Below are 72,089 nucleotides of genomic sequence, written 5' to 3'. Positions count from 1 at the left end.
TAAGCTAACTGACCATCCAAGACAGAAAATTCCAGCTTACCCTTCCAGACCTGATCATCGTCTGTAAGCTCACAATCCAGAGTGACTTGGCCTTTTGTTTGGATAGTATGTCCCGTCACTCCCAAGATATTGACCATAGTTGGCTCTACTTGAACAGGATCAATCATGAGTTTGGCGAAAGCTCCTCTGGTGATGACATTGTATGAACTCCCAGTATCAATCATTACTCTTTTCATCTCCTAGCCTTCCACCATCATAGTGACGACCAGTGCATCCGTATGGGGAGATATTTCAGGACCTACATCAGAAAAGGGGCGATTTAACGACGTCTTGTCAATGGCGATAGTCCTTGCCTTTTTTAGCATTAGCTGGTATCCAGGTCCGCCTGCTATGACATTGATGGTACCCTTTCCTTTCTTCTTTGGGTCCTCCTTGGATCTATCACCATCTCCTTTCTTGCCTTCAGTTTGAATGAACCGATCCAATTTGCCCCTTTCTATAAGACGCTCGATTTCTCGAGCTAACTCCCAGCATGCGTCAGTGTCATGGCCATTTTTCCTGTGATATTTACAATAGTTTTTAGGATTTTTACCATTATTGGTGTACTCCCCTCCCTTCGGTTCGGGGTATGAAATGCTCCGTTGGTGTTGACTGTTCTCGATCCACATAAGGACTTCACTTTTAGAAGCATTGAGAGGTGTGAAAGAGGTGACAAACGTTGATTTGTTCTTAGAATCTCTTTGCCTGTTTCTAGAGGAAGAGTCCTGACGCTTGTCCCTGTCTCTCTCTCGGGGACGAGATTCGCCCTTGTTCCTTTTCGGCGATGATGGTGAACCTCGGTGAATGTCATCCACCTCTATAAAATCTTTACAACGCTCCATCAACTCTGCCATGCTAGTGGGTTTCTTTCGAATGAGATCTTCATGCAAACTCTTACAGGTGGTGTTTCTTACGAAACATTCCACAGCTACGGAGATATCCACATCAACGATTTGTATGCACAACTGGTTGAAAGTGTCCACATACTCCCGAAGGGATTCATTCGCCTTCTGTTTTAACTCAAAAAGCTTCCCAGATTTCACCACTGTAGGAATACAGCCGGCGAATTTAGCGCAAAATTCCCTGCTCAATTGATCAAAGCTGTTTATCGAACCTGGAGGCAAAGATTGAAACCACAAATAGGCTGGGCCCCCTAGCGTGGTAACAAAAATTTTACAGAGCACGGGCTCGGTGGCACGGTTGAGCCTAAGCAGTATTCGATATTTTCTAACGTGAGCTTCTGGATTGTCACTTCCTGTGTATATTGCAAGATTGGGAATTTTAAAAGCTCTGTCTGTTTCCTCCGCCTTAATCCAAGCTGTGAAAGGCGAATCCCTATTGGCGAATGGGTTATGCCTAGCATTTTCTTCATTCATGTGGAACACCAGGGCCCTAACTCTATCATCAAAATTTTCCGGATCCGCCCTGGGATGACCTCTTCGTGGCGATCTGCTCGGAGAAGAAGAAGAGGAACTTGACTCAGACGATGGATCTGATGGCGAACGCCCTCCTCTATTACCGCGTCCGCCTCCTCCTCCGTTTCCTCCTCCACCACCACCTCCTCCTCCATTCCCTCCACCTGGGGGATCCGGCTCGTTACCTCCCCCCTGGCTTCCCGACGGGGTGTGTCCAACAGTTCCTAGAGGTGGCGGCGGCGGTGGCGGTCCACTTGAATGGGGTGTCTTTTCTAGCCTTTTACTCCGCCTACGACCGGTAGACGGGGGCGATCTGCCACGACGGGAGGATCTCGCTAGTCGGGGCGAGGGTGACCTTGACCGCCTACTTTTCTCCTTTCTATGCTTCTTGTGTGTTCGCCCTTTAGATCCGCCAAGGGATAAATTCGTCCGTGGACGCCTTGGTACATTGGACCCACCAAGATTTAACCCCGGACCCTTAGATCCGCCAGGAAGGGTCGTATCATTTCTTTGACTTCCTTCTTCGCTACCAGGGAATAACTCCCGATTGATTGGTCGTTCGCCAATCGGTGCCGTGGTGGTTACCATGGAGTCCGTGTTGTGAGCTTGGAGGAACGAAGAACTTTGGGCGCCCGGTCCGAGGCCGAAGTTTAACAAAGGCCAAGATGAAACTGCCGATGTGGACGTCATGCTCCAATGCGGAGGAATGGTCATAAATGATCGGAGGTGATTCCCTACCTCGGATCCATACCGCTCCCCAATATCTTGAGCACACATATTGATGAAAGCATCCGGGGACACGCTACTGTCGACGTGCGTTATAGGAGCAGTTGAATCGGTGCGGCTAGCACTAGACGGTGTAACTAATGGTGTTTCAATCCCTGAGGAGGGATTTTGATCTCCGTTTGTCATAGTTTTTTAGTGTGAACGAAAAACCCTTTGTTTGATTAAAGATTCCACCTTCACCGCACCAATTGATAACAAGTAGAGAAATTCTGATCAACTTCCGTCCCTGTGGGGGCGTCGTTGGGTTCGACGGGGGGAAGCTCCGATGCCAAAGTCAGTAAGATGAATCAAGGAAACAAACTGAATTGACAAAGGTTGTGAGAATGTGTACCTTGATAGCCTAGGGAATCAGGCTATATATAGCTGAGAAGTCGTAACCTTCAGGTAACTAGAAAGTCTCCATTAATGCTCCATTAATGGCGGTTACGAGTTATCTCTAACCTGGCAGTTAGCTAATTGATAACTCATTAATGATCTTTATGGCCGAGTCGGCGGCCAGCCGTTATAATGGCGAATCAGGTGAATGAAGAGATTCGCCTCATAGGTCCGCCAACGAATCTCTCAGAGCAGATCCATGGAGATCCGCCTGCCAGCTCCCCTTTGGGGATCACTACGCGGCGTTCTTGAGGTGAATATCCCTTTTAGTCCTCGGGTTAATATCTCGATGTTATCACCCGCCATACATCACAGTAGTACTAATAAAGTTGTAAACCGAAATAATGACAGGAATATCAATGAGAAGGAATCCCAAAGTCCCAAAAGCCTCAAACGAATCAAAGCCTCCGAAGTAAGGTTCCCGCTCCTCGGCAACTCGACGGCTCTCCACCGCAATCCGCAAACTCCCCTCAACAGCTCGCTGGGCTTCTATATCCACACGGCTCCTCTCCTCGGCTGCTCGGCCTCGCTCCTCCCAGTTGGAGCGCTCATCCTCCCTATCCCGACAACGACGTCCGATCTGAGCGTCAGCATCCAGTAGCCACTCCCCTTGCCCAACCGCCACGTTCTCCTGTAATCTTCGGTCAATAGAATGGAGGTCTCCCTGTAAAGAAAATAGGAGGGAAGCAATGTATAAAAAAAAAAGAGAAAAATATTCATTCATAATCATGTGCATACATATCACTACACTAGGTCATACCATAAAAATATTCACCAGGTGATGGGCGTGACTCAAGTCAAGCCGCATGCAGAAATACTCGGATAGCTCCAAGAAATCCGTGCGAGTTTAGGTAGGCTCCGATATGTAAATTAAAATTCGATCAATGGGCACAGGCCCCGCTATGGACTGTGGTCTACGGCATTATCAATGGGCACAGGCCCCACTACGGACTGCGGTCTACGGCATCATCAATGGGCATAGTCCCCGCTACGGACTGCGGTCTACGGCATCATCAATGGGCATAGGCCCCGCTACGGACTGCGATCTACGGCATCATCAATGGGCACAGGCCCCGCTACGGACTGCGGTCTACAGCATCATCAATGGGCACAGGCCCCGCTACGGACTGCGGTCTACGGCATCATCACTGGGCATAGGCCCCGCTACGGACTGCGGTCTACGGCATCATCAATGGGCACAGTCCCCGCTACGGACTGCGGTCTACGGCATCACCAACGGGCACAGGCCCCGCTACGGACTGCGGTCTACGGCATCATCAATAGGCACAGGCCCTGCTACGGACTTCGGTCTACAGCATCATCGACTCCGGTCAAACGCAGACGATCCTGGTAAAAAGAAGCGAATGCGGTCACAAACTCTCGGACGAGTGATAAAGCCCAAATATCAAAGCGACTGCGGTCACAAACTCTCGGACGAGTGATAAAGCCCAAATATCAAAGCGACTGCGGTCACAAACTCTCGGACGAGTGATAAAGCCCAAATATCAAAGCGACTGCGGTCACAAACTCTCGGACGAGTGATAAAGCCCAAATATCAAAGCGACTGCGGTCAAAAACTCTCGGACGAGTGATAAAGCCCAGCTATCGTCAACAAAGGACGCCTGCAATCGATGTAGAGATTAGGGTCGAACGGTTGATTTGGAGATGTGCAAATGAAAGAACGCCTGCGATCGATGTATAGATTAGGGTCGAATGTTCGATTTGCAGATTTACAATACAAGAAAACGCCTGCGATCGATATAGAGATTAGGGTCGAGCGATTGATTTCGAGATATGCAAACGGAAGAATTTTACCTGCGGTTGATTTAGAAACTAGGGTAGCTGGAAAGAGCAATCTTACCTGCGGTTGATTTGGAGACTAGGGTAGCTAGAAAGAGCAACTTTACCTGCAGTTGATTCAGAGACTAGGGTAGCTGGAAAGAGCAATTTTACCTGCGGTTGATTTAGAGACTAGGGTAGCTGGAAAGAGCAATTTTACCTGCGGTTGATTTGAAAACTAGGGTAGCTAGAAAGAGCAACTTTACCTGCGGTCAATTTAGACTAGGGTCGCTGGAAAGAGCAATTTTACCTGCGGTTGATTTAGAGACTAGGGTAGCTGGAAAGAGCAATTTTACCTGCGGTTGATTTAGAAACTAGGGTAGCTGGAAAGAGCAATTTTACCTGCGGTTGATTTGGAGACTAGGGTAGCTAGAAAGAGCAACTTTACCTGCGGTCGATTTAGACTAGGGTCGCTAGAGAGAGCAATGTTACCTGCGGTCGATTTAGACTAGGGTCGCTAAAGAGAGCAATTTTACATGCGGTTGATTTGGAAACTAGGGTAGCTAGAAAGAGCAACTTTACCTACGGTCGATTTAGACTAGGGTCGCTAGATAGAGCTATATACCTGCGGTCGATTTAGAGACTAAGGTCGCCGGAAGGAGCGTTCGTCTGCAGTCGATTTAGAGGCAAGGACGGGACAGCCAAGGCGAAGATCGAAGACAAGGCCGGAGCATGCGGCATGGAGATCAGGTATTCTTCCTCCTACTCTATACATGTCTTTTACTTTAATATATTTACATTGCATGTGTTGCGTTAGCAAAAAACGTTTTCAAAACACACACATCACTGTCAAAATAGAAAAGTAGGGGCAACTGTAGACACCAAGTCGGAGGACCTGTGACGAAAACCTGTAACAAGACGGTTGAAGCGGTTGGTTCCGGAAGTTTTTAAAGCAAAAATATATAATAAAAAGGGAAGAAGTTAGCGGGAGTCGCGGTCGTCAAGTGGACGGCTCGCAAGTGCTCAGCGACGTGGTGCGAGCGCCGAGCGGCAGCCGACGCGTGTCCGACGACAGTTGGACGCACGCCCGGCAGCGCGGGGCGCACGCTCGACGTCCGCTGGGCGCGAACGCCCGGCAGCACGGGGCGCACGCTCGACGTCCGCTGGGCGCACACGCCCGGCAGCGCGGAGCGCACGCTCGACGACCGATGGGCGCGCGCTCGACAATGCGGGACGCACGCCCGTCGGCGGCTGGGCGAGTGCGCCCGGCAGCCGCTGGGCGAGCGCCCCGCGACGTTGGGCGGACGCCCAACGCTCGTTGGGCGAACGCCCAACGTCAGTTGGGCGCGCGCGCCCAACGCTGGTTGGGCGTTCGCCCAACTAATGTTGGGCGTCCGCCCAACGAAATTTGGGCGTTCGCCCAACATAAGTTGGGCGTCCGCCCAACCGGCTTTGGGCGACGCCCAATTTTATTTGGGCGTCGCCCAAAGACTTCCGGGACCCGTTGCCTATTTAAGGCACGGATCCCCATGCAAGAAGATGGAGGGATTTTTGGAGACCTTCTCACTCTAAGACATTTTTTAGAGAGAGAAAGTTATTTTTTTGGGAAAAAATATTTTTTTCCTAAAAATTCTGAATTTCCTAAAAGTTAAAATTTTACCAAAAATACAAAAAACACCGGAAAATCACGATTCGTGGAATCAACCGACTTCGACTGTGAGATACCGATCTTGGGGTATTATCCGAGGACTAGACTCGTTTTATTTTATTTAATTTATTTATTTTTATGTTATAATTTTATTTATTTAGTTATTTATTTATTTATCACGTTTTATTTAATGTTTCGTATTTATTTAATTTTCGTCTCGTATTAGATAAACGTTCGGTTTTGTTTTAAAATAAAAACCTCGTTTTAATATCCCAAATACGAACTATGATCCGATTCAAAGGTAGTTCGGGTATTAAAAACGTTGTAATTATAAGTTCTAAAAATATTTCAAAATAACGTTTTAAAATAAAAACGTCGTTTTAAGAACTTCCGTTATAGACTATGATCCATTTTTTGTAGTTCGGAAGTCCAAAACGATAGAATAGATCTAATCTAAAGCTCTTGAATAAATCTGAAAAGTTGTGAACTGTTTCTGTAATTCTACATTTTCTGTCACTAATAGCTGTTTACCGACGGATTTTCCGTCGGTAAAGGTGCTGGAACCTTAAATACCCATTTTTTGAGTCTTTTTCTTATCTTTTTGGACATTTCTTCTTAAGTATATCTCTATTATTTATGTAAAATACTTGATAAATTTATTTTTGGTTTATATAATTACTATCTACATATTATATGTCTATTTATGTTATGTTAGAAAATTAATTTATATTGATTTGGTTTTGTAAATTATATAAATATATATGTATAGTTTTTGTGACTTTTGGGATGATTAATTGGTTTTTGGGTTATGATGTAAATATTGTTTTTGAATCAAAAGGTTATTTTCTTATTTGTGAACTTACCTCACCATTTTTACATGTTTTGATTATAATATACTTAGTGTTATTTTCATTATTATACCTATACTTAGCTATACTATAGGGTATCCTTTGCTTGGTTTTCAAAGTTATACGTATATCATTATTTTATCTAAAAATATATATATGTATATATGTACATATTCTTCTTTATTCTTTTTGGCATTTGGGGACATGGTTTTAAATTGGTTTTCAATTGAGGAATTTTGTTTTAGTTGGTTTATTGTTGTAATTATGATAATGTTAAAGGTTAATTGAGTGAAAAGGGAAAAGTAAAATCACAAAAAGAGAGTTTAATTTGCTTATTTAAATTTAAAGTTTTCTAGATATTCCTAAAGTGTAAATAACGTTTTCTTGACATTTTTAAACCATTTCTTAAAACATCACGTTTTAAAACCTTAATTCGTTCCAACAACGGATTAAGCGAACCTTGTAATTAAAATTGCTTTTAATTGTAAATAATAGAGTTTTTGAATTGTTTTCTTAACTAAATGTTTTTTTTGAACAAAATAAATTGACTTGTATGCCTAATCACACTTTTAGATTAAAAATGTTTGCTCAAATGCTTTCAAAACGCTCGAGTCATTCCAACGACGATTCGAGTGAACGTCATTAAACGGGGTTTTGATACGTACCTAAATCGTTCCAACGGTGATTAAGGTACGAACCATATAAATAAACTCGTTTTTGGAAGTGAGTTTAGTTTAGAGTTAGTGTGTAATACGAAGCATAAATCACATTGTAAACAAATTGATTCTTTCTCCTCCCCCCTCTCTCCTATGTATTTTGAACTGATGTAAATGGGTGATTCTTTACCAAAATGGCTTTCAATAATATATGCTCAAAACGGTTTTCAAAACGAGAAAGAAAAGGTTTTAAATGAATTTTAAACTTAAAGAAATATGCGATTAGTCCGTTATCGCCTAACACGCTGAGTAGGAGGCCGGTGGTTCATAACCGGGCGATGTCGGGGTGCGTAGTAGCCTTTCTCCGGAAAGGAGCTAGCCTTCTCGGCTCGTACCTAAGTTTCTCGAACCCTCACCGGTCTCCCGCAAGGGATCGATGTTCATTTTCCCATTCGTGGGTGGCGACGCTTCCATACTCCGAGCTCCGGTCCTGCCGAGCAGCTTGATTCCACGATTGGTTGCTTTCGGTGCCAATCACCGCTTACGTCGCCATGAGGTGTCCACCCCCCGGTCCGCCCGAGAGATTAGGCCGCGGCACCTTGTCTAACATCGGGCAATGAGTGGAACCACCCCAAAGGCTCGCCTATTAGCGAATGGTGGAACCACTGAGTAATGTCGTCCACCCCGAAGGATTCAACAAACATATCGTGCATATACTCACGCAGGTGCACATCGGGATCCTCTCCTCCACTAAATAGACTCAATTCTGGCACAATAGTCCGAGACGACCCTTCCCCGGTCTCTTCAGCACTATCTTCATCATACGGTGCTCCACCGTCCAACCCTTCATCCATCGGTTCACCCTCCTGTTCTTTGCCAAGGAAGGACACATATAGACCATTTCCTACATTGCTCTCCTCATCGGAGTCCAACAACTCCTCTTCATTTTTCCCGAAGGATTCCACAACCATGCTTTCTTTCAGCCCGACTCTGATCATGCTCACCCTATGATTAGGAAGTGGATTACGCCTAGTGGAAGGGTTCGCCGACGAAGGATCAGCTATCTTCTTCTCCTCAATCAAATCTTGGATCTCGTGCTTCAACCTCTCACAGTTCTCAATAGTATGCCCATAACTACTGTGGAACTCGTAGTATCCCCTTGCCTGTATCTGCGGAGAAGGTGGTGCTTTGTTATAAGGAGTGAGGGCTTTCAACAATCCCTTTTTCTGCAATCGTTCGAAAACTTTTGTGTAGGTCTGATCAAATTTGGCAAACCGCCTCTTTTCGATAGCATTAAGATCAAACACTTTCACTGCTGCAGATTCTGCATTCGCACTTGGCCCTCCGGCACTATATCCCGACTTCGTCCACTTGGTATAAGCTTTCTTCGGTTCTCCGTCTCCCTCAACTGTCAAGGCGCAGCTATACATCTGATTGAAATCGGTAAAAGGCATGTACCGCAGCTCATTCTTAATATACGGCAATGTGTTACCCACTACCATTCGGATCTGATCCTGCTCAAGCGGCTTCTGCTTCATAACTGCCGCCTTGGCTCTCCACCTCCTCACAAAATCGGAAAAAGACTCATTAGCTTGTTGCTTAGTGCTTTCCAGTTCCTTTAGAGTAACCTCAAGCATAGTGTTGAAACTATACTGAGCGATGAATGATTTCGCCAACTCCTTCCAATCTCTCTTCGTCACCATCGGCAACGCATGAAACCATATGAGGGCAGCCCCCTCCAGATAAGTATTAAACAGCCCCAGGACTTGATCCTCAGTCAGGATCATGTGCTTCATTATTGCGACATACTGATTCATGTGGGCGGTAGGATCCCCAGTTCCATCAAACTTTTTCATGTCAGGAAGTCGAAACTTCAAAGGCAAAGCAGTTGCTGACAAACAATTCTTCAAATTATAAAAGTCCTGACTTCCGGAGCTTCCCCCATGCAGATCCTGCACCTCCTGAATGATGTGTTGCTTCCACTCCTCTTCCTTAGCCTTCTCTTTCTCAAGCTGTTTCTGGATATAATCCTGATAGTCATCCTCGTTCCCAAAGCGGGGGCTAGTGTTTACCTCATTCTCAGCACGCTTACTACCACTCTTGTTATCCTTCAATGCCAGCTCAGCTAGCTGGGCCAAAATTGCGGCCAATTGATCGTTAATGTTGTTCACAGAGTTTTCCAATTCGGCCACCTTTTCATCGGTCGCAGATATACTGATAGAAGACTGAGTATACTCGGATGAAGATGATTCAGAAGCCACAACTGCCGATTCAGAACTGTCTATCTGTAGCTGATCAAACTGCCTGACTAGCCGGTTACTCTCGCGAAACCACAGCCGCTTAATGATGAAGTCTGCGCGAACGGTCATCCATTAGCATGTATGCATGATTTTATATACATGATTCGTGGTGTGTGCGTTTATTTATTTACGGATATATAAGATAAGAAGAACAAACGTCAGTCTAATTACACGTATCACAACATCTCTCTTCCACCCTTATTCCTCCGCACACTCGATGGTCCAAGTCTCTTTCTTAGGATTTTGGTTTGGGGCTCACATTGCGGTCCAGGGGACGCATGATGCCGACGATTATTGCGAAAAAATCAAATCATCCATCAGACAATACAGTTTGTTTTTGACGTATCAACATCCAGTGACTAAGATATCGACCAAATGGATTGTCCTTTCAAATAACTCGTCTTTTGTCATTTCGCGAGATGCATTAGTTCGGGTTTTGATTCCCTTTTGAGCGTATCTCGGATTTAGACGTGGTATGAGTTATTTTTCTGGTTCAATCGTTCGTTATTGACAATGACTCGTTCCCTTTTATTCACGTGGGTTCGTGTCTCGATTACAACGGGATCTTTTTGGATCTATCGAGAGACGTAACCACGTGTTCATTTAGTGATGAAAGCACTTTTTATTTTAAGGAACGGACTCATCGCGTAACGTGTTTGTTTTTAGCGTTAAGAATCCGTTTGCTCGTTTTGGCTACGTAAAAAGACGACGAGTCTTATTTGAGCGTATGGTAATCCTTCGGCTATTAACAAGTTTTTATTCCTTCCAATTTACGGGATATATCATCCTAGCGTGGTTATAGAAAATCAACGTTTCGTTTAATCGCATGCTTATTCGAGTTAGGCACGAGTTAAGCAAACACGCATGTCGGGCCATACTTCTTGTAGTTTTGGTAACGGTCGAAATGATCGAGCCATTAGTCAAACCCACAGTCTCGTCCATATGGTGCAATCATGCGGTTTAGCTCAATTCGGCTTCGTGATTTTAAACGGCGTATATACCAGTTCGAGGCACGTATTCAACGGCATTGGTTCATTTTCTTTAACTACTCTTGGGATTGACATATATCGTAGATACGGAATGATTTTGGTCATTTTTATTTTTCTTTTTCTTTTATTTTCTTAGTCACTTTCGCGAATACGTCCATTTCTCCTTAGAACAACGCAAGGTATAACGTAAGAGCTCATTTTTTATTCGGAAGGGACGGGCCAAGTTTATGAAACTCTTTACGTTACAACGGGATCGTTCAAAACAGAAATGTTCTTCGTTTTCGTTTTGTCATAATCTCGTTTTATCCCAACCTATTTAAAGAATGTGAATAACGGCTACTGTTAATATAGTCTTTTGAATCGAGCTATAACTATCCTTAATATCAAACCGATTTGAACTAATACGTGCTTACGTCACAACGTACTTCCTGAACATGTGCCTTCTTCGGGACACGGAAAGGGACCAGGCGGGTCGCACAAGTTCATTTATACGAGATGACTAAGTCGTCTTTAGTTTGAATCGTTTCGATGTTTTGGGGTAGTTTGTATATCGGTTTAAGAGTATATATTAACGTATCATTTCATTTCCTTTACATATTTTAGGATTTAGACACGTATCATGGCAATTTGAAAACACGAACTGATTCATTCATCACATCAAAAATGGTAACGGGTAATCCTATGGCAACTTCTAAGGCTACTATATGCTGACACGGCTGATCGCGGGACCTCACAGGACCGCACAAATTCGCCCCTAACGAATGGATGGGGACCCTTTGGCGCCTTACTGTAAGGGGGAACTTACACTAGCCTCTTTCGAGCGACGAATGGACTCTCGCTAGAGGTTTCATGGAAATTACCCAGGGGGTTTGCAATAATGCTTATGAATGCATACGAAAAGAAATAATACGATCCGTCCCCGTTAAGGGCTTAATACACGCCTTCCGGAATCAAATTTCTCGCTTCCCCAGTAGAGTCGCCACTTGTTAGACAAGGTGCCGAACGGCCTCGCCCGGGCGGACCGGGGGGTGGACACCTCATGGCGACGTAAGCGGTGATTGGCGCCGAAAGCAACCAATCGTGGAATCAAGCTGCTCGGCAGGACCGGAGCTCGGAGTATGGAAGAGTCGCCACCCACGAATGGGAAAATGAACACCGATCCCTTGCGAGAGACCGATGAGGGTTCGGGAAACTTAGGTACGAGCCGAGAAGGCTAGCTCCTTTCCGGAGAAAGGCTACTAGGCACCCCGACATCGCCCGTTAATGAACCACCGGCCTCCTACTCAGCATGTTAGGCGACAATGGACTAATCGCATATTTCTTTAAGTTTAAAATTCATTTGAAACCTTTTCTTTCTCGCTTTGAAAACCGTTTTGAGCATGTTATTATTGAAAGCCATTTTAGTAAAGAATCACCCATTTACACAAATTCAAAATACATAGGAGAGAGAGGGGGAGAAGAGAGGATGGGTTTATTCACAGTGTGATTTTATGCTTTCGACTATACACTAACTCTAAGCTAATCTCACTCCCCGAAAACGAGTTTATTTACACGGTTCGTACCTTAATCGCCGTTGGAACGATTTAGGTACGTTTCAAAACCCCGTTAATTTACATGACATCGACTCGAATCACCGTTGGAACGACTCGAGCGTTTGAAAACGTTTGAACAAGAAGTCTTAACCAAAAACGTGATTAAGCATACAAGTTCATTTATTTTTGTACAAATCCATTTGAATAAGAAAACGATTCAAAACTCCATTATTTACAACAACACGATTTTAATTACAAGGTTCGCTTAATCCGTCGTTGGAATGAATTAAGGTTTCAACACGTGATATTTTGAAAATGGTTTAAAAATGACAAGAAAATGTTATTTACACTTTAGGAATATCTAGAAAAGCTTTAATTTAAACAAACAAATTAAACTCTCTTTTTGTGGTTTATTTTCCCCTTTTTCACACAATTATCCTTTATGTAAATAAAATGATAACAAGTAATGAATTAAATCTCAAATTCACCCACATCAAATACATTTGAAAGAGTATATATATAAGTAGGAAAATAGAATAAATATACATAGATATACATATGTACACAAAGTGAGTAGTAATACCCACTAAAATAAAATAGGAAAAATAATACACATTAATAAGTAAAAAAATAATGATGAAAATACTACTAGGTATAATATGTTTTTATTCTAACTAAAAACATGTAAAGGAAATGAATAAAGTTCATAAACAAGAAAATAGAATTTAACCCCCAAAATGGTTTATGATGAATATGTATAGAAAATAACCCCTAATAACCCCAAAATAACAAATATGTATAGTTTAAATGAATTAAATGGCAAAATCTATATATATATACATATAACTTTATTAAACCAAATTAAATGAAAACAATATACAAACACATTGAGTAATATATATACAAAATATTTAAAAATAGCTTGAAAGTAAATATTACATAACTATACCTATATATATAAAGGACCTAATGTCTAAAAGTTGAGAAAGGGGGACCAAAACAGCATTTTTTACATTCCAGCAGCTTTACCGACGGAAAATCCGTCGGTAAACAGCCTTTAGTGACGGAAAACGGGAAATTACAGACTTAGTCCAACAGTTTCCAGATTTATTCCAAAGCTTTAGATTAGATCTATTCTATCGTTTTGGGTCCCCGAACTACCAAAATTGGATCATAGTCTATAACGGAGATCCCTAAAACGACGTTTTATTTTTAAAATATTATTTAGAAATATTTTCAAAAAAACTTATAATTACAACGTTTTTTTTTAATTCCCGAACTACCTTTGAATCGGATCACGGTTCGTATTGGGATATTCAAACGAGGTTTTTATTTCAAAACAAAACCGTACGTTTATTTAACACGTGGCGAAAATTAAATAAATACGGGATAATAAATAAAACGTGATAAATAAAAGACTAAATAAATAAAAAACTATAACATAAAAAATAAATAAAGAAAAATAAATAAAATAAAACGAGTCTAGTCCTCGGATAATACCTTAAGATCGGTATCTGACAGTCGAAGTCGTTTGATTCCACGAGTTATGATTTTCCGACTTTTTTTGTGTTTTCAATAAAATATTCAACTTTGTAAGTTTTGGATTTTTTTGGGAAAAAAAATATTTTCTCCAAAAAATTAACTTTCTCTCTCTAAAAATGTCTCAAGTGAGAAAGCTCCAAAAATTCTTCTCTTTCAATGCATGGGGATCCGTGCCTTATATAGGCACGGATCCCGGAGACTTTGGGCGACGCCCGATTAAGATTGGGCGTCGCCCAAAGCAGGTTGGGCGAACGCCCAACTCTCGTTGGGCACACGCCCAACGCTGGTTGGGCGTTCGCCCAACGGACGTTGGGCGTCCGCCCAACGGCCGTCGGGCGCTCGCCCCACCTACGCTGAGCGTTTGCCCCACGTCGTTGGGCGCTCACCCAACGGCCGTCGGGCGCGCGTGCCCAGCGGACGTCAAGTGTGCGCCCCGCGCCGCCGGGCGCGCGTCCAACTGTCGTCGGACGCCCGTCGGCTGCCGCTAGGCGTTCGCACCACGTCGCTGAGCACCCGCGAGCCGTCCACTCGACGGCTGCGACTCCCACTAACTTCTTCCCTTTTTATTATATATTTTTGTTTTAAAACTTCCGGAACCAACCGCTTCGACCGTCTGGTTACAGGTTTTCATCACAGTCCTTCGACTCGCTGTCTACAACAGTACTAATGTTTCAAAGGATAATGTTAACATAATCGACTAAATGACGAATAAGGAGTAGTTAAATATTTTATATACTAACTTCAATTTGAAATTTCCTTAATATGGCAAAACATCTTTACAAGACAATTTTTACATATATATTAGACCTAAAACAAATCTTCAAGATCTTAAGTTGAGCAATAATAACATCTCTGGTTCAATTCCATCTCTCCTTTCGAATGGTCAAAACCTCTTACAGTTGCAGCTCGATATGAATCAGTTGTCAGGTTCAATATAAAAAGAGCTTGGAATGTTGAGACGGTTAACATTGTTCTTCATTTGGTGGAACAAACTTGAAGGAATGATTCCTGAAGAGTTGGGTTCATGACTATTTCAGCTTCAGAATTCTAACTAACAAAAATTCTCTTTATTTCTAATGACATTTCAGATTCTATTCCTATCGAGATTGGTAATTATGCACTTCGCTACATTTCAAATAAGGCAACATTTTCAGAACCGTCCCTCCCTCTTTCTCTTCTTCGTCTCGAGAGGCTGTGCTACCGGAATATCTACAGATGTCGGAGGTTGTGGAATTGCATAACCATATTGGAGCATCGTATTAATCAAACATCTAACAGTAATGTTAGGAATGAGATAATCATTTAGCATATCATTCGCCCCACAAACACATTTAAAGCCGGAGAGGATCAGATGATCTGTGATGCATTTATCACAAAAGCTATAGCAACAGCATCTAGTAAAAGCAGCATCTTTCATTGGCTGTTTACACAAACGACATAATAGTTCAACCGGAAAAATCTTGTTCTTCTTAAAGGGTGCTGCTTCTTCTTCTTCTTCGACATCCGGATTTGTAACAGAACTGCTTGTAGCAATAACAGAAGTAGAAGAATTGGGAAAAATCTTGTTCTTCTTAGGCGGTATGGCTTCTTCTTCTTCGATGTCCGGATTTGTAACAGAACTGCGTTTGTTACAATTAGCAGAAGAATTGAGAATATGAGAACCCAGAACAACAATGGCTCTAGTGTTTATAAATCGACACCCTCTTCCTCCGGGAACCCTTTTTATTAAGACTTTGGTATGACTTGGAATCAACATATTATCATCATAAGAATTGTTTGTTTGAGCATTAATCACGGTAATATCAAAATCATTACCGAAACATAATCCAGAATTATTCTTTCCTTTATATTTCAATTCATAAACTTTTTGCTTAAATGCTGAAACTGAAATGAAAGGCTGATTCACAGAAATTGAAACATAGTCTTTCTGACTCTTGAATTTGAAATATATTTCCATTGAATACAATAATATAACAAGGATTGAAGTTAAAAGAAAACAATACAAACAAAAGCAATTGATCCGATTGAAGCCCTCGATTGATTGATTGATTGATTGATTGATTGCAGAATGTAGTGAAGTCTGATTCGAATGGAACAAACTAAGCCCTAATTTGCAAACTTTGATCGAATGGAGCAAATGTCATCGTCGGAAAATCAAGTGACTACAGTGTTAGAGATAATGTTCCTATTATCTCTGTAAATAGATTCTTATCTAGTTAGAGTTTCAATTTGTCTATAACCCTAGCTAGGTAGAGTTCTAATACGATTATACTTGTGTATTGTATTCCTATACAAACTACTATTGGCTCACTATAAATACAAGGCCTCTGAGCCATAATCACTAAGGTGATTCAAACCATTAATTGTGTTATTACTTATCTCTCTCTATCTCTATAATCCTCTCTATATCAAACTATACATTCAACATGGTATCAGAGATGGTATCAGTAGTATCAACTTCTGCATCTTCTGAATCCTCTGATCATCCCCAATCCCCAACCTATTCTCAATACAAAGCTTCCGTCGCCGCCGCCACCACCGCAAATGCCGCTGCGTCCGCCGCCGCCGCAGGTGTTGCTGCCGTCACCATCGCACCGAACGTCGCTTCAGTTTCCGATGCTGCTCAGAACACGGACGATGCCCTCGGAGGCTCGTTTGCATCTTCAGGATGGCGGTTCACCTCACCCTTCGTCACCGGAGAATCCGAGTTCCTAGCCACCGCCGCCGCCAAACCTGCCACGACAGTTCCACTGCAAGAGAAGACGGTGGGTGACTACTTTCCTTCGGACGTCCGCGCACTCCACGGGTACCTGGCGGCCAGCGCCCGTGCGCCGACTATGGTACCTCTGACAACTGTGGCTGCTGGTTCGTCTGCGCAGGTTGCGCAAAATCCAACCGCGACAGCCGCGACGACCTCGCTGCCTCCGGAAGTGCAAGCTGCGCTCCTCGCATTCCAAGTGACCAGCGCCCGTGCGCCTACCACCGGTGCTCCGACGATCGCAGCCGCTGCCCCATCTGCGCACATAGCGCAAAATCCAACAATGGCAGCCGGTGTGGACTCGTTGTCGCCGAAGGTTCAAGCCGCACTCCACGCGTATCAAGTGGCCAGCGCCCGCGCGCCGTCTGCGCTCCCAACGACAACCGCGGCTCCTGTCCAACCCGCGAGCCATCTCCCTTCCGCGGCTCCTGTGCAAAACGCAAAGCTACCAACACCGACAACGTCCGCCGCTGACGCTGCGGTACTAGCCGCCATTGTGGCATATCAGGCGGCTGTTCCGCCTTCACGGACTCAACAATCCTCGACTCCTCCAACTCTATTTTCTCCATCAGTTCTTGCTGCCCTAGCAGCATATCAAGCGGCTGAAGCCAGTAACACACATCAGGTTATTTCTGAATCTCATACTTCACCGTTTTGTTACAATACTCAATTATCCCATGATCCCTCACCATCTTTCTTCTCAAATTCGTTCACAACACTGTTGATGCACCGTCAAACAATGTTAGACACAATTTTATTTCCTCATCCATCCCTCATAATACAAACAATCCTGTCCATCCAGAACCTATCCCCACTCATGTTGAACAACCAAGACAACCACCCACAAATATCAACATTAACATCAAATTAACCCCGAACAACTACAAAGCATGGAGAATGTCCATAGAATCTACCCTTCAAACCTATCATCTTCTTTCTCATACTCTTAGTTCAACACCACCTCCACCCAAATTTATTCCTAGAACAGGTTTTGTGACATCAGCTGCGGATTTAATCATAAATCCATCTTTTATTCAATGGGATGATGTAGAAAATGTGGTTAGGACTTTCCTCCTAAATTCAATCACCGAAGAGGTGTTTTCTGAGATTGCATATCTCAAATACTCACATGATATTTGGCTAGCCTTAGAGGATGCCTACGGGCTTATTACAGGCAGCAAGCAGTTTCAGATGGGAGTCGAACTGCATGAGCTTGAGCAAGGGGGAATGTCTGTCACTGCGTATATGCAAAAAGTGAAGTCCATCCTTGATGATCTGGCTGCTTCAGGGAATCCTTATCCTCAACATCTACTACCGTCAGTTCTTTACAAAGGTTTAGCAGAAGAGTATCGCTCCACTGTCCAGAATCTTGTAACTCAGCGCGGTACAAACATCAACTATCAAGAGATTTTGCACAGCTTGAAGATAGTTGAGGGCATGATTCAATCAACCAGAAAGACAACTTTGCTTCAGCCCGATGGTGTATCAGCACATCAGGAGGCCAATGTATCCACCATGGAAACAAATCAATCAAAGAAGCAGAATCCAAAGAAGAGACGAAGTGGCAAGTGCTACAATTGTGGTGATCCAAGCCACTGGGCTGACAAGTGCAAAAGACCAAAGAACAATTCAAGAGCACACTACAATCCTGGACCACAAGCGCACATGGCATGATAACAACCACCAAATCCATTCATGGGTCCTAATCAGCCGTGGTATCCAGACACAGGAGCAACCAATCACATGACGGCAAATCCGACTCAACTTCATCAAATGCAGCCATATCCAGGATATGATACAGTTCAGTTTGGCAATGGTCAAGGTTTGCAAATTTCTCACTTTGGAAATTCAAATATCAATAATTTGAAAATTAATGATGCCCTACTTGTTCCCAAGCTCACAAAATCTTTATTATCTGTTCAAAAATTTACCCGTGACAACTCATGTTTCTTTGAATTTTGTCCTAACCATTTTCTTGTGAAGGTCCAAACAACTGGGGAAATCCTGTTACGGGGCCCGAGTAAAGATGGGCTTTATGTGCTTACACCCACCCTGAAGGAGGCGCTAGTTGGAGAGAAGGTGTCTTTTGAAAGGTGGCATGCACGGCTTGGACATTGTCAGAATCAGACAGTCAGCTCAGTTCTCAAAGGAAACAATCTATCCTCTTCAAAACCAGTTAGCAATTGTTCTTTTTGTCCATTAGGCAAGCTTGCTAGAAGCTCTTTACCCTCTATTAGTCGCTCTAGCACATTTACTTTTGAGAACTTACATCTGGATGTTTGGGGGCCAGCTCCAGTTGTTTCTTATCTTGGCCACCGTTATTTTTTAATAATCATTGACGAATTCACTAGATTTGGATGGGTTTTCTGTTTAAAGAATAAGAGTGATGTTTTTTCAACCTTCTGTGATTTTTATGCCATGATCTCTAATCAGTATAGTGCAAGGGTTAAGAATATTTACTCTGATCTTGGGGGAGAGTTTCAAAAACTACAACGTTTTTTCAAACGACATGGCATTATACACAAAATTGCATGCCCTCACACTCATGCACAAAACGGTATAGCTGAGAGAAAAATTAGACATATCGTTGACACCTGCCTTACTTTGCTAGCCAATGCATCTTTACCTCTAAAATTCTGGAACTATGCCATGATACACAACATTAGGCTAATCAACTACTTACCCACCAAAATCCTGAACAACAATTCACCCTATTTCTTGTTCTACAAGAAACAGCCTGCCTATAAGGCCTTACGCATTTTTGGCAGTGGTATCTATCCTCTTCTTCGTCCATACAATCAGCACAAATTTGATTTTCGCTCCAAGCTATGTGTCTACCTTGGTCCATCAGAAAATCATTCTGGGGATATCTGTCTTGAGTATACCACTGGACGCATATACATCTGCAAATTTGTGCAGCACAATGAAGAAGTATTTCCTGTATCAGCAGTCACTGCATCATCACCTTCATCTAGCAACTCGGGGGTAAGCACATCGTGTCAACTACCATCTTTACTCGGCCCGTATCCAGGTAATTTCTCTAATCCCAATCCTATATTATCTACTTCTAACTTAGTTCCATGCTCCCAACCCATCACACCTGTCCACTTTGGACCTCATCCTGGTACACCAATTACTCCCCCTGACTCTGAAGCCACAAACACTGCTCCTTTAGCTCCACGTCAATGTTTGTCACCAGTGGTCACTGCTGCATCAACACCTGCTCCTCAGAATGATCCTAGTACACCAGTTGATGTTGTAAACATCACCACACCAGAAATACAGAATGCAGTACCTCATGAAGAGAACATCATGCCACAAACAGATTCTCCTCCTCTTGAAACTGCACCACCTGCTCCTATTCCAACTGAAAGGCCCAAGCCTCGCAATGCACCGCTGATTGGTCCACGACAACATTATATGCAACTTCGACAGTCGTCTCTTCAGTCAAGAGGAAGGTTTGAGGGACTTTTAGCTACATATCCAAATGGCACAGTGGATCCCACATGCTTCAGTAAAGCCAACAAACAACCCGAATGGCGTACAGCAATGTCTGAAGAGATTCAAGCTCTTCTAGACAATGGCACATGGCAACTTGTACCGAGACCACATGATCAGCATGTCATCACCTCCAGGTGGCTCTTTTGTATAAAGAAGAAGTCTGATGGAACCATTGATCGTCACAAAGCCCGCTTGGTAGCACGGGGATTCACTCAAAAAGCTGGGATTGACTATAAAGAAACATTCAGTCCAGTAATCAAAGCTACAACCATTAGGTCTGTATTTGCCATTGCAGCAGCAAACAACTGGTTCATCAATCAGCTGGATGTCTCTAATGCATTTCTTCATGGAAACTTATCACAGACAATATATATGGAACAACCGCAGGGTTTTTGGGACAGTGACCGACCAGATCATGTCTGTCTTCTGAAAAAGAGTCTTTATGGATTAAAGCAAGCACCGCGAGAATGGTTCACATGCCTTCGCACATTCCTCCTCTCCCTTGGGTACAAAATGTCACAGGCTGACAACTCTCTGTTCATCAGACGCACCGACACTGAAAAGACTTACATTCTGTGCTATGTTGATGATATACTCATAACAGGTAACCATCCTACACACATCACCAACACTATTGCAGCCATCGAACATGAGTTTCCCATTCGCAATCTTGGCAAGGCAGAATACTTTCTCGGAATTGAGATCAGATATGAGAAGGATGGCATTCACATGTGTCAGGCCAAGTATGTGGCTGACATCCTAGACAGAGTGAAGATGATTGACTCCAAGCCCACACTAACGCCCATGGCCACCACGCCAACACTTTCAAAGGAGCTAGGCACCAGCTTAACCTCTAGAGATGAATATCGAAGCATTGTGGGAGCACTTCAATACTTAACATTCACCCGTCCTGACATTGCATTTGCAGTTAACAAATTATGTCAGTTTCTGCACTGTCCGACTGATGAGCACTGGAAAGGAGTTAAGAGGGTCTTACGCTATATTCAAGGCATATCAGACTTTGGCATAGTCATGTCCATCAAACCAATACATCACATCCATTGTTACTCAGATAGTGATTGGGGAGGATGTCCTGATGATCGACGATCCATGGGTGCCTTCTGTGTTTATCTTGGATCTAGCATTGTATCGTGGCAGACCCGCAAGCAACCCACAATAGCCAAATCCTCAACAGAAAGTGAATACAAGGCAGTGGCAAATGCCACAGCAGAACTCCTATGGTTCAAATCTCTTCTCTCGGATCTCGGATTTCCCTTACCCACCCCGGTTCAGCTATGGTGTGATAATGTTGGAGCAATTTATCTCACCTTAAATCCGGTGTTCCATGCCCGTACGAAGCACATTGAGCTAGATTATCATTTTGTTCGTGAACAAGTTCACAGAGGTTTTCTCAGTGTCAGATTTATTCCCACTGATGATGAGGTTGCAGACATACTCACCAAGCCGCTAGCTCCGGCCCGCTTCATGATGCTACGCTCTCGCCTCTTTGTTCGTGCCCGCCATCGGCTTGAGGGGGGTGTTAGATATAATTTTCCTATTATCTCTGTAAATAGATTCTTATCTAGTTAGAGTTTTAATTTGTCTATAACCCTAGCTAGGTAGAGTTCTAATACGATTATACTTGTGTATTGTATTCCTATACAAACTACTATTGGCTCACTATAAATACAAGGCCTCTGAGCCATAATCACTAAGGTGATTTAAACCATTAATTGTGTTATTACTTATCTCTCTCTATCTCCATAATCCTCTCTATATCAAACTATACATTCAACATACAGAACGCACCAGCAGCACGCAAATCTTGACGGAGAAACTCGAACTCGAACTGGAAGAAGATGAGCAAAAATCAAAGCCAAATTCAAATTCCAAAATATTTGAATGGAAGAATTGAGTGCGCTAGAAATCTTTATTGAAAGAGAGAATACTCGGCCGTGTATTTATATAGGAAACGAATGCCAACGATGTGTGTGTTTTCCGAACCCCTACCGGAATAGGATAAAAGGTTTGTTGGATTTTTTTTTTTTTTGAGATAGATAGATTTGGGATAAATTACATCCACGGCCACTGAATTTTACCCATTTAACATTATGACCACTGAACTTCAATTCTTAACAATATGGTCACTGAATTTTACACTTTTTAATGGTGGCTACTCAACGCTTCAAAACGACTGTTGATGGCCTAAAAATAAAAAAATCTAAAGCGTAATGACATTCTAGTTAACTTTAATTCTTAAAAAATTTCGTTTTGAGGTCATTTAGGTGGTATTTTGTTAGGAGAGAGTGAGTGAATTTTTAGAGAGAGAAAGCTCCAAAAATGTGATTTTAGAAAATAAAAAATGTGGTTTCATGGTAAATGTCGTTCTGAACAATTTTAATTCTTGAATATTTTCATTTTGAGATCGTTAAGAGTCGTTAACGGTCACTTTGAGGAGTTAGTTAAAATTGAGTGGCCACCAGTGTTAAAAAGTGTAAAGTTCAGTGGTCATACCGTTAAGAATTGAAGTTCAGTGCCATAATGTTAAAATGGGTAAAATTCATTGGCCATGAGTGTAATTTACTCGATAGATTTGCAATTTATTTTATTAAAAGTAGTATATTTACATTATTTTATTTACTCTTTTTTATATGGCATTTAATTTAGTCTTAGTACTAACCACAAATGCAAAATCATAATTTAAGTGGAAGATAGCAAGAAAATTACAATGATATTATTTTTAATTATAATACAATAAATTATACATTTATGTTTAGTAATAATTTACATTTGAAAAAAAAGTCCTTGTTTATTTCTTTCTGTTTATATTAGTATATATAGAGGAGAGATCAGGTGTGACACATCACTTATGGTGCGACAAGCTTTATTGTGTGACAATGACCAATTTTGTAATTAACCAAAAGGAGGTGGCAAATTTGTAAATAACAGGAAAGAGAAAATTGTTTTATTTGTTTTCTTTAAAATGCATTTTCCCAACTTTTCCAACATCGTTTTTCAAAAAATTTTATACCGTTGGACTCGTCTTAATTAAACGGTCATTTTAAGATTCATGAAGCTTAAGTAAAAAAAAATCCGGTGAACGGAATCCGGGTGGGCGTTTTCCGGCAAGTAAAAAAGTGTCCAGAAAATTCTCAAAAAATTCCAAAAAATGTAAAACATTATTCTAAAAAACTTTAATTCTTGGGTCAAAGCAAGATTTCTTACGGTTTAGTTCCAATAAAAAATTTTCCTTAATTTTATCCATTTTACATGCTTCAACAATTTGTTGGGTAAAAACTGTAAGCAATCTCGCTTTGAGCCAAGAATTAAAGTTTCTTAAAATAATATTTTACATGTTTTGGAATTTTTTGATAATTTTCTGGACACGTTTTTTGTCCTACTTACGTTGTTCCAAATCAATGTACCATTTGTTCCAACATAATACTTATATTGTTCCAACAGAAAATTGTTTTATTTCTTTTCTTTAAAATACATTTTTCTGACATTTCTAACCTCGTTTTTCGAAAAATTTTATACTATTAGACTCGTCTAAATTAGACAGTCATTTTAAGATCCCTGAAGCTCAAGTAAAAAAAATTCCGGTGAACGGAATCCGAGTGGGTGTTTTCTGGCAAGAAAAAAAGTGCCCAGAAAATTCTAAACAAATTCCAAAAAATGTAAAACATTATTCTAAGAAACTTTAATTCTTGGGTCGAAGCGGGATTTCTTATGGTTTAGTCCCAATAAAACTTGTTCATTAATTTTATCCATTTTACATGCTTCAACAATTTATTCGGTCAAAACTATAAGGAATTTCGCTTTGAGCCAAGAATTAAAGTTTCTTAAAATGATGTTTTACATATTTTCGAATTTTTTGATAATTTTCTGGACACGTTTTTTATCCTACTTACATTGTTCCAAATCAGTGTACCATTTGTTCCAAATCAGTGTACCATTTGTTCCAACATAATACTTGTACTGTTCCAACAGAAAAATGTTTTATTTCTTTTCTTTAAAATACATTTTCACGAAATTTCTAACCTTGTTTTTCGAAAATTTTTATACTATTAGACTCGTCTAAATTAGACGGTCATTTTAAGATCCCTGAAACTCAAGTAAAAAAAATTCCGGTGTACGGAATCCGGGTGAGCGTTTTCTGGCGAGAAATAAAGTGCCCATAAAATTCTCAAAAAATTCTAGAAAATGTAAAACATTATTCTAAGAAACTTTAATTCTTGGGTCGAATCGGGATTTCTTACGGTTTAGTCCCAACAAATTATTGAAGCATGTAAAATGGATAAAATTAAGGAAAACGTTTTATTGGCACTAAACCGTAAGAAATCCTATTTCGATCCAAGAATTAAAGTTTCTTAGAATAATGTTTTACATTTTCTGGAATATTTTGAGAATTTTTTGGGCACTTGTTTTCTCGCCGGAAAACGCCTACCCAGATTCCGTTCACCGGAATTTTTTTTACTTGAGTTTCAGGAATCTTAAAATGACCGTCTAATTTAGACGAGTCTAATAGTATAAAAATTTTCGAAAAACGATGTTAGAGATGTCGGGAAAATTTATTTTAAAGAAAATAAATAAAACAATTTTCTCTATCCTCTCTTTCATTTTATTTATCAATTTGACACCTTGCCCTTTTTAATCATCATCAACACTACGTAGTTTTGTTATGTCATACAATAAGCTCCTTGTCACAACTTAAACCCTTATCACGCTGGATCTCACCCCAGTATATATATATATATATATATATATATATATATATTTCCTATTTTTACTTTAATTTTTATGTATTAAAGATCTAAAAATATTTTTCAATTTATATTTTCATTATTTGAGTAACGGCTTCATTCTCTGATTCTGTTGTTGGAGATACGGCTTCTAGGTATCGTTTCTAGGTATTATTCCTGGGTATTGTTTTCTGGATTCGCATTTCCGGTTATCAATTTGGTTCATTCTGCTGAGTAACGTAACCGGTTTACTTTTCCTGGGTATCGATTGTAACTGATTTACATTTTCTGGATCTTAATTGGGACCGTTTTTTCTGGGTAACGTCTTCGTTCTCCGCATTTATTCTTGCCGTTTTTGTTCTCTGCATTTATTCTTATCGTTTTATGCATTTATTCTTGTTGTTTTCATTCTCTGCATTTATTGTTGCCGTGTTCGTCCTGTGCATTTATTATTGCCATTTTTTGCATTTATTCTTGCTGTTTTCATTCTCTGCAGTTATTCTTGCCGTTTGCGTACTCTGCATTTATTATTGTCATTTTCTGCATTTATTCTTGCTGTTTTCATTCTCTGCATTTATTTTTGCCGTTTTTGTTCTCTGCATTTATTATTGTCATTTTATCCATTTATTCTTGTTCTTTTCATTCTCTGTATTTATTCTTGTCGTGTTCGTCCTCTGCATTTATTATTGCAATTTTTTGCATTTATTCTTGTCGTTTTCGTTCTCTGCATTTATTATTGTCACTTTCTGTCAACTGTCTGATGAGTCAATTTCCCATCTTTTACTTAGATGTGCAATAATGCTAAGGGCATGGAATTCCTCTTCTGTCGCATGCATTAGACATATTTACTATTTAGTCCTTTATCTATTTGTATAAAATAGTTAGTTCCCTATTTCTAGCCTAGAGTCTAGATTTAGTCATTCAGTTAGATACAAACTGTAAACTGCATATATACTACTTGATACATCAATAACAATCACTAAACAATTCAAATTGGGCAACCAAGTTCAAGAAGTAGATTCCGAATCCAGTATGTTTCGGATACTACATTAGCAACACCGCGGTATTCTGCTTCGGCACTGGAGCGGGAGAGAGTGGGCTACCGTTTGGCTGACCAAGAGATGAGGCTATCCCCAAGAAATACATAGTAGCCCGACGTTGAACGCCGAGTATCAGGACAACTGGCCCAGTCCGCATCAGTATAAGATGTTAATTGACCCGGAGAAGATGCAAGAAGAGTGACACTGAAATCAAGAGTACCTTGAACGTACCGAAGGATACGTTTGAGAGCTTCCATGTGAGAGGTTTTAGGGTCGTGCATGAACAGACAGATCTGTTGTACAGCATATGATATGTCGGGTCTAGTGAGAGTGAGGTATTGAAGAGCACCTGCTAACTGTCTGTATTCTGTGGGGTTGGAATAAGTGGAGCCAAAAGAGACACTAAACTTTTGCTTGGTGTCGACAGGTGTGGTGGCAGGGTTGCAATTTGCCAATCCAGCTTTGGCGAGAATTTTCGTTGCATATTTCTCTGAGATAGAAATAGGGAACCTTGTGAATGAGTGACTGAGATCCCCAAGAAGTAATGTAGTGGCCCCAGATCCTTCATTGCGATTCAGAATTCAGTTTAGAGAGAATAGAATCCTGAAGTCGGTCGGATTAAGTGACAAGAACAATGTCATCGACATAAAGCAGTATATAGGCAGTGTCTGAACCGTGCTGATAGATGAATAGAGAATGATCAGATACACTGTTAATGAAGCCCACTGTAGTGATAAATGTGGCAAACCGATGGTACCAAGCTCTAGGCGCCTGTTTCAGCCCATACAGTGACTTTTTCAGCAGACAGACATGATCAGGATATTGAGGATCACGGAAGCCCAATGGCTGGTGCATGTAGACTGTCTCATTCAAATCGCCATGTAAAAATGCATTTTTAACATCTAGTTGTCAAATTTTCCAATTCCTGGATAATGCAATACTGAGAACTGCTCGGATAGTTGCTGGTTTGACAACGGGACTGAACGTCTCACCACAATCAATACCTGATAGCTGTCCTGACCCATTCCCAACCAGCCTGGCTTTATACCTCTCAAAGGATCCGTCTGCCTTTGTTTTGTGCCTGAAAATCCACCAACTACGAATAACATTAGCAAACTAAGGACGGGGTACTAGGACCCACGTCTTATTTTCAATTAGAGCTTCAAATTCGTCAGTCATGGCCTGTGTCTAATTTGGATCACGTAAGGCTAGGATTGGTGTTTTAGGAAGTGGGGAGATGGCGGAGGATGCAGAAACAGACAGGTTAAGCATTCGACGTGGTTTGTGAATGCCGTGTTGGGCTCGGGTGGTCATGGTGTGTGTGTTAGGAATGGGCAGGGTATCGAGCAGGCTAGCTGATGTGGTTCGTGAATGTGAGCTAGCAGTGGTTTGAGGGGTTGACGGTGAATTGGAGGAGACGGAACGCGACAAGGACCCAACAGTTGATGGGGACGCAGGAGACTTGACGAGATGGACAGGGGGCTCGACGAGACGGACACGAGACTCGACGATACGGGCAGGGGACTCGACGAGACGGACAAGAGACTCGACGAGATGGACAGGGGACTCAATGAGATGTGTAGAGGACTCGACGAGATGATTAGGGGACTCGATGAGATGGGTAGGGGACTCAATGAGATGGGTAGGGGTCTCGACGAGATGGTTAGGGGACTCGATGGGACGTGAATGTGAAGACGCGATGAGACGGACAGGAGATGACTCGACAGGAGGGGTGGATAAAGGCGCAGACTCGACTAATGCGTCAGGAGCAGGGGAGGCGTTGTGTGGGCGGGGCGCACTGAACTCGTTAGGAGTCGAACTGGGCGCAAAGGGGTAGATGTGTTTATTAAAAATAACGTGACGGGATACGATAATTTTGTGAGTAGATAGATCATAGCACTTATACCCTCTGTGGTTTGAGGGATAACCGAGGAAGACACAAGTAGAAGATCAGGCTTGAAGTTTGTGACGAGTGGTTGATGGGATTAGAGGAAAACAAAGACATCCGAAGACCCGTAGATGAGTGTATGTTGGGTCTCGTTGATAGAGAATTTTTGTGGGAGATTGGCAATTAAGAATTTTATGGGGATACATATTAAGAAGATAGGTTGCAAGCTCAAGAGCATGATGCCAAAATTGAAACGGAATTGAGGCATGATTCATAACAGTCCGAACAATATTATTAATGGTTCTGATTGTGCGTTCGGATTTTCCATTTTGGGGTGATGTGTATGGACATGAAAACCTAAATTGCATTCCATTAGTATGACAGAATTGACGAAAGGAGTTATTATTAAATTCACCCCCATTGTCGCATTGAAAAACTTTGATATCGCGCTCAAATTGGGTGCGAACAAAGGAACGAAATTGAAGAAAGATAGAATAGACTTGAGATTTGTGAGCTAATGGGTATGTCCACAGAAAATTAGTGTAATTATCAAGGAATAACACATAGTAACGATGACCGCTAGAACTTAAAACAGGAGATGTCCAAATATCACTGTGAATCAAATCAAATGGCATACAGGCAAAATTATTAGAGGAGTGAAAAGGTAATTTCACTTGTTTTCCATTTACACAGGAAGAGCAAACAGAAACACTTTTATGCCTATTACATGAAATCAAATTCTTATTCAAGAGGGCATTCAGAATGGGAAGCTCGGGATGGCCTAGACGGTTGTGCCAGACATCAGAAGACAGAGCGGTAAAGACAGACGGAGAGGAGTGTGATGTAGACTGACTAAACATGACTGGATAGAGGTCCTCGGTACTATTACATCTCATGCTCAGTGTACCCGTCTGTAAATCCTTCACAGAAAAATCGAAGGGGTCAAATTCTACAGAAACTTTGTTATCTTTTATGAACTGACAGACAGAAATAAGATTTTTGATCAGTTTGGGTGCATGCAATACATTATTTAAATGTAAGGGTTGATTTTTAGAAGGTAAACTAGCATAACCAGATCCACAAATAGGAACACAGTGACCATTACCGACAATAATATTTGCATTGAAGCTCGAATTAAAATAAGAAGTGAGAGTACCTTGGTGAGCCGTCATATGAGATGTTGCTCCTGTATCCATGTGCCATTGATCAGGAGGTGGTGAGATGGTCATTGTGTGCATGGCCTCTGCGATATCAGTAGGTATATATGGCTGTGGTGCCATATTAATATGAGCTTGTGGGCTGCCGGGTCGAGGACTAAGAATTCTCGGTTGAGGCTGCTGTCTGCCAGACGAGTACTGTGGAGGCCAGGCATTTGTAGGGAATGGGCAAGGCGGAGTCGTCCAAGGCTGTGACTGCCCCCACAGTTGCGTATACGCCCTGTTGGTCCCTTATAACGTAACAAGTTAGTTCCAAGGGGGGGGATAGGAACTATTTAACATTTTAGTACGTTAAGGCTGACTTCTTTTTTTTTGAAAAAGGATTACACAGCGCGCTGAGTAAATTAAGACACTAGCTTAGTCAACTGGTGACTAAGTCAGCTTCTTTCTTTGAGTCAGGAGATAGCACTTGAGTCTATTCCTGAACTCAGATACTCAATACACACAACTCAGTGTGACCTCTTTACTTGGTCAGTTTTGTTTAAGCAAGCAATATATATATTAAGGAGTTTAAGGTTTGAAAGATGTTACTCAGCAGATTTATCCAGGTTCGGCCTCTAAGCCTACGTCTTGTCCCCGGAACACGTTTCGAGCTTTCAAATTCTCTACTGAGCTCTTTAACGGTAGAGCATCAAACCTTTTACAACTTAGAAGCTGAGTATAACAAGAGTACCTTCCTATATACCTCTACTCACTCCTAATCTCTCACTGAGTACTATAACCGAGTACTCAGCCTCTCCTTTCTAATCTCTAGAAATGATAAAGATTTGTCCTAAACAACAATTGCTAAGACACCTTAAATGATTGAATAATCACTCTAGACTTTTACACGAAAGATATAGAATTTGGTGTAAGTATTTGCTTTGCTTTTTCTCACAGAACTTTGAGTAGAATTTTGGTCAGCGTAATGGCTTGATAAAGTTCTGTATTGAATGAAGCACTGAAAGGCCCTATTTATAGAGACGTCTGAGGCATCAGTCATTTCGAATTTCGAAATAACCGTTGGAGGGAAACGGCTTCCTGTCGTTGTCACTCAGTCCTGCTCAGTGCTCTTGGCCAATCAGATTCAAGTATCTTCTGTCTTCGATCAGAGCTGAGCAGCTTTTAGTCATTCCTGCAGAATGTCTCTCCATTTATGGTAAGGTCAACTAGACAGCTTTCTGTGTCTTCTGAACTTTACCCAAAGTAGAAGTACTTTGTCTGGAAGTTGTTCTTGCTCAACTGTTGTCTTGTACTCTTTGTCGATACAACTCAGCAGCTTCATTCCGAAGTTGTTCAACGAAGGTCTTCTCGATCCTTCTCTCGCCGAGCTGCGTTTTGCACACGCGAGCCGAGTGGTCTTGATCTGTTTGACTTGGGCTTTGACTTCCGTATTGGGCTTTAAGCCTTTTAGTCTTTATGTCTTATAAACAATTTAACTCAACATTGAACAAACACATTAGTATAATAAATCAAAGCATTTAAACTTAGTGTGTTTAGAATATATTTAATTTTACTTAAATAATTTTGTCAAATCAAAATCATGTGGAAAGGTGTTTCAACAAACTCCCCCATTTTGATGTTGGCAAAACTATTCAGCGAGGAACTCAGTGTTGAGCTCCCCCATGATAGTTGACCTAAATTACTTAGCAGACTCCCCCGTCAGGGTTGAGCTACTGACTTAGTTTTACTCTAAATATTTTAAGGTTTAATCGAGTAAGTCTAAGGTCAGTTTTCAGATATAGGTCAGCTCATGGAATATATTCTATTTTACCCAGTGTTAAACGAAAGATTTATCATTCAGAGAGCGCTGAGTATTTTATTGTTCAATGGGTCTTATGAGACAGTGTTTTATAAACATACAAGATAATGTCAAACATTTTATCAGCATAGGATACAATCAACAAGTATTATAAACAGTAAACACAGTTGATGTATTTGAAGATACATAATAACATAATACTCAGCATCATATAAAATAACTCAAGTTTGGATAAAAGATGCAAGTATTGTATTGAAATAAAGTAGTCAACATATACAGCAAAAATATAAGCAAAAAGAAACATAGTAAAGAACAAGACTGTGTTAGCCTATTTCTATTTCTTCTTCTTTTGCTTAAACTGACTACTTCGAGCAGCCTCCTGCTGAGTTCTAGCTTGTTCTTTCTCCCCCGTTTTGTCAGCATCGGAAGGAGGAGGAATTCTAAAGGAGTCGGTTAAGACAGCGTTGGTCAGTGTGGCGGACAACTCCTTAAGCTTGTCGGCACTTTCATTGATGCCGTCGAAGACAACAACGCCTTCATCCAAGACCTCTTGAGGTATACTGAGTTCAGCTGCGCTGAGCATGTTCAGTATGTAGGCTTGGGACTTACCCACCCAAGTAATTGTATCTGACAGTGCAGCAAAAACTTGATGAAATGTCTTCAGCAGGGCTGAGTCATAATATTGACGCTGGATATTGTAATGACGCACATAGGTGAAAGTCTTTTGGGTAGTGACCAGTATCTCATTCTGCTTCATTTGGTCAGTGTCCATTTCTTGCTTATTCAAGTTCAGTAAACGAACTGCTTCGCTAATTTGCTCCACCGAGCATTGAGAGTAAGAAGCCAGCTGATCGTTGGTATTGTTTTGCTCAGTGTGAAGCTGGGCAAAGAGCATCTTAACTTCAGCAGAAGTTGCATATTGAGTGTTCGCAGCTGACAAGGTCTGGAATTGTCTTTGAAGAGTGTTGAGATATTGAACCGTTGTCAGTTGGAGCTCAGCCAGCTTCGTTATTGAGTCCTGTTTGGGCTGTTGTGATTGAATTGAGATCATATCACTTAGCTGATCCTTTAGTCCTTTACCTTCATTTAAAACTGAGTGACTTGGGACAGGTGAGTTAACTCATTGTTGGTAGACCCAGTAGAGGGTTCAGCATTTTGATAAAGATTTTTGATTAATGACTGCACCAAGTTGATGAGTTGTCTACCAGACTCGGTGGCATGCAGATAGCTGAGTGATCCGTCATCAGGTTGCCGAGTTTCCTTAGTGTGACCAGTTGATGGAGGAGTTGAATTTTTCTCCGTGACGATATGGTCAGTGACTGGAAGGGGGGGTTTTCAATCTGCACTTGGTTCTCTTGTAGAGATGATTGATCGGCAGGAATGATTGTGGGTGCAGAAGTAAGCAGAATGGGTTTAGTGCTGACAGGGGCAGAGATTTCCTGAGTCAGCACAGTGCTTGGAGCAGCAACATTATCGAGAGCTTGCTCGGTTTGGCTTGTAGGGTTGGCAGAAGCATTTAAGTCGGCTTGTTCCTGTGGTGAAGAAACAGAGGCTTGCTTTTCAAAAGAAGTTGGCAGAGAAGAAGAAGTTTGTTTGCTAAAAACTTTTAGCTTAAGTGTAGAAGGGTCTTTGGTCGGCTTCTGGACAGGAAGGTCAATGACAGTTGTCTGACTTGCCTTTACTAGTCTTCTTCTTCGAGGAGGTGTAGTGGCAACTGGGATAGACTCTACTGAGTGAGGAGGAGAAGTCTCTTCTTGATCAGCATTGATCTGTTCAGTTTGCTCTTGTTCTTCATCTGCAGCCAACTCAGTATTAGTTGGGTCAGCAGTTTCCTCTTCACTGGCAGTCTCCTCAGTGTCATCCTGACCACTTTCTTCTTCCTCCTGTTGATCATTCCCTTCGTCTTCTTCTAGCTCTTCTTCAACCTGTGTGATGAAGTGATCATCCAGTTGCACATCGTCTTCTTGATGCTCAGCTTCAGTTCCCTGACATTGTGTGAAGTGAGAATCACCAGGAACAATGAAGTCAGTGGGGATAGCATTAATAGAGGTCAGTTCTGAAGACTTCTTCTTCTTCAAAGGTTGCTCATCAGCATCCATTCTTTCTTCTGTATCAGGCTCATCTTGCCTGCTTCTCTTCTCAGCTGACTTAGGTCTCTCCTGACCTTTTTGAGCAACTGACTTCAGCTTCTTGGCCGGAGACTCAGCATCTTTTGAAGGAGTCCCAACAGCTTTCCTTTTGCGGGAAGCTGGAGCCTTTGTTCTTATGTCCTTCTTTGGGACAGTCTCCTCAGCAGGCTGATCACCGCCTTTGGCTTTCTTAATCGGTTGGTTAAACTTCAAGGCACGCAGTGCAGCAGCTGTGATCTCAGAGCCTTGGGCCTTAGTTTCCTCGGATAGGTCAATCTGATGGTCTACGAGGATTCTGGTAATGAGTGAGCCCAGCCTTAGAGTTCCAGTACTCCTTTGGAAGCTGGCAATTAAGAAAACTGGCATATTGATGGGCTTCTAGGTCAGCATATGCCATATGAAGCATTGCTCAAAGTTTGTTGCTGAGCTAGTGCAATTTATGTTTGGGAAGATATAATTGGTCAGCAGGTAGTGTGCCATCTTTTGGTGCTGGCCCATTGAGGAATTGGAGATTTCTCCAGAGTGGCCAGCGGTCTTGCAGAAGGTGGCAGAGTACCCAGTTCCTTCATGATCACCAGTCCTCCTCAGTTTTGTTCCTTCATTCTTCAGTTTCACCAAGTTGGCAAGGTAGGTAGGATTGACAAAAATTGTTTTCTCTTTTACCACAGTTGCTAGGTAGTCCTGGTTATCGTCAGCAACCCTCAGATTATGGTAGAATTCCCTTACTAAGTCAGGGTAAGTTGGATCTCTGATTGAGAACAGCTCGGTCCAGCCATTCTTCGATATCCATTCACAGAATGGTTGCTCGGTTTCTACGAAGGCCTCAGAGAACCACCTTGAGTAGTCAATCTTCCACTCTCTACCGTTTTCGAAGACCTTAGAATAGGTTCTGACTTTGGTCGGCTTTCCTTTAGAGGAGGTGGCTTGGCCAGCTTTGCCTTTGCTTGGTGTAGTGGCCTCAGTCGTTCCAGGCGGAATAGAGTGCCTGGAAGGTTCATCGGAACTGGTCTTAGGGTGACCGGCACCGGAGATGTTCACTGAAATCTTAGTCATAGTTTCTAAGAGGGGTTTGGAAGTTTTGAGAGTTTTTAGAGAGAAAGTGCTTATGCCAGAGAATTCGGTAAGTGTAAAGAGATAAAAATGGGGATTTGCCCATTATTTATAGCTGTGAAAGGTGGATCTTATCGAATCCATGTGTCAGTTTTGCCTTGGGATTGTCAACCGACAATGATCCAGGATTTTATGACACATTCGGCGCATACGTCATCCTAGGTGGCTATTCGCGTGCTTTAGCATTAAATGCAATGGATCTTATACTTAGCGTTTAGAATTCTAAACGTTCTATATTCTGAGTAGTCAGTTTTATACAAACGGATGGTTTAAGTAGTTGGTTGGTCAGTTTGAGATAACTACTCAGTGTGCATATTTGCTCAGTATGTGATATTCATTCATTTAGCATTAAACACTCAGCATACATCTATTTACTCAGCAAATAATAGCATAAGTCATTCAGCATGGTAATTCACTCAGCATGAATATATATTAAGAGCTGGAATTTACTGAAGAGGGTTAAACATACCAATGGCTTCTCTCAGTATGCTGAACTGCTCTCGAGCCAGTGGCTTCGTGAAGATATCCGCAAGCTGCTCATCCATTGGGACATAGGTCAGCTTGATCTCACCTTTGAGTACATGGTCTCTAATGAAGTGATGTCTGATGCTGATATGCTTCATCCTGCTGTGCTGAATTGGGTTCTTTGATAGATCAATTGCACTTTTGTTGTCACATCTGACCTCAATTGTCTTTGTTTGAACCCCATAGTCTTCAAGATGTTGCTTAATCCAGAGGACTTGAGCAACATAGTGTCCAGCAGTAATGTACTCAGCTTCAGTGGTAGACAAGGCTACTGACGCCTGCTTCTTGCTGAACTAGGATACAAGACAGCTTCCTAGGAAGTGGCATCCTCCAGAGGTGCTTTTTCATTCAAGCTTGTCTCGTCCATAGTCAGCGTCAGTGTATCCAACGAGTGTAAAATCATGAGTGTTGGGATACCATAAACCTGCGTTCACTGAGCTTTGCAAATATCTAAGGATTCTTTTTACAGCTACGTAATAAGATTCCTTAGGGTTAGATTGATATATAGCACAGTAGCATACTGAGAACTGAATGTTCGGTCTACTCGCTGTTAAGTAAAGTAGAGAGCCTATTATACCTCGATACAATTTGATGTCTATCGACTTACCATTCTCGTCAGCACAAAGGACAGTGTCAGTGCCCATAGGAGTAGATATTGGCTTGCAATTTTCAAGATCATATTTCTTCAATATCTCCTTAGCATATTTAGCTTGACTGATGAAGATGCCATTTTTCTCTTGTTTGATTTGAAGTCCAATGAAGAAGTTGAGTTCTCCCATCATTGACATTTCAAACTCAGTTTGCATTTGCTTGCTAAATTCCTTGCACATTGACTCATTAGTAGCACCGAAAATAATATCATCAACATATATTTGAGCCAGCAGGGTGTCTTTACCCTTTCTCTTAATGAATAAGGTTGTATCAGCTTTATCTCTGACATAATTTCTAGTCAGCAGAAAACTGGTCAGCCTCTCATACCAAGCACGTGGTGCTTGCTTGAGGCCGTACAGAGCCTTTTTGAGTTTATAAACGTGGTTTGGGAATTTAGGATCCTCAAACCCTGGAGGCTGATTAACATAGACTTCCTCGTTTATAACTCCATTAAGGAATGCACTCTTAACATCCATTCGAAACAGTTTAAAGTTCATATAACTTGCATAAGCGCATAAAATTCTAATAGCCTCTAGCCTTGCCACTGGGGCAAAGGTCTCACCGTAGTCAATACCTTCTTGTTGACTGTAGCCCTGAGCTACAAGTCTTGCTTTGTTCTTGACTACATTTCCTTATTCATCCAGCTTGTTGCGGAAGACCCATCTTGTTCCAATTGTCTTCTGACTCTTTGGATGTGGCACTAACTCCCATACATCGTTTCTTCTGAATTGATCAAGTTCCTCTTGTATTGCGCTCATCCAGAATTCATCGTGCTCAGCATCAGCGAAGTTCTTTGGTTCCTGAACTGAGATGAAGGCTACGTTGCTGAGGTATCTCCTGAGTTGATTTCTTGTCATCAAGGTATTCTCAGCGGCATCAAGAATAGCACTCTCTGAGTGTCCTCTTGGTATTCTTATCTCCTTTGGTAGATTGATGTCTTGTGCTGTCTGTGTTTCAACAATCTCTGCAGGTGTAGATTGGTCAGTGAAAACAATTTGAGGTTCACTTTTACCTTTGGTCAGCCCTTAAGGGAATGACTCAGCGGCTGTATGTTGATCAGCGGGTGCTTAGTGTGGATCATCCTCGGTCAGCGGCTGATATCTTCCTGCAGGGTTAGTTTCGTCGAACTCAACATGTACTGACTCTTCTAAAACTTGAGTTCGTTTATTAAAAACTCTGTATGCTTTGCTGTTTGTTGAGTAGCCTAAAAAGATAGCCTCGTCAGCTTTTGAGTCAAACTTAGCTAAGCTATCTTTGGTGTTTAAAATAAAACATTTACAGCCAAAGGCTCGAAAGTATCCAATGTTGGGCTTTCGTCCTTTCCAAAGTTCGTATGGGGTTTTCTTTAGTATAGGTCTAACAAGAGCCCTATTAAGAATATAGCACGCTGTGTTAATAGCTTCTCCCCAAAAGTACTTTGGAAGCCTATGCTCACTCAGCATTGTCCTGGCTATTTCAACCAAGGTTCTGTTCTTCCTTTCAACAACCCCATTTTGTTGAGGCGTCCTAGGAGCAGAAAAATTATGGTCAATGCCGCTGGCTTCACAGAATTCAACAAACTGTTGGTTTTTGAATTCTCCACCATTATCACTTCGGATGTGAGCCAATTTTAGGTCTTTATCATTTTCAAGTTTTCTAACCAAATTTGAAAATGTCTCAAAGGTCTCATCCTTGCTACTCAGCAAGATGATCCAAGTGTACCGAGAAAAGTCATCTACAATGACCAAGGAAAATCTTCTTCCACCCAGACTCAGTGGCTGGACTGGACCAAAGAGATCCAAGTGTAGTAACTCTAATGGACGCTTAGTTGAGACAATGTTTTTGCTATGAAAAGATTGTTTGCTTTGTTTTCCAGCGTGGCATAGTTGATCTTTTTCAAATTTAAGTTCTGGCAGTCCCTCAACCAATTGCTTTCTTGCTAATTTGTCCAGGAGGTCCATGCTTACATGACCAAGTCTCTTGTGCCATAGCCATGAATTTTCTTCCTTTGATACTAAGCATACAGTTTTTGAAAACTTTTTCTCTAAGTTCAGCATGAAGACATTATCAATGCGAGGGGCAGTTAAAATTAACTCATTAGTTTTACCCTCGAGTATTTTACATCCAGTGTCATCAAATATAACTTTTCTCCCATTGTCACATAGCTGAGCTACGCTGAGTAAGTTATATTTGAGTCCGCTGACTAGAGAGACAGACTCAATAGTAGGATTACCTCCAATGGTTCCTGACCCTACTATCTTACCCTTTTTGTTGTCTCCAAAACTTACGCTTCCTCCTCGTTTACGCTCAAATGTGATAAACTGAGTTTCATCACCAGTCATATGCCTCGAGCATGCGCTGTCAATATACCACATTTTTTACTTCTCAGCACACCTCAGGCTTACCTGCAATGTAACTAGTTGCTTTTAGGTACCCAATTCTTTTTGGGTCCTGGCTTGTTAGGTTCAACAGGTAAGGCATCATATTTTATTTTATGGCGACATACTTGGACAGTATGGCCATTCTTTCCATAGAAGTCACAGCTGACTTTCCGTTTAGGATATCTCACTGACTGGTCAGCACCCCAGTGCTGAGCACGCCAGCACACCTTTGTGGTGTGTCCTTTCTTCCCACAGAATTCACACTGGACATTCCGCTGAGGATTCCATCTCTGCTGACCAGTACTTCGGTACTGAGTATTCAGAGGAATATTTCTTTTGTTTGGAACCTTTAGTTGGTTCTGAATAGATGTGACGTCCTTTCTCAGTTTCTTAGAATCTGATTGGACCTCAGAAACAAGCTTTTGCATAATTCCAATGTTACTATGCAAATCTGAGTTGTCCTGAAGAAGATATCGAAGGTCACTCAGTTTGACCTCCTCAACCTCGTCACATCGTCTGCTGAGTGCTCTAACCTTTTTATTACACTTTTTGACAAGTGTGTAGAGATCACTCAGGGCATTAACCATTTCATTTCTGAGCAAGGGTAGTGATATTACCTCAGTTGAATGTTCCTCATCGTCAGATGCAATGGAAGGGTCAGCATGCTCAGAAACACATGGCTCAGCAAGTTCGTCAGCCATGAAACAAATCTTCGCTGACTCAGTGGCATCAGCTTCAGATGATGATGAATCATCACTATCACTCCAGGTTGCCACCATTGCCTTCTTGCCGTTCTTTCTTTCTTTTCTCAGCGAGGGACAACTTGACTTGATATGGCCAGTCTGATGACATTCAAAGCAGGTTATGGGCTTTGAGCTGTCCTTCTTGTACTTGCTGTCGCTGGAGTCAGCTTTGTACTTATCAAACTTCTTATAAGGCTTCTTAGAATATTTGTCATTCTTTTTGAACAGCCTTTTCATCTTTCTGGTAAACATAGTCATCTCTTCATCGTCTGTTGAGCTCCCATCAGTGGAGTCAGCTTTCATGACAAGAGACTTTTGCTTCTTGTCTTCAAACTTTTCCTTCACCTCGAAATTCTTCATCGAGATCTCATGGGTCAGCAGTGAGCCGATGAGTTCATCATACTTATAGGTGGTTAAGTCTTGAGCTTCCTCAACAGCGGTCTTCTTTGCTTGCCAGCTTTTAGGAAGACTCCTAAGAATCTTCTTGACTTGTTCTTCCTCAGTGAAGATCTTCCCAAGTCTCTTGAGCTCGTTGATGATGTTTGTGAATCTTGCATTCATGTCTGAGATCCCTTCATCATCGTTCATTTCGAACAGCTCGTACAATCTCATATGCTGGTTCACCTTGGATTCTTTCACCTTGTTGATTCCTTCGTAGGTGACCTCCAGCTTCTTCCAAATCTCTTGCGCCGACTCACAACCTGAAATCTTGTTATATTCTGCAGCATCTAGCGCACAATGAAGCATGTTTATAGCCGAAGCGTGATTTTGTAGCTTCTTGAGATCATCTTCTGTCCATTTGGTCTCAGCCTTGACAACTGTTTGGCCATCAACAGTTTCAACAGGAACAAATGGGTCTTGGACTATAGATAGCCAGGCACTCATATTTGTAGCCTGAATGAAATTTTTCATCCTATTCTTCCAGAAGGTATAGTTAGACCCGAAGAATAGGGGAGGCCGAGTTATGGACAGACCCTCAGGTAGAATCTGAGTTGTCAGATTTCCTGGGAGAAACCGAGTGCTGTTTTCAGCCATAGTGGGGATCAGCTCAAGGTAGTTAAACCTTTCACATTGAGCTTTTAAGCTCTGATACCACTTGTTGGTCCCTTATAACGTAACAAGTTAGTTCCAAGGGGGGGATAGGAACTATTTAAAATTTTAGTACGTTAAGGCTGACTTCTTTTTCTTTGAAAAAGGATTACACAGCGCGCTGAGTAAATTAAGACACTAGCTTAGTCAACTGGTGACTAAGTCAGCTTCTTTCTTTGAGTCAGGAGATAGCACTTGAGTCTATTCCTGAACTCAGATACTCAATACACACAACTCAACGTGACCTCTTTACTTGGTCAGTTTTGTTTAAGCAAGCAATATATATATTAAGGAGTTTAAGGTTAGAAAGATGTTACTCAGCAGATTTATCCAGCTTCGGCCTCTAAGCCTACGTCCTATCCCTAGAACACGTTCCGAGCTTTCGAATTCTCTACTGAGCTCTTTAACGGTAGAGCATCAAACCTTTTACAACTTAGAAGCTGAGTATAACAAGAGTACCTTCCTCTATACCTCTACTCACTCCTAATCTCTCACTAAGTACTATAACCGAGTACTCAGCCTCTCCTTTCTAATCTCTAGAAATGATAAAGATTTGTCCTAAACAACAATTGCTAAGACACCTTAGATGATTGAATAATCACTCTAGACTTTTACACGAAAGATATAGAATTTGGTGTAAGTATTTGCTTTGCTTTTTCTCACAGAACTTTGAGTAGAATTTTGGTCAGCGTAATGGCTTGATAAAGTTCTGTATTGAATGAAGCAACTGAAAGGCCCTATTTATAGAGACGTCTGAGGCATCAGTCATTTCAAATTTTGAAATAACCGTTGGAGGGAAACGGCTTCCTGTCGTTGTCACTCAGTCCTGCTCAGTGCTCTTGGCCAATCAGATTCAAGTATCTTCTGTCTTCGATCAGAGCTGAGCAGCTTTTAGTCAGTCCTGCAGAATGTCTCTCCATTTATGGTAAGGTCAACTAGACAGCTTTCTGTGTCTTCTGAACTTTACCCAAAGTAGAAGTACTTTGTCTGGAAGTTGTTCTTGCTCAGCTGTTGTCTTGTACTCTTTGTCGATACAACTCAGCAGCTTCGTTCCGAAGTTGTTCAACGAAGATCTTCTCGATCCTTCTCTCGCTGAGCTGCGTTTTGTACACAACGGCAGCGTTTTGCACACGCGGGCCGAGTGGTCTTGATCTGTTTGACTTGGGCTTTGACTTCCGTATTGGGCTTTAAGCCTTTTAGTCTTTATGTCTTATAAACAATTTAACTCAACATTGAACAAACACATTAGTATAATAAATCAAAGCATTTAAACTTAGTGTGTTTAGAATATATTTAATTTTACTTAAATAATTTTGTCAAATCAAAATCATGTGGAAAGGTGTTTCAACACGCCCAAGAAGGGAGAGACGAGGGGCGATACGATGAGTAACCTGCGGGTCGAGAATGGTTTCGGCCCCTGTTAAGCCCAAAATATACCTAAAATATCATCGATAATTACATCAATATTGCTACGAATTTATGCTATTTATAACTGTTTAGAATACTTTTACTCCCGAATATGTTTCTTTCATGCAAGGTACATAAATATTTGGTAAAATCCAAAAAGGAGTAAAAAGAGCTCAAAAATAGAAGAAAAGCCCTACAAAAGAAGTCGAAGACGACGAAAATTAATAACGCTAAGTCGAGGACACGAACGAGAGCCAAAGAAGTGAAAAAGCTCCGTGTCGCGACCGCGGCCCCCAATATTCACGGTCGCGACACGCGTCCCTCAGCCCTCCTTCCCTTTCGTCCGAAGGCTGAAAAATCAATTCCCCATTCTCAGTAGAGAATTTCCATTCTCGGTAAGATCAGCAGCTTTGCAGAACAATAAACACATGTTTAAAATCCAAGAAACGCGTTCGTTCGGGTGGACGGATACGTCTCTTCACAACGGATACGTCTCTTCACAACGGACACGACACTTCAATCACGACTCTTCAACATCTATAAATAAAGAGTTGATGGAGAGTTGAAAATGTAATGAGAGAGTTAGAAGAGAAGATTAGTGCAAGAGTTATGCAGAAACTCTGACTCAGAAATGAGTCAGAAATTAGATTTCATTTCTGTTCAAAACAATATGATGTACACACATTGTTTATTCAATAATAACAAGTTTAGTAGCGTTTAGTCATTGTTCCAGTTTAGTTTTCATTTTGGTAGTGGACCGACCCAGTCTCTATTACGAAGATTCAACGAGAAGATTGAGTAGAGGATTCGCCCCTGAGCCTGACAAACTCTAACGAAACCCAAGGAAAGGATTGATCAACCCGTTCACTTGCACGCCGTCGAAGAATTCAATGCTCCATGTTCTCTGTAAACTTGTATCAATTTATATTTCATCTAATAAAGTCCGTTCTATTCGATAGATTTTTATGCAGCACTTATGGTAACCAATCCACTAAAGTGACTGCTGGTGTTTTCATTAAAACGTAGTTTAATTCAAAATCTTTACAAGGAAACTTTGTTGAACACTTAGGCAAATTATTATCTCGGTAGAGTTTTAATTTGGTTAAAGGCAATTATCCCGGATAAGGGTTTTGTCGCGTTCAAAGCCAATTAATTAGAGGTTCCATCATTTATTTCATCTTTATAATTCGTACAAAGTTTAAAGTTGTTTTCTTTGCTTAATGCAAACGAATATACTTGTTTACTTTTAAAAAGTACTAAACGTTCCTATCTTGCAAATTCATTCTTAAATCAGAATATTTTCTAACGTTTTCATACTCTAATCTAATTCTTATTCTAGCAATTTCAAAACCAAAACCGATTAAACGATTTTCCATATTATAAACCTTAAAAGTAAATTTAACCGATTCAGAATAAGTTTTTGTTGAAAAACGTTCCCTGTGGGATCGATATCTTTTATTACTACAAGCGTATACCGTGCACTTGCGGAAATCGCTCAACAGCCCCCTGCCGCGATACCCACGACTGCCATATCAGCCGCCGCGACTGTTGGTTCCGGACCGATGATACATCTGACGCGCGGGAGGAAGATGAGAAGTCGAACCGGCATGGTCGACGGTGGAAAAAGCCGTGAGTGCGACGGTGTCAGGGGCGCTACTGGTCTTTCGGGATCGAGCCATTTCTTCAAGGATTAACATTGACCTAGCTTTGTGAAAGGGTGGGAGAGGATCGCCATGGCGAAGTTGGGTACCAACGGTATCATATGCATCAGTAAGACCAGAGATTAGCTGAAGAACCATTTGGTCATTCGTGACCGGACAGTCGACATTGGAGAGTTGATCAGATAGGGATTTTAGATGTTGACAGTAGGAGGAATTAATATCGGAGAAATCATCAAGTTTAACTTTGGAGAACTCTTGTTGAAGAAATAAGGCACGGGAATGTTTATTGTCAGAAAAAAAATATCTTGGAGACGGCTCCAAGCTGTGGCTGCAGAGGAATCTGCTTCAATAATTATGTGAAGCAGGTCAAGGGAGATAGTGATGTAGATCCATTGAAGGACCACGGTATCAATACGGGACCATAGTTCAGGATTTGTGGTTTGAAGGGAGGTTTCAGAATTGTTGTCATGGGACGGAAGTATGTGGTTTAGGACTTGAAAAGCTTTGGCATGGAGTTTGAATAGGGCGGCCCAGGTTGGATAGTGACCTTTTTCAACATCCAAGGTGATTTTGATGAAGGTTGAGATATTAGATACAGTGAGAGAAGGGTGAGTAGTGGTGTGTGTTTCGGTTCGGGTAGGTTCGGTGTTGGAGTTGGCGTTGTTGATTGTGTTTGTATTAGTGTTTGATTGCGCCGATGTGTTGGTCATGGTGGCGGAAGGGTGGTCGGCGGCGATTTAGGGTTGAGAGAGGGAGGGATCGAAATTTCGGTTGTAGAGGTGAGGGAGGAGAAGATTAGAATTAGGTTAGGTCTCTGATACCATGTAACAATTTGAATTGTTTAGTGATTGTTATTGATGTATCAAGTAGTATATATGCAGTTTATAGTTTGTATCTAACTGAATGACTAAATCTAGACTCTAGGCTAGAAATAGGGAACTAACTATTTTATACAAATAGATAAAGGACTAAATAGTAAATATGTCTAATAGCACGCACCAGGGATAGATATTCTCCGAATTTCAATGAATGGTGGTGCGCGGCATTGCTGGACTGTAATGCGAAAGTCGATGGACAATGGGCTTCGTTGTTGTGGTTTATATGGTACTATCGAAATCAATTAATTTGGAAGCAACAAGCATTAGATCCAACTCGTATGGGGCAACAAGCTGAACTGCAGCCTTGGAGAGTGGCACAACAAGTGGAAAATCCTGAATCTCGGTAGGGATTCCGGAATCTCGGTAGAGATTCCGAGTCGCGACCGAGAATCTCGATTCTCGGTCGCGACACGCCTTTTCCTGGCGTCTTCTTCTTGCGTTCCGAAGGACTGAAATTTACTTCCCTATTCTCGGCTGAGAATTTCCATTCTCGATAACTTCAGAAATCCCGGCAGCACTACATTCACATGTTTAAATTCCAAGAAACGCGTTCGTTTGGGTGGATAGAAACGTCCCTTCACAACGGACACGACCTTTCAAACACGACTCTTCAACATCTATAAATAAAGTATTGATTTCAGAGTTGAGGGAGAGTCAGATTTGGAAGATTAGTGCAGAAGTTATGCAGAAACTCTGACTCAGAAATGAGTCAGAGATTAGATTTCATTTCTGTAAAAGCAATCTTGTCGTACACAAGTTGTTTATTAATTAATGGGAAAAGTACAAAAATAAACCTTGTGGTTTGGCCCATTTTCGAAGTGCACCCCTGTGGTTTAATAGTTTGCAAGTCGGTACCTTGAACTTCATTCCGTTAGCAAAGAGGGGTAAAATTGACTAACGGTGTTAAAAGTCAAAGAGAAAATAGTTAATTTGGTCCTTATATTTAACAATTTTATAAATTAAGCATCCTTATTATCTAACTATCACAAACAAACCCAAAATAAAAAATAAAAATTCAATTATACCATCTTCTCCATTACTCTTTAATTTTTTCTTTCTCTCTCATCTTTTTTAATTTTTCTCTCTCTAAAATCAAGTTTCTCTCTCTAGAATCACAGTTAAATAATTTCTTCCCATTTGCATTTCCCTCTTCTTCATCCATGGCAATTCCTCAGTTCAGGCTCACATCTTCATCTACGCAGGTTGCTCCCAAGAAAAATACCAAACCAATTCACAATTCGAATCAAATCTCAACTCCTTTCTTTCCTCAATCGTATCCTCTTCCTCCGAATCCGCTTACAACAGCTTCGCAATCGGAAACTCAACTTCATCCTCACCGGAATCCGCCGTCTTCGGGCTATACCAGTGCAGAGGCGATCTGAAAATCATCGATTGCTCAAGATGTATCCAAAGTGCGGTTAATCAGATCGGCCTTGTTTGTCCGTACTCTTATGGTGCTGCGATTCAACTTGAGGGTTGCTATTTGAGATATGAACATGGTGATTTTTTGGGAAGATTGATACGGGCGTGAAATTTAAGAAATGTAGTAGGAGTGCGAATAATGATGTTGAGTTTTTCCAGCGGAGAGATGATGTTCTTGCTGATTTGCAGACCGCGATTGGATTTAGAGTTAGTAGTTCTGGTTTGGTTGAAGGTTATGCTCAGCGTTTGGGGGATTTGAATTCAGGTGATTGTTCTTCCTGTTTGGCTAATACTGTTGGAATGTTGAAGAATTTGTGTGGTTCCGCGGCGGCCGCCGATGTTTTTCTGGGACAGTGTTATTGCTAATATCTGGCGAACTACAGAATTGCTGGGTTTTCGTTCGATATCTGAATTAGTGTCTGAATTGAGGTGTGTTGTTTGTACACATCCATCAAATGGGAAGAAATTATTCAACAGTGATTCTAGAGAGAGAAACTTGATTTTAGAGAGAGAAAAATTAAAAAAGATGAGAGAGAAAGAAAAAAAATTAAAGAGTAATGGAGAAGATGGTATAATTGAACTTTTATTTTTTATTTTGGGGTTTGTTTGTGATAATTAGATAATAAGGATGCTTAATTTATAAAATTATTAAATATAAGGACCAAATTAACTATTTTCCCTTTGACTTTTAACACCGTTAGTCAATTTTACCCCTCTTTGCTAATGGAATGAAGTTCAAGGCACCGACTTGCAAACTTTTAAACCACATGGGTGCACTTCGAAAATGGGCCAAACCACAAGGTTTATTTTTGTACTTTTCCCTTAATTAATTACAAACACAATAGTATTTAGATTTAGATTAAGATCTGTTTATATTAGTTTACATTTTGGTAGTAGACGAACCATCTCTATTCCGAAGATTCAGCGAGAAGATTAAGTAGCGGATTCGACCCCGGAGCCTGACAACCTCTAAAACGAGGTTTGAGGAAAGTATTGACGACCCGGAACTCTAATGTCGTTCGAATGCTTCCATGCTTTTTATTCTCTGTAAACTTGTATCAAATCCATACTTCATCTAATAAAGTTCATGCAATTCAATATAATTTTATGTAGCACTTCTGTAATTGATCCGAAGTGAGTTCTGGTGTTTTCATTAAAATGTAGTTGAATTCAATATCTTTACAAGGAAACTTTGTTGAACACTTGGGCAAATTCATTCTTACAAACGATATGATCGTTAGGTTAGCTTATCGGAAGTAAGAATGAATTTGGTTAAGGTAGCAATCTAACCCGACCGTAGGAGGATTGTCTGCGGTTCAAAGCCTTTTAATTGAAGAAGTTTACGTTATTACACTTTTATAATTTATACAAAGTTTAAAGTTGTTTTCTTTGCTTAATGCAAACGAACACAATTAATCTCTTATTTTAAACACTAAACGTTTCTGTTTTGTAATTCTTATTCAAAATAGAATTGATTTCTAACATTCTACATATTTTAATCTGATTCTTATTAATTCAATCTCAAAACCAAAATTCAATTGAACGATTTTCCATATTATAAACCTAAAACGTGAATCAAACTGAATTAAAATAAGTTTTCGTTAAGAAACGTTCTCTGTGGGATCGATATCTTTTTATTACTACAAGCAAAACCGTGCACTTGCGGAAATCGCTCAACACTAGGCCTTGTAGTGGCGGACTGTAAAACAATATCAAACTCAATTCCACATTGCATCTTTCGATTTGTACATAGACAGTCCAACAGCGTAGCAGATGCAGTAGCTAGGCTTGAATTAACGCTTTCGTGTACTACAATAACAGACATTATTCTTGGGCCGATTGTAAGCCTATTGGCTATTCATTTATTTTGAGCAATAATATTCATTCTTTCATTAAAAAAAAGGCGGTTAAAAATGCTCTAAGACCTATAAATAGACATGTAATGTAATTTTGATTTAAATCATCATTGAAAGCAAAAAAAAATGAGAGAGTTTGAAAAACACTTGGAATAGAATTTCTAATTATTTTTTTTTAAGTTTGTGAGGTTTCATAAATTTCTCTCATAAGTTATTCTTTATTGTTCCAATAATAAAAAAAATCTCATCTCTCGTAAAAGTAAACACGAATCGAACCACGTAATTTTCTGTATTGTTTATCTTATTTTATTTTTATTTAATTCACATAAAGCAATCATCTCCTATCAAATTAATTTAGGCTTCTTAGCCATCTTTTGTAACAAAGAAAATAAAAATAAATACTAAAGATAAACTTAACAAATAACAAAAAAAAAAAAAAATCCAGATAGAAAAAAAGTCATTTGACCATGTTTACTCCCCAAAACCAATTGCTTTTAAACTTTAGGGATTTCTTATTAGTGAAACATCCTTAAAGATCAAAAGAACAATTATTATTTTTAACCAAGCTCAAAGATTTCATGTTATATTAGCCATTTTTAATTGAGTTACACATATATTTCATGATATATCATTAAGCCTTTTTTTAGTTGACTTATACGGATAATGTTCCTAGTATCTGAGTTATAGTGTAAGAAAACAAATAAAAAATTGAAATTTTATGATAGAGATTTAATGAACAAGTTATCTTAATGACGTTTGTGTTGGTAATTTCTATTTTCAAAACACTCTTCATAGCATTTATATTAGCAGTACCTTTTTTGTCTGAAAATTTTGTGTTTACAAAATCAATATCTGACTTCCTAACTCAATATAATATATCCTTTTACAAAAAAATTCATATAATGGAGAAGCTAAATTCTATTATTCCGAACAGTCTAAAAGGCATAATGGCCTATGATGCACAGAAACTCTTCGTGACATGAGTTTCTCCTGTTTTCAGCGGATGTGGGAAACAAAAACACTTGTAAACTGATAGGAAACATTTCTGTAATTACCCAAAATATGAAACTTGTCTCTTACTTTTTAAATGGTTTTCTCTGTCTATTTCCATTAAAATTCTAAAAATTCAAACTTTTTTATTCTGCAATTACTATTCGGTCTGATTATAAAATTACAATTAAATCATATTACAAAATTTAATTCTCAATATGTCATTATTTTCGATATATCACAATTAAAGTATAATTTTATTCCCTAATTTATTAATTTTAGACATCAGTTCATAAATCCTAAACCCTAAAAAAATACATTTTAGACCCCTAACTCATAAAACATAGTTCTTAAAATACATGAAAAACAATGATTTTCTTAGTTTGACATTATTTAAATTAAAACTTGACATAATTGAAAATATTTTTTTAAATCTGAATTTCTATGTAAATTTCCCAACAATGAATATGAATATGATTTTGAGGTTGGGCCGAGAAAAAAAAATCTAAGAAGCGGGAGGTAATGATCACAAGTCCTCGGATACTAATACTCTAACGCATCTTGACTCCACAAGGATGCTGCCTGTTCTGCTATGAGAACCCAAACCGGCCAAAACATCTTGTTGTGTCAATAGCAAACTTCACATAATGATGTTACCTCAGTCACAGTATGTTGTGCCTGGTCGTTGTTGCATCTTAACTATTCAGGTTAGCTCAACCTTAATATGTGACGCATACTTGGATTGGCTTGAATTAAACGTTACGTATTTATTTTACTTTTTGATGCATTTATCTACATTGTTAGTGGTGTGCAGATTTCGTTTGGTGTAGTTCAGTACGAGTATCTGAAAATATGATCTTTTCAGGCAATCGATGAAGCTGAAGATGAGTGGAGTCAGCACAATGCAAAGAAACTGATAGATACAAGTGAAAAGGGTTTGCGAGGTTCAATTGCTAAGGATTTCCCTTATTTCCATGTTGAGTTCGGTTTGAACAAGGGGTTTGTACATGTGATCGATGAGGAGCAGCAATGCAAAAGTAACTTTGGCTTTAATGTGATAAGAGGCATGCTAGAGTTAGTGGAGGCACAAAAACTGGCCCGTAATGAATTTTGCACGAGAATGCGAACCTTTTGACTGGACTAAACAATTCGACTAACTAGTTGTGTTTTTCATAAGTGATGATGTATGTAGACATGTACCATTTTCATGGAAAGTCCAATTTCGGAGAATGCAAGTGATTATTTTCGATAGGTTTATGAATAAAATGTTTTTTCAAATTGGAAGAATTTTGAATTTTGATTCTGTTATTATTCCTAAATGTGTTGATAGTACTAATGTTTCAAAGGATGATGTTAACATAATCGACTAAACGACTGACTAAACGACGAATAAGGAGTAGTTAAATATTTTATATACTATGATTCAATTTGAAATATACCAAAACATCTGCTAAAATTATAAAATTTTAAGGCAAAAGAATATCAACTTCAACTTGAAATTTCATTAATATGCCAAAACATCTCTTTACAAGACCATTTTCACATAGTAGACCTAAAACAAATCTTAAATAGCTTAAGTTGAGTAATAATAACATCTCTGGTTCGATTCTGTATACTTTTTCGAATGGTCAAAACCTCTTACAGTTGCAGCTCGATACGAATCAGTTGTCAAGTTCAATACCGAAAGAGCTTGAAATATTGAAACGGTTAACATGGTTCTTCGTTTGGAGGAACAAACTTGAAGGAATGATTCCTGAATAGTTGGGTTCAGGACTATTTCAGCTTCAGAATTCTAACAAAACTTCTCTTTATTTCTAATGACATTTCAGATTCTATTCCTGTCGAGATTGGTAATTATGTGCTTCGCTACATTTCAAATAAGGCAACATTTTCAGAACTGTCCTTCCCTCTTTCTCTTCTTCTTTCCTATATCGAGAGGCTGTGCTATTGGAACATCTGATCGTGGGATTGTATAACCAGATTGGAGCATGGTATTAATCAAACGTCTAACAGTGATGTTAGGAATGAGATAATCATTTAACATATCTTTCGCCCCACAAACACATTTAAAGCCAGAGAGGATCAGATGATCTCTAATGCATTTATCACAAAAGCTATAGCAACAACATCTAGTAAAAGCAGCATCTTTCATTGGCTGTTTACACAAACGACATAAGAGTTCAACCGGAAAAATCTTCTTCTTCTTATAAGCTACAACTTCTTCTTCTTCTCCTTCGACGTCAGGATTTGTAACAGAACTGCTTGTAGCAATGGCAGAAGTAGAAGAATTGGGAAAAATCTTGTTCTTCTTAGGCGGTATGGCTTCTTCTTCTCCGATGTCCGGATTTGTAACAGAACTGCGTTTGTTACAATTAGCAGAAGAATTGGGAATATGAGAACCCGGAACAACAATGGCTCTAGTGTTTATAAATCGACACCCTCTTCCTCCGGGAACCCTTTTTATTACGACCCTAGTATGACTTGGAATCAACATATTATCATCATAAGAATTGTTTGTTTGAGCATTAATCACGGTAATATCAAAATCATTACCGAAACATAATCCAGAATTATTCTTTCCTTTATATTTCAATTCATAAACTTTTTGCTTAAATTCTGAAACTGAAATGGAAGGCTGATTCACAGAAATTGAAACATAGTCTTTCTGACTCATGAATTTGAAATATATTTCCATTTGGTAGATCGAATACAATAATATAACAAGGATTGAAGTTAAAAGAAAACAATACAAACAAAAGCAATTGATCCGATTGAAGCCCTCGATTGATTGCAGAATGTAGTGAAGTCTGATTCGAATGGAACAAATTAAGCCCTAATTTGCAAACTCTGATTCGAATGGAGCAAACATCGTCGGATAATCAAGTGACTACAGAACGCACCAGCAGCAAGCAAGTCTTGACGGAGAAACTCGAACTCGAACTGGAACTGGAAGAAGATGAGCAAAAATCAAAGCCAAATCCGAATGGAACAAACTGGGAAGAATTGTGTGCGGTAGAAATCTTTATTGAAAGGGAAAATACTCGGCCGTGTATTTATAGGAAACCAATGCCAACGATGTGTGTGTTTTCCGAATCCCTACCGGAATAGGATAAAAGGTTAGTTGATTTTTTTTTTTTTTTTTTGAGAGAGATAGATTTGCAATTTATTTTATTAAAAGTAGTATATTTATATAATTTTAATTTATTTTATTTTATTTAGTCTTTTTTTTTTTATATGGTAGTATTTAATTTAGTCTTTGTACTAACCACAAATGCAAAGTAATAATTGTAACTGATTTACGTTTTCTCGATTTTAATTGGGACCGTTTTTTTGGGTAACGTCTTCGTTCTCTGCATTTATTCTTGCCGTTTTCGTTCTCTGCATTTATTCTTACCATTTTTTGCATTTATTCTTACCGTTTTCGTTTTCTGCATTTATTCTTGTAGTTTTCTTTCTCTGCATTTATTCTTGCGGGTTGTGTTCCCAAATCTAATAAATCCATTAACCACACCTGTTTTTGTCCTCAATTTTTCACACACATGTTCCTAACATCCTATACTTCACTTTAGGCATTCATTTCACCTCATTTCGTGTCCGAAAAATCTTTTATAGGTCATTCTTCGGACTCCAAATTGTGTTACACAATCTTCCCACCGGGATATAAGGAAAGGAAGAGGATATAATTAATTAGTCATGAGTGAATGGAGTGGCGAATACAGGATTACTCAGTTAGGGGTGCCGATTTTACACGTGCGTTCGGAAAATTTTTTTTTTGCTAAATCGAACTTACTTAATTTTTTATATATATATGTGTGTTATAATTCGAATGGTCAAGAACCAATTTTAAGTATTAATGCACAATTTATAAAAAAATTAAGCTAGATTTCGTTTAATAGTCTTAACATGTAAAAAAAAATTGGATTTAAGGAGGGCTAAACAACAACAACAACAACAAAGCCTTAGTCCCGAAATGATTCGGGGTCGGCTAACATGAACCATCATATAAAACCGTCAAATCAAGTCGTGTCAGCGACACAAATTCGCTCCCTCCACTCCGTCCTATCCACTACCATATTTTTCTCAATTCCCAGTAAACTCATATCACTCTCGATCACCCTCCTCCAAGTTTGTTTAGGTCTTCCCCTACCCCTCACCACTACATCCCTTTGCCACTCTTCGGTTCTCCTAACCGGCGCATCAAGCGCTCTACGTCTCACATGGCCAAACCACCTTAGTCGGTTTTCTCTCATTTTATTCTCAATAGATGTGACCCCTACTTTTGTCCTAATTATTTCATTACTTACCCGATCCTTTCTCGTATGACCACACATCCATCTCAGCATACGCTGTTGGAATTTAGTGTCCTAAATACAATTGTTTTGGATATTAATATTAATGAATAAATTGTTTATTTGGTCATTTGTTTAATCAGATATATAGCATTAATATGTAACTATATATAAAGGCACAAATCTTTCGCAAAGGAAGTAATCCTAAGTCTATTCAAGTAGTTATAAAGTGTTCATATAAGCATGAAGTGAGACTATACTTTATAATAGACTGATAGACTTAAAGTAAACCCAAGTCAAGTAATATGTTATAGGGATTGGCATATTGCTGTTGAGACTTGCATGTAACAGTGTTTTCTGTCGAGACAAAAAGCTGATCTCACAAGCTTTAGATATTCTGATATCTAGACAGTTACATGGATCTGATGAAGGAGTTCATTAGGATTGGGACCCGACTTGAGATAACAGAATGGAATGATTTATCTAATGTGTCAACTGTTCATCTCATCGGTATTAGCAGGTATAACTAATCCTCAGACTCAAACATTCATTAATTAGTAATTCTGGATTGCGGAGTCTGATACTTTGATTCTGTGCGAGCACGATCCAATAGGTGAGAGCCTAGGGTGTGTGAGAGCAGGGTTGGGTATCACGCGAAGTAATTACAGAATGGTTAATGTCAGATTGAGCATTCGTCACTCCCGATAAATGGGAGATATATCCAAAGGGCCGCTTGTGGTGAATTGACTGAAATCCTTGCAAGGTGATGCAGTTAAGAGTAGAAATAAACATTTCACTTAACTTATCTTTCAGAGTGAATTCAACCTGTACAAGTAAAACCGGACTCTTCGTTATATGTAACATTGACACGTTCCATGGTTATAAGGAATTGACCGAAATGATATAGTTGATGAAAGATCGTATTATACTGTACCTAATACAGAAAGGTTAATGTCAGTCATCAACCTGACTTCTTAATTGCTCTGGGGGAATATCATAGGTTCTGCTAGTAACAGCTCTCGACGGTATTCCGTTATATATATATATATGTTGGAATTAATCGTGATGAATAATTTCAAATGATATATACGGCTAGTGGCAATAAAGAACCTAATGGGTCGCATATGGGACTTGGAATCGGAGGACGAAAATGTAATTAGCGGGACATATATATATGGGCCGAAATTTACATTAATTTAGGGATAAATTAATTTGATTAATAATTATAATTTGATTATGGTTATCAATTAAATTAAAAGATTATCTGATAATATTAATTAGAAGTTTTTATGTGATTGAAACTCTATTTAATTATCTCTAACATTAATTAATAATTAATTTGATTAATAATAATTATCTAGATATAATTAGTTATTATTTAGATAATAGTAAAGTGTTTATTTAATTATCTAATTAGGAATCATATTCCGTATAAAGATTCCAATTATTTAATTACCTAACACAACTGGGATTAGGGTTAAGAAAAGTCTATAAATAGACTTCCCTAACCCCAAATTTCGACACACACAAATAGGAGATGAGAAATCGTTCCGTCTTTCGTCTCGGCTAATTTACTTTATTTCTTACTCCCTCTTTGATCTCGTATCGATTTCTGTTAGAGGCAATCATTGCGATTGCTATTCATTAAAGGTTGATCACTGATTATCTTTTGGGTTTTGTGTTGAATCAAACGTTCGTGGTTCACGAGTTGATAATAGCAAGTTGTGGGCACTTCGTTTGCAACGGTAGATAGTTCATCAATAAAGGTATTACTATCTATCCCTCTTTATATGAAATAACAATTAACAGATCTTGGAAAAGGAAAATAGATAAAATAGATAAAATTTTATTATTCCGCTATGCTTAGGCTTGTCTATTTTCCTACATACGCATCTCCGCCACCGACATCTTATGGGTGTGGCAGTGTTTCACTGCCCAACACTCCGTACCATATAACAATGCTGGTCTAATTGCCGTCCGATAGAATTTTCCCTTCAATCTATTAGGCATGTCGGGGTCACAAAGGAAACCCGTAGCACTCTTCCACTTCGACCAACCAGCTTTAATCCTATGAGCAACATCTCCATCTACTTCTTCATCCATTTGGATAATAGATCCTAAATACCGGAAGCAATCCGAGGCCTGAACAACTCTCCCATCTAGGGTGATTGTCCCTGCCTCCCTTCTCCTATGGCCGCTAAACTTACACTCCAAATATTCTGTCTTACTTCGGCTCAACTTAAAGCCTCTAGATTCTAGAGTTTGTCTCCATAGTTCCAACTTCCTCTCCACTCCTTCTTTCGTCTCATCAACCAACACAATATCATCTGCAAACAGCATGCACCATGGTATATCATCTTGAAGTGAACTTGTTAGTTCATCCATAACGATGGCAAAAAGAAATGGGCTTAGTGTGGAACCTTGATGCACTCCAATCGTAATAGGAAACTCTTCAGTCTTCCCAACACTAGTACGTACACTCGTGCATGCTCCCTCATACATGTCCTTTATGATGTCAATATATTTCCGCGAAATGCCTTTCCTTATCAAGGCCCACCAAAGTACTTCCCTTGGTACCTTATCATATGCTTTCTCCAAGTCAATGAAAACCATATGCAAGTCTTTCTTCTTATTTCGATAGTGCTCCATTAATTGTCTCATTAGATGGATGGCTTCCATAGTTGATCTTCCCGGCATAAAGCCAAACTGGTTTTCCGAGATCTTCACCGTCCTCCTTAGCCTTTGTTCGATCACTCGCTCCCAAAGTTTCATAGTGTGACTCATTAATTTGATTCCTCGATAGTTGGCACAATCTTGGACATCGCCTTTGTTCTTATACAAAGGGATTAAGATACTTTTCCTCCATTCTGATGGCATCTTATTGTTTCTCCAAATTTTGTTGAAGAACGTCGTCAACCATTCGATTCCTCTTTCTCCCAAACATCTCCAAATCTCAATAGGGATGCCATCAGGTCCTACTACTTTCTTCAACTTCATCTTACTTAATGCCATTTTGACTTCACCCTTTTGAATTCTCCGCAGGCATTCATGATTTATCATATCGTGATGGATACTTATATCTCCAACATCTTGTCTGCGATCTCCATTAAATAAGTCATCAAAATATGACCTCCATCGTTCCTTGATATCCTTATCTCTAACTAGGACTTTCTGGTCCACATCCTTCACACATTTAACTTTTCCGAGATCTCGCGTCTTCCTATCTCTCATCCGAGCAATTCTATATATGTCTCTTTCCCCTTCTTTCGTATCCAATCTTGTATACAGATCCCGATTCACCTTGCTCTAGCATCTCGTATGACCTTCTTTACTTCCCTTTTAGCCTCTTTGTATTTTTCGTAGTTCTCGTCACTCCTACATTTCCCCAATATTTTATAGGATTCTCGCTTACTCTTTACTGCTTGTCGTACTTCTTTTGTCCACCAAGATGTGTCCTTACCCGGTGGCATGCTACCTTTAGATTCCCCTAGAACTTCCTTCGCTACTTCCCTTATACTATGCTCCATCTTAGTCCATATCGAATCTAAATCTAAATCCATATTACAAGTCCAAACATCTTTTTTGGTCATCTCATCCACAAATTTTTGTTGATTCTCCCCTTGCAATTTCCACCACTTAATCTTAGTCTCTACTTGTGGTGTTCGTTTTCTTATACATTTCCTACTTCGAAAATCAAGCACCACTACTCTATGTTGGGTTGTCGTACTCTCACCAGGGATCACCTTACAATCAATATAACTCTTTCTCCAAGCACTCCTTACTAAGAAGAAGTCAATTTGGCTCGCATTACCGCCACTCCGATAAGTCACTAAGTGGGATGTTCTCTTCATAAACCATGTGTTCATGATACTCAAGTCATAGGCTGATGCAAATTCCAAAATATCATTTCCTGCTTCATTCTTATCTCCAAAACCATACCCTCCATGAACACTCTCAAACCCATCTCGCCTAGAGCCCACGTGTCCATTGATATCACCCCCCAGTACCATTTTTTCATCCCTAGGAACCTGTTGCACCACTTCCTCTAAGTCTTCCCAAAAAGCCTGTCTTATAGAGACATCTAATCCTATTTGTGGCGCATATGCACTAATGAAATTCACAACCTCATCCCCTATCACTAGCTTAACACTCATAATTCTATCGCTCTTCCTAGACACCGCTACTACATCATCAATATACTCCCTATCAATAAGAATACCTACTCCATTTCTACCCTTATCCTTTCCTGAGTACCAAAGCTTATAACTCCAATGAGCTATCTCTCTAGCCTTGGCTCCAACCCACTTGGTTTCTTGTAGGCACATTATATTTATTCTCCTCCTCTTCATAACATCTACAATTTCAGCTAATCTTCATGTCAAAGAACCTATGTTCAATGTCCCAAAGCGTAACCTACTATCCTTACCCCTACCCCTACCATTACCGTGGACTAGCTTATTTACCCGCAACCCTTGCATATTTGACACCACCCCCGGGTCCTGGGGTGACGCGCCGCTTCGGGGCGACGACCTAGCAACCCTTGCACATTTATCACTACACCTGAGTCTAGGAAGTGCAGCGCGTCGCTGAGTAGGGAACTCCCCAACGGTATTTATAGTATGGTCCATGTCATAAGATGTGGCTAAGTTTTACGCTGGCCGCCACAAACCTACCGCAACCCTCCTCCTTTGTCCGGGCTTGGGACCGGCTGTAAAGGCCACCAAGTGACCCTCACAGGCGGAGTTTTAAGGAGGGCTGAACATATAAAAAAAATTAAAAAATTTGATTTCAGATGGCCTTCCTAGCAAAAAAAAATTAATAATTTGGATTTAAGGAAGCCTAAGAGGCAAAAAAAAATTAGAAATTTGAATTTAGAAAAGCCTAACAAGCCAAAAAAAAAAGAAATTTTGATTTATAGGGGCCTAACATGCAAAAAAAAATTGGATTTAGAGAGGCCTAACAGGCCTAAAAAAATTAGAAATTTGGATTTAGAGAATATCTAATAGGAAATTTTGAATTTTGGACAGACCTAACACGTAATTTGATATATTTAATTTTTTTATTAGTTCAATGCTAGTTTCTAAAAAAATTGTAAGCATTTTCTATCAAAAAAAATTAATTTTTTTAATGGAAAAGACGTAATAAAAATGAGTTCAAAAGTGTTATGAAAATAAATTAATAATGGTAACATAGTTTTATAATTTTTGAAAAATAAAATTTAAATAAATAAACAATTTCTAAAATAAATTGAGGTTGGGGGAATTGAACTTACCTTTAAAAAAAAACAAATGCTTTTAACCATCTCATCTACCATTAATCAATGAAGTATTACTATATAGAGTCTATATAGACTAATATTAGGAGGGCCGAAACTACTCGTGATCATGGTAGTTCCGGCCGCCGGAGGGGCCAGGCCTCCCCGGCCCCTCCCTGTCTCCGCCCATGAGTGAAAGCTTCACTTTTTTTCATAGGATGAGAAAGCTTCATTTTTTTTTTTTTTTTTTTTTTTTGATAAATGAGAAAGCTTCATTTTTTAAATCTTGTAGGAAACCGTATCATTTTGGTAAACATGTTTTTGGTATAATTGGGACATACAAATAAATTTTGTATTTCCATTAATTCTTTAAGACCTATAGATAAACATGTGATATAATCTTGATTTAAATCATCAAAGAAAATTAAAGAGTTGAGAAAACACTAGATTTTTTTTTTAAGATCGTGCGATTTCATAAATTTCTCTAGTAAGTTATTCTTAATTGCTCCAATAATAAATTTCTCTAGTAAGTTGTTCTTAATTGCTCCAATAATAAAAATTTCGCCTCGCATAAAAGTAGGCACAAACCGAACAAATTCTTGTATTATTTATTTTTATTTTATTTTCAATTGTTCTAAGATTTCATGTTATATTAAGCAATTTTTAATTGACCTAAACGTATATTACTCCGAGTTCAAAGATTTCATGATATATTAATGTTTTCGAGTATCTGAGTTATAGTGTAACTTAACAAACAAAAAATTGAAATTTTATGATAGAGAATAATAGAGATTTTCCATGAATATTGGAAGTTAGAATGCACTTTCTTGGAACGTCCTGGCATAATTCAATTCAATTCAATTCTACAAATGGTACTTCGGCGTGAAGAAATTAAAATACTTCTTTCTTTATCTTTTGAGTTGTTCTACCTTCTTTATCTTTTGAGTTGTTCTACCGGATCAGCTTTCCCGTTTGTAAAGCCTCACTACCCCACAACTGTCCACACAGCAATATTGTAAAGGATGACCAGTAATGTCTTCAAGGTAGAATTGAATTGTAACCTCATTGTAATCTTCAACGCAATCATCTTTTCTGACATCTAAACATGGATCATACCCAAAAAACATATGTGTTTGTTTCACAATTCTGGAATCATACCAGCCCCCGAACTGGCAATCAACGTCTTTCAGGTCTCCATACTCATTTTTAAAATGGTATCTACATTTCACTTGAAAACCAGGCCATTCACTCTCACTAGAGAATGCAATAACAGCAAAAAGACCAAAACCCAAAAACTCATGTTTAACCCATCCTGGAGGCAGCTCAATTGTAGTTGAACATCCGCTGCTACACCCCTGTCACACCCAAACCATATCAGGAAATATTTCAAGTCCTTTACGACTTTATCTGACTGTATTTTACAGCTAAAGCTGAAATTTTATGGCAAAAAGCATTCTAAGGCCCTGATCTTTCATTTTTTGGTTCATTAAGTTCTTGATCTTTTATTTGTATACATTAAGCCCCTGATCTTTTATTTTTGGTCTCATCAAGCCTTTGATGACCAAAAAAGGTAATTTTGAACATAAAATTCGGTTGACGGGCTATTATTCATTGCGACTGCATTTGAAATTTGTATTTTTTCACTGTTTGAAACAGTTTTGGATGTGTAATTTGGTTATAAGAAAACTGCAAAAATCTTAATTCAAACTGTAAAATTTTTTTTTTTTTAATAATTTCAAATATTCACAGCTTACTAATTTGATCATCAAGGGCTTAATTAATGAGACCAAAAATAAAAGATTAGGGGCTTAATGTATCCAAATAAAAGATCAAGGGCTTAATGAACCAAAAAATGAAAGATCAGGGGCCTAATGATGCTTTTTGCTAAATTTTATTTCTACTTCAGATATCAGAAATGTTTGGACTTAATAAGTAGGAGGCCATGTAGCTTCAATTTAGCTCTTCAACTCGTTATATATATATGTACATAATCAAACCAGTCCAAAATTACATGTCAGCGTAGAAAATTAAAACAGTTCAAAAATCCACAAATCAAATGATGACAGTGTCATTTTGGACTAATTTGATAAAGAAAAAAAAAAGCAGAGTTATGGACTAAATCGATACATAAAGTTCACTTTCAGGAAAATTGGTCCTATTCTACAAACCTAAATTCTGAGGCCACTTGAGACTTCATTCCTTGAAAGTCTATACATAATTATGTCAACTAAAGGTTTAAAAAAAACAGTTTACATAAAATTTTCTATTAACCAGGGGTCAAATTGATCTTATTTGTAAATGGTAAGGTCAATTTATACCATTTGGTATATTAGGGCTAACTTTGCACTTTCAAAAACTATAGAGGCAAATTTGGACCTTATCCCGTTAATTAATAAAGAATTTGTAAACTTTAATTTAAATAAAGACAAATCGTCCATTTCTGTTCCTAGGGTCAATTACTTCCATACTTTTCACAATTAAGAAAATTTGGTTTGATGTAAACTTTAGTATAGTTTCCACATGACTATTAATCTGTATTATCCTCAATTTAGCATTTGCTAGAAACTCTTCAATTAGCCTATCCATCTAGTGAAAGAGTTGAACATGATTCATGATAATTGAAAAAAGAAAAAAGAAAAAAAAAAATAAAAACCTGGCTAATGTCATCTAAGACCACCACTCCATTCATCACCCTCTCTTCAACCCGTAATAGAGTCGCCAATTCTGGCACATGTGGCGCTGGTATTTTTGGCCCCGGCCCACTTCTCTGGAAAATCCTACACAGCACAAAGGAATCCTTCCCCAAGGACAAGCAAACACAAATGGTAAGAATTATTATAAATAGGCAAAAATTAGGAAGAAGAAACTTCAATTTTGCAATCCAATTTGATCTCACTTGGACAACACTCTCCAAATCCTCATCTATTAGGCGAAACTCATGCATAACCCAATTGGTGCGCTCACCCCGAGGAGGCTGTCCAAGATGATATACAAGGGTCTTCTTCAAACCCACAATTTGAGAATTGCAGTGAATAGAACGGTCCTTCCCAATCATCTTCCAGTATCCTCTCTCAGTTGCACGTTTGGCATACTTCTTATACACCCTACTGTAAAAGTACCAGTCATCATTTCTTGTCTTCAACTTCAATTTATCTATACACACAGAAGACACAATTATATATTTTCAAGCACCATAAAACCGTTGTGTTTGTTTAATAAAATGATATCAATCTATTCTTCTTCCCCATTTGAACTTAACAGAGTAGAGCAGACATTTTTAAAATATGTAAAAATTGATGGAAGTCCAGCGGGATCAGAAAGTGTAAAATTATTTTGAAACGATGTTAAGTGTATTTGTGAAATCGTAGGAAGATTGAAGTTATAGTGAAAATCATACCTCGGAGATCCCAAGGCTCTGACTTGTAGATGTCAACAACACCAATGGGGTCAAACAAAATGGGTGTATTAGTCACCTTCTTTTGGAGGTAACGGGTGATAAGTTCCTTATCAGTAGGGCGGAAAATGAATTCGGAATGGAGTGAAGCATCGGACGTAGAAGCAGGTTGTATAGCTTGATTGAACAAGTTCTGTTGATTAAACTGAAACCCTATAGAACTGAAATTGGTGATTCCAAGAAAAGGTAGGATCAAAAGTTTAGTTTCGAATTCGGTATAGTGTTCAGCTATAGGGAAGCAAAAACTAGATTCCCCTGCTAATACAGAAGGCATCTGCAACATGAAATTTGAGACATATTACTATGGTGCGTCCATAATCAATTAATGAGGGAGAGATGGAGAGAAACATACAGGATCGTGTAGCCGTTCTGCATAAAGCTGAAATTTTATTATAGCATATGACATGATTTCATGCCTCGAAATATTATCCAAATTGTTACAATTAGTGAAAATGAATTCAAAAATGTTCCCCTGGGCTTCCCTTGGATCAATTGACACTGACCTCAGATTAAAGCAACCGTGTGCATCTAATTTATTCAGGTTTGGAGGACGCTCAGGTAATGACTTGAGATGAATGCAGTTTCTCAAACCAAGATATTGCAGCTCAAACAGCTTCTTGATGCTTAAAGGTATTTCTGTAAAAGGATTTCCACTTAGATCTAAAGCTTCCAGTGACGATAAGCAACCAATGCCATTGGGCACACCAAATAAACCGCAATTATTGAGATATAGCTTCCGTAGATATTGCATACACAATCTGTCTTCAGGGAGATTGTCAAAAAACTTTATGCCATAGAGGCAAAGATATTTGCAATTTTTCAATTCCAAACTCGACAGAGCCTTCAACTTTTCAATTGGTGAGGGCAACGCTTTTATACCTGTTCCATCTAGATAAAGATACCTCAGAGAACTCATATCCTCCAAAATCTTTGGGAAATCTTCAAAAATACAACAGCCTGAAAGATTAAGCTTTTGTAGATGTTTCAACTTACAAATACTGCTTGGAAGAGTATGAAATCTGGTGCAGTTTTGTAGATTCAGTTCAACAAGTTCAAAACAATGCTGTATGGATGAGGGGATTTCTTCTATTGCAGTCCCATCTAGAAACAACATCTTGATTTGCATTGGAACCTCTGGAAACTTCGTTATGCTAGAGCAGCCAGAGAGAACCAATTGCTCTAGAGAGACCAACTTAGAAATATCACTAGGAAGATCCTCGAGTCTTTTGCAGTTCAAAAGATCCAAGCATAACAGCCTGGAGAGAAGACCAACTGAAGAAGGAATCTCTTCAATTGCAGTCTCGCTTAAGTACAAGTATCTTACTTCGGGGCCAACATCTGGAAACCTGGTAATATTTGAACAGCCAGAAAGATCAATAATCAAAAGAGATTTTAACAAATGCACACTTTCTGGAAGATCACGGAGCTGTTTACAGTCCTTCAAATTCAATGCAATTAGGCCAATGACCTTCCCAATTGATTTAGGAAGTTCTTCTATAGCTGTCTCATTTAAATTTAAATATTTTAAGTTTTCTGAAATCTCTGGAAATCTCCTAAGATTTGAGCAACCAGAAAGATGAAGGGTCTCAAGAGATCTCAATTTAATGCGAGTTGGGAGGCTCAACAGACTCGTACAACATCTCATGTTCAAATATATAAGTCGATCTAGAAAGCGAATCGATGGATGAACTTCTGCCAAGCTAGTACAATATTCAAAATTCAAGCTCTCAAGATTCTTGGCCAGCGAGAGGTCAGGGAATGTAAGTAAGTTCTTGGAATTACTGAGATTCATCACCTTCAAATTCACAAGATGCTGCACAACCAATAAAACTGGCTTAAATAAATTACTTACACTAAGCTGCATTGAGGCTAAAAACGTGAAGATAAAATATTACTTGTGCTCCTGACCATAGCTTTTTAACGTTGCTGTATGCAAGGTTAAGTTCAACAAGATTTTCTGCTTGAAAATTTGACGGCATAGAGCTTAGTGGGTATTCTTCCCAATGCAGGTATCTCAACTTATCGGATAGAAGCTCAAGGCCATCAGGAAGACGCAATTTACATTTGTTTGCAACTCCAGCACTGTAGATTTTGAGTAGCCTGAGGTTGTGCATCCCAGCAAAGGCTCTGGAACTCAAATTCACTTCTTGCATTTTATATGTATTGAAAAATATCCCTTCAACCATTTCAGTTCCCTACAGCTCAAAGTAATAAATAAATAAAGCTTCAGTTCCACATGTAATTAAACTTGCAACAGTTTATTTTAAGGTTACGTTCATGAGGTAACTGTACATTGTACGCAAGGCTCTCACCAGATTTTTTGTCAAAACGTGGAACACATCAACATGACTCCACAATCTACTGCGTTTCCCCAGCTCTCCAATTGATTCTCGGCGAACAATTTCATGAGCCATTTCTTGCAATAGGTCATGCATGTCTAGCTTGTTTTCACAGACAGTAATAAGGCACTTATCAATGAGAACACTAATTCCGATACTAGCTGAGAAACCACAACCATGCAGTAATCTCTTCACAAAATCAAATTGTTGCCCCTTAAAGAAACATGCAATATCAAGAAATATACATTTCTCTTCATCATCAAGTGTGTCAAAGCTTGCTCTCAACACATTGAAAATTTCAGGCCGAGGAATTCTAGATAGTTTGTCCAATGCACTTTCCCAATCTTGTTTCCCTCTGCCAAATAAAAAAGATCCCAAAACTTTAAGTGCTAATGGGTTGCCCTGAGCATAATTAACTGCCCTTTTCGATAGCTCCATATGTTCTTCAGTCGGATAGTTTTTCTTAAGAGCATTCAAACAAAAAAGTTGAAGAGCTTCATCATCATTTAATCCCTCAACTTCATATAGTTCATGAACTCTATTATTCAGAACTTGCTTATCTCTAGACGTCAAAATAATTCTACTACCCAAGCCAAAATTTTGTGTTCCAATTAGCTCATCTAATTGGTTTACACAATTCACATCATCCAGAACAAGCAACACCTTTTTTCTTTGGAGAATATCATTCACATCTTGACAAAGCTTTTCTTTCAGACCACATAGCCCACTGCGTATTGCTTCTTCCCTTATATTTTTGAGGAAGCAGCAACCTTCAAATTGACTTGAGAGAGTGTTGAAGATTACTTCAGCAACAGTTGTTTTACCAATACCACCCATACCCCAAATTCCTAGAATACAAACTTTTGGCATCCCAATCTGTAGTAACTTTTTAGTTTGTTCAATATGTGAATCTATTCCAATTAGGTCCTTCAAATCTCTCGAGTATGCATGGTTCAATTTCTTCAAAATATTTTCCACAATATCTATCACAAGTTTAGCCTCAAACCTATTCAAAAGGAAAAAAAAAAAGCTGAATCTTATTTCAAACATATCATTTTCATGACTATAGGTACTAGTAATTATACCATGACTTCAGAAAACCAGATTTTCAATTCAATCTAGAGTTCTAGACACTTCACAAAACTTCAGCAATCTCCTAAATTATTTAAACTTCTCATTAGCTTATGTCATGTGGATAACAAATGAATCTGATTCCACTAAGTAAAATTTAATAATCTTTTACGACAAAAATAAATAAATGAACTAAAAGCAAGAGATAGAGTTTTGTCTAAGGAAGTTTCCAACAGATCTTAAGAGCGCAATTTTGGGGGGGGGGGGGGGGGTGGAGGGGGAATCAAGTCACCTTCTATTGCCTTTTTTCTTCTTTCGTCCATCCTTTTTGTTTTTCTGAAAGCCTATTCTTGAATACCAAAGTACAAAGATCACCATATTATTAAGCAAAGTACCAAATTTGGCAACCGAATGACATTGGTTAAAACTTAAAAGGGATTCCTATCCGTTAATAGTTTAGAATTGCTTTGATGGAATAAAACACGTAAAGCATCAATGTTTAGTGAAAATAGTTTTAAGTACTAGAACTTATTAATTAGTAGTGTTTTTCTATGTTTTGATCTAGCAAGATAAAGACTCTTCTAATATGGGATACAGTTAAATGCCATCAACCACCTTCTATTTAGTAGCTCAAGTTCCTCACAGATAATATTATGTGCTAGGACCACGATTTGCTAATAAAAAGCTATCTGAAATGTGCATGTTTTGTTTTCTACTTCATAATAAATGTGAAAAGCATTTACATCTAAGCATCAAATACAAATGCTCTTTAAATAGTGTTCCATTAACAACCTTAAAGATGGAAGAACTTAAGGATCGAGACATACCGGATATCCTGAGAGGCATATCCAGATAAGCTGGCAACAGCCTTCAAGTGAGTTATCCATCTCGGCAACTTTGCTGATTGATTCTTAAAATTGGTCTGAAGCTGAAGAAGAGCATCTGCAAAACATCCACTTTGTTGTTCCACTTCAGATGGATCTACTTGGTAGAAAACTGGTAAAATTGTCTGTCCATGAGTTCTCTTGCACTCAAAAATTTTAACCATTTCATCTAAACACCATGGAGATGATGCATAGTTCTTTGAGAAAATGATAACAGAAATAAAAGAATCTTCAATAGTTCTCAAAAGAGAAGGAGTTATTTCTTCCCCTCTTTCAAGGTCATTATCAATGAAGGTTTTGATTCTTTTACTGCACAAAGCCTCGTGGAGATGACTAACAAAATTATAACGAGTATCTTCCCCTCTGAAGCTAAGAAACACATCATATTTCCTTTTAAGTGAAGCAGCAGCAGCAGCAGCAGAAGAAGATGCCATCTATGAAAAAATCAATTACCCTAACAGAGATCACCTAAAAACACACAATAATATAAAATAGGGAATTATAATAAAATGATTAAACTGAGAATCAGGAAAATTATAATAATAATGAAGGCAGAGATCAATACAAGTGTTGCGAGAGTGAACTTTCTGGTTTACTGAAAACCTGAACAATCAATTTCATTCACCCAATCAAACAAGACGAAAAGGAAAGGAAAAGAGGAATTAATTGTAGAAGGTGACAAACCTCTGCAAGTTTAAAGCAACGACGGATGTCGACGGCGGTAATTACAAGACAACGGTGTGAGCAAGGAAGAGCAGTAGGACTGGAATCTTCTTGCAAAGAAACAAAACAGAGAAATCACATTTTTCAAGTCAAATCTAATTATAGATAGAAGTTAGCCTTTTAGTATTCAACCATGACTTCTTCCAAGGGTGAGCAAAATAACCGGTAACCGATTACCAAACCGATAACCGAATCGAAATTTTAGTTTAGTTTGGTTATTTTAACATTCTGGTTCGGTTCGGGTTTCATTTTAGCTCAATTTAGTAATCGGTTATCGGTTCGGTTATTAAAAAAAATATCGGTATAACCGATAACCGAACCGAACTTCATATATAAATATAAAAAATATAATTTTATCTTTATATATATATAAATAAAAAGTCCAACCCTAAAAAATACACTTTTATCTTTGTATATATATATTTTGGTTTAGTAGCCTTTAATTTATTCAATTGTAACTTTTGTACAAGGATATTATTTGAAAACTAATTAAATAAAAATGTAGAAAAAATTAAATATTTTATGTTTTCGATTATTCGGTCGGTAACCGAACCGAACCAAAAATTTTCGGTTAAATGAAATTTGGTTACCAAACTTGTTCGGTTCGGTTATGAAAATAGGACAAATTTCGATTCGGTTAACCGACAGTTCGGTTCGGTTAGTAACCGAACCGAACCGATGCTCACCCCTGCTTCTTCCTCACTTTGCAGAAAGATACCAATTAGATAGAGAAAGGACATTGTCTCATTTTTCTTCGAGACTTGTCAAACTGTTTTTTATTAGTTATCATTTTTTTATCGAATTCACAGATATATATCACTCGATTTTTTTTACAAATTTATACAAGAACACTATAAATAAAATAGGTATAAATCTTTATTAAGATTGATCTTTGCATTTTTTTTTTTATTAATAATGACGAAATGTGAAAAAAATATGAAAATATAAAACTGAAAATATGCGAAAAGGAGAAAAACGTAAAAAAACCGAAAAAGATAAAAAAAATTCAAAAAATGCAAAAACGTGAAAAACGGAAAACGGAAAAAGACCAAAAACATAAAAACGAAAAAAATGTGAAAACATGAAAAAAAAGGAAGAGAAAAAAATACAAAAAATGAGAAAAAACAGAAAAGATAAAAATGGAAAAATCCGAAAAATGAAAAAATATGGGGGAAAACTTGAAAACACGAAAAAAAAAAACAGAAAAATGTAAAAAAACATGAACATTGTATTTAACTAATATAAACATACTTATTGCAATGATAATTTTATTTTATCAATTTTATTAAAATTTATCAAGCAAACATGATAATAAAATCATTATTCATTGCACTGCATTAAACTTTGATTACATTACATTGCATTACAACGTACCAAACAGACCTTTTATGTTAAAATGAAAGAGAGTCTGATTTTTTTTATACAATTTGTCTCATTTCTTGGTTCGATACTTGCAGACACCTTTAGGATTTTGTATTAAAATGAGAGAGAGTACGATTAAAACTCGTTTGTTTTACCTGTTGCAAGAAGATGCTTTAACTTTTGCTTCTTTTGTTAAAAAAAAAACAAACTATTTTTTCATGTATAAAATGCAAATAGCAATTTCCATCTTTTAACATGAAAAGGCAACATGAGGATATTTTTTAACATGAAAAAGTACGGGAGGAGAAATTTGAGTAAACAAACACAAGTGGAGAGTTTCAGTAAAATTGGACATAAATTTCAGAAATTTCCAACTAAACCCTTTAATTCATTAATCTCCTAATTTTCGAGCATTTTTTATCTTCTTCACTTTTGTCACGTTATCATACTTCTGCGCTCATCTGCCCTTAATTGTCATTTCAAAGTTCCATAGACTTAAGTATCCCCATAGTCATAATTCCAAATTATGATGCTTCCATCCCGAATATCTCTTCCCTCCTTCATGCTCCTCCTCCACCCTTGTTCACTTTCTTATTCTCGTCCAAAACCCTCCACAATGTATCGTCGACGGTCCTCCCCCTTAAGGCACAGTCCTCCCATTACGTGCAAATTAGTATTCCATAAAAAAAATGCAATCAAGAACCTTCGATCGCTGCAAACCTTGCATTACCGAAGATTTGGTCAGTCGCTTTGCAATTTTACTCCGCAGTAATCCCTACACATTGTATAATCGGTGCATCTTCCCATACACAAATAGTCGATACCTCCCGATGTTTTGTTCATTCATACCTGTTGGTTCCACGACCTTCGTCTTACATAAAATAGGTTGAGGGTCTATCATGTTCACACAGTACCTTTTTACACATGACTTATTTCATATTATGCATCTACTAATCCAATGCTTTTTCCTTGATACAAATAATCAAGATGCTTACGAGCTTTCTCATACATCATTGGTATAACCAGATCCATTTGGAACTTCCTCATATGTGGGCAAGATTTGAATGGGTTGAAGGCATACTAGGTCTTTTAATTGTTATGCATACATATTACATTATGTGTTCATTTCACTATGTCTTCCCTCCTTTACGCTTCGATGAGAGTTTATCGGAGTTGTATCTCGAGAGGCTCAACTAAGGGATAAGTGTATGATCATGGTGAAAAACCTCTATCTCTTGGTACGATTTTTGGGGTACTTTTTACGGTAATTCTAATAAATTAGTATCATTATTCCGTGCTTTATTTCACTTTTATCGATTATTTAGTTTCTAGTTCTCTTTTAGCACTTTTATATCATTTTTAATAAAATAATGCCAAGTTAAGCACTCACCTAAATTTTTCTTTAATCTTTTGGGCTAATTGATTCACCAAATGTCACTATAAATCAATTTGGTACTTAAGGCCTAAGTTTGGTGAATCAATCTAGCCTTAGAACTAATGTTTTTAGAGTTTTAGTGTGATGTTACATGTCAAATATGGAAGGGGTGAGACCGTCCAACACATAAAGGAGAAGAAATTTGCATTTGGGGCCCCCTGGGAGCCAGCTTGGGGAGCTGGCCCTTGATTTGGCTGGCAAAGCCAATTTGGGGTCCAGCTTGGCGAGCTGGACACTAGGGTTGTATTTTCCGGCCAACAGGTCCAGCTCGACGAGCTGGACTCCCAGCTCGGTGAGTTGGACCTGCGAATCAGTCATAAGTGACTGATTCAAACCCCTTTTTAAGTGGAATTGAGTCTGTTAAATCCTATTTGAATCCTGTAACATAAACTTAGGTATTTTTAGGTTTTACTTTGCCTATTTAAAGAACTTGGATGTTCATTCCCAAGGCACCATGAAAATTATCCATCAATTAGTTTTCTTAGTTTTTATCAATTTGTAATTAGTTTATCTTCTTTTGCTATTGTAATCATTCTTCCCCATCTTGAGAATTCATCCCCAATTCCTTCATCTGCCATTGAAGCACCAAGGTGTTGGAGTTTAGTGCCCTAAAGACAATTGTTTTAGGATATGAATATTAATGAATAAATTGTTTATTGAATCATTTGTTTAATCAGATATAGCATAATTAAAACTGTATATAAAAGGCATTAATCTTTCATAAGAAAAGTAATCACAAGTTTATTTAAGTAGTTATAAAGTGTTCATACAAGCATGAAGTGAGACTATACTTTATAATAGACCAATAAACTTAAAATCAACCCAAGTCAAGTAATGTGTTATAGGGGTTTGCATATTATTGTTGAGACTTGCATGTAACAATGTCTTCTATCGAGACAGAGAGCTGATCTCACAAGCTTTAGATATGGAGATATCTAGACAGTTACATGGATCCGGTGAAGGAGTTCATTAGGATTGGGACCCGACTTGAGATAACAGCATGGATAGATTTATCTGAGTGTCAACTGTTCATCTCAATGGTATTAGTAGGTATAAGTAATCCTCAGACTCAAACATTCATTAATTAGTGATTTTGGATTATGGAGTGTGATGTTTTGATTCTGTGCGAGCGCGATCCACTAGAGGGGAGGCCATGGGGTATATGAGAGCAGGGTTGGGTATCACATAAAGTAATTGCAGGATAGTTAATGTTAGATTGAGCATTCGTCGCTCCTGATAAATGGGAGATATATCCAAATGGCAGCTTGTGGTGAATTGACTGAAATCCTTGCAAGGTGATAGAGTTAAGAGTAGAAATGGAGATTTCACTTAACTTATCTTTTCAGAGTAAATTCAACCTAGACAAGTAAAAACGGACTCTTCATTATATGTAACCTTGACACGTTCCATGGTTATAAGAATTGTTCACAGGATATAGTTGATGAAGGATCAAATTATACTACACCTAGGTCCTGTTTGTTTGGAGGAAAATATTCTGCAGGAAAATATTTTCCCAATTTTCCAATGTTTGTTTGGGCAGGAAAATAACTCAAAGGAAAATAAGTGGTAAGTCAATGGAAAAGGAAGGAAGAAATAAGGGAAAATGACATACAAGTTTAGAGAAAAATGGGGAAAACGTTAAAAAATGTAAAAATACGAAAAATATGAAACACGAAAAACATGAATAACATGAAAACGTTACAAAACACGAGAATATGAAAAAAAAAAACCCCCGCAAAAAACATGAAAAGGTGAACAAATGCGAAAAACACAAAAACGAAAAAAAGCAAGCACTTGAAAAGGCACAAAACATGAACAACGCGAAAAAGTGACAAAACACGAAATATACAAAAACGTGAAAAATACAAAAAACACGAAAACGTGAAAAAATACGAAAAACACGAAAACGCGAAAAATGTTAAGACACAAAAACGTGACAATACGTCAAAAACACGATAAACATGGAAAGAGGAAAAATGCAAACAAAACACGAAAACATTAAAAAAACGAAAAACATGAAAAAAACATGAATAACATGAAAAAGTAACAAAATGCGAAAAATAAAAAACGTGAAAAAAAAGAAAAACCGAAAAACTAAACGTGAAAACACGAAAAAATGAAAAAAACATCATAACGTTAATAACATGAAAAAACGTACAATTTATAGTAATAGATTTGAAGGTAATATTGTGTTTTGAATGAAAAATTATATATTCTATTCTATCTTATTCCACCAACCAAAAATAGGAATAGTTATTCCTAAGGAATTTCTATTCCATTATTTGCTATTCTATTCCTTTGGAATAGCAATTCTATTTTCATTCCATCCTACGAACCAAACGGCACCTTACAGTTTATGTATGTTTTTTATGCTTAATACATGTGAATCTCTTTTTTGTGTTTTATATATACAATTGAAAATAAAAAATATAGAAAATCTATAGTTAGTAGTTGGAAAATATTTTCGAATGTTGTAGTCAAACACCAGAAAATATTTTCCAGTGTTGTTGCCAAACACAGGAAAATATTTTATTTTCCTGCACAATATTTTCCCTGCATAAAATTTTCCAGAACATAATATTTTCCCCCAAACAAACGAGGCCCTAATGCGGAAAGGTAAACGTCAGTATTCAACCTGGCTTCTTACTTGCACTGGGGGAATGACTTAGGTTCTGCTAGTAACAACTCGCGAAGTCATTCTGTTATATACATGTTGAAATTAATTAGGATGAATTAATTCCAAAGGATATATACGGCTAGTAGCAATAAGAACCTAATGGGCCGCACATGGGACTTGGAACCAGAGGACGAAATTATGATTTAGTGGGCCACATAGCATGGGCCGAAATTTGCATTATATTTTAGGGATAAATAGTTTAATTAATAATTATAATTGGATTATAATTGTAAATTAAATTACAGGATTATCTGATAATATTAATTAGAGGTTTTAATGTGATTATAACTCTAATTAATTATCCCTAACTTAAATTAATAACTAATTGGATTAGAGTTATTATCTAAATATATTTAGATATCATTAAGATAATAATAAGTATTTATTTAATTATCTAATTAGCAATTCTATTCCGAATAGGATTCTAATTAATTAATTATCTAATACAACTAGGGTTAGGGTTTGAGAAGTCTATAAATAGACCCCTCCGTGAATTCCAGCCAACTCAATACTGGAGGCTAGGAATTGTTCTGAAATCATCTCGGCTAAATTACTCTCTTCCTTACTCTCTCATTGATCTCATGTCGATTTCTTTAGAGGCAATCAATTAAGATTGTTATTCATTAGTTGATTACTAATAGCTTTTCTTTTCTATATTGACCATTGTTCGTGACTCGCATATTAAGAGTTGTGGGCACTTCGTTTGCAACTGTAGATAGTTCGTCAGATAAGGTATTTTATTCTATCCCTCTTTGTATGAAATAACAATTAACAGTGATGGAAAATAGGCTAACGTATGGCAGCGGAAATATAAAAATTTTAACCTTTTTCCATTAACCCAAGATCCGTTAATCGTTATTTCATATAAAGAGGGATAGAAGGAAATACCTTTTGAAGTTCTATCTACCGTTGCAATCGAAGTGCCCACAACTCTTACTCCGAGTTCCCGAGCACAAGACAAAAACACAATCCAAAATCAAGTTA

At 38.8% G+C, this 72,089-nt stretch overlaps 1 protein-coding gene and 1 pseudogene across 7 annotated transcripts; one reads left to right on the top strand and one right to left on the bottom strand.

Moving 5' to 3' along the window:
- Positions 1 to 44,508: 44,508 nt before the first annotated feature.
- On the top strand, positions 44,509 to 45,137 carry LOC136236016 (plasmodesmata-located protein 8-like; annotated as a pseudogene).
- A 12,776-nt stretch (positions 45,138 to 57,913) lies between these two features.
- LOC136235124 (disease resistance-like protein DSC1) lies at positions 57,914 to 65,711 on the bottom strand. Of its 7 annotated transcripts, none has more exons than XM_066024644.1 (10): positions 65,593 to 65,711; positions 65,474 to 65,511; positions 64,852 to 65,376; positions 62,927 to 63,959; positions 62,510 to 62,809; positions 60,967 to 62,427; positions 60,558 to 60,888; positions 60,057 to 60,313; positions 59,814 to 59,957; positions 57,914 to 58,515 (listed from the first exon to the last, which is right to left on the bottom strand). In XM_066024644.1, exons 3-10 carry the CDS (start codon positions 65,340 to 65,342, stop codon positions 58,120 to 58,122), a joined length of 4,413 nt encoding a protein of 1,470 aa, XP_065880716.1. In that variant the 5' UTR covers positions 65,343 to 65,376; positions 65,474 to 65,511; positions 65,593 to 65,711; the 3' UTR covers positions 57,914 to 58,119. The 7 variants fall into 7 exon arrangements, 5 of the variants coding, with proteins under 5 accessions (XP_065880716.1, XP_065880717.1, XP_065880714.1 ...); XM_066024645.1 differs by having other exon boundaries at positions 59,814 to 60,313; positions 60,967 to 61,502; positions 61,608 to 62,427; XR_010691659.1 differs by having other exon boundaries at positions 58,378 to 58,515; positions 60,125 to 60,313.
- Positions 65,712 to 72,089: the final 6,378 nt, after the last annotated feature.

Source organism: Euphorbia lathyris, chromosome 7 (genome assembly GCF_963576675.1).
Source record: "Euphorbia lathyris chromosome 7, ddEupLath1.1, whole genome shotgun sequence".
NCBI lineage: Eukaryota > Viridiplantae > Streptophyta > Magnoliopsida > Malpighiales > Euphorbiaceae > Euphorbia > Euphorbia lathyris.
This window is presented reverse-complemented; position numbering and strand designations above follow the sequence as displayed.

Excerpts from the sequence above, each read along its gene's own strand:
- LOC136235124 (XM_066024642.1), bottom strand. The coding sequence starts at position 65,342 with ATGGCATCTTCTTCTGCTGCTGCTGCTGCTGCTTCACTTAAAAGGAAA. Across the intron at positions 60,889-60,966 it reads CAGAACGGCTACACGATCCT|ATGCCTTCTGTATTAGCAGG; the intron begins GTATGTTTCTCT and ends TTCATGTTGCAG. Across the intron at positions 60,314-60,557 it reads AGAGCCTTGGGATCTCCGAG|ATAAATTGAAGTTGAAGACA; the intron begins GTATGATTTTCA and ends CTGTGTGTATAG.